The 71,225-nt window shown below is 49.1% G+C and overlaps 2 protein-coding genes and 1 long non-coding RNA gene across 4 annotated transcripts in view; all 3 read left to right on the top strand.

Annotated features, from left to right (window-relative positions):
• Positions 1-10,315, top strand: part of Cx3cr1 (C-X3-C motif chemokine receptor 1) — a 16,739-nt gene extending 6,424 nt beyond the window's left edge. The window contains exon 2 of the mRNA XM_021173375.3: positions 7,048-10,315. Within this exon, the coding sequence (XP_021029034.2) occupies positions 7,048-8,121 (1,074 nt within the window). The 3' untranslated portion in view covers positions 8,122-10,315. The remainder of the gene's footprint in view (positions 1-7,047) is intronic.
• A 26,735-nt stretch (positions 10,316-37,050) lies between these two features.
• Positions 37,051-46,846, top strand: Xirp1 (xin actin binding repeat containing 1). Of its 2 annotated transcripts, none has more exons than XM_021173439.3 (2): positions 37,051-37,179; positions 40,831-46,846. In XM_021173439.3, the coding sequence occupies exon 2, from the start codon at positions 40,832-40,834 to the stop codon at positions 46,277-46,279; it is 5,448 nt and encodes a 1,815-aa protein (XP_021029098.1). In that variant the 5' UTR covers positions 37,051-37,179; position 40,831; the 3' UTR covers positions 46,280-46,846. The 2 variants fall into 2 exon arrangements, with proteins under 2 accessions (XP_021029098.1, XP_029337949.1); XM_029482089.2 differs by having other exon boundaries at positions 40,828-46,846.
• Positions 46,847-49,420: 2,574 nt separating this feature from the next.
• LOC110302613 (uncharacterized) lies at positions 49,421-54,613 on the top strand. Its single transcript, XR_002378820.3, has 3 exons — positions 49,421-49,723; positions 53,994-54,111; positions 54,389-54,613. It is a non-coding gene; the product is annotated as an uncharacterized LOC110302613 (long non-coding RNA).
• Positions 54,614-71,225: the final 16,612 nt, after the last annotated feature.

The following is a 71,225-nucleotide window of genomic DNA, read 5'->3' as shown; positions in this document are numbered from 1 at the left end:
AGTCCATCTGTTTCTCCATTACTTTAAAAAAAACCTAATAAAACATTTGCTTGTTCACAGTTTGTTTGGATAGAAATAAACAAATACCACAAAGTGCTTTAAAGAGGAAGAGGAAGGGGGAGAGGTGTCAAACCTCAGATAATGGTGTGCTTTAGAAAGGAGGTAACTCCGTTACCCACAGGGAGGGTCCTATAGCTTGGGTTTGGGTTTCTCTTAGCATTCATTGTTTTTTTGGCTTGGTGGTGTGCCTTTGGTCTGAGCTAAACCCTGCTGGGCAACATTCTCACGCTACTTTACCTGAGCTCATAGCTATAGGAACAGAGGGTCCGCTAACTTGCACAGGAAACTGGGCGGAAATTGTAAAAATAAACAGAAAAATAGATAGATAGATAGATAGATAGATAGATAGATAGATAGATAGATAGATAGATAGATAGACAGACAGACAGATAGAACTGTCAGACACTGGAGACATTGCTCCGTCAGTAAAATGTTTATAATACCTTGGGACCAGAGCTCTGTCCTCAGAATGAACTAAAAGGCTGTGCTCAGGGACACAGGAGAATGAAAACCTAAAGGGAGACACTGAGTTTAAAAATCAATAAGCAGAATCTGGAGCCAAAGGAGAGGGGGAAACACCATAATGAGGATGCCAACAAGAGGAGGAGAACTTAGCCATCTTAGAAGAAGGGAAGTAAAGAAACAGGAAGCTGGCTGGAAGCTATGGGCAACGGTGCCCCATCCCTGGTACAAAGGAAAGGAGTGGACCCCAGAAAAGGAAGTGGCCAGAGGAAGTGGACCAGGATGGGCAGTGAGAGTGAGGAGGGAATTTTATAAAGTGGGTCACACAGGAGTCATTTCTGTTTGGATTTAGAACAAGTGTTTCTCAATCTTCCTAATGCTGCAACCCTTAAATACAGTTCCTCCTGTTGTGGTGACTCCCAACCATCCAATTACTTCATTGCTCCTTTGTAACTGTGATCTTGCTACTGTTGTGAATAGTAATGCAAAAGGGCTACTGGGCTCCCAAAGGCTCAGGACCCACAGGTTGAGAACCGCTGATGTAGACCATTCCAATCTCTGCTTCTAGGCTCAACTCAGATTCCCCAGCTAAATATCAGTTAGTGGAACCACAAGCTAATGCTGGAGAATGGAGACCTAAGAGATAAGGGAGGTTTCTGTGGATATAGTTGGGTGGGGGTAGGAAGGGTATGTGTGCCTGCATGAGTGTGTGTGTGTGTGTGTGTGTGCAGCTGTGCACACATGTATGTGTATGAATGTGTGTGTGTTTGTGCAGGTGTACCTGTGCACACATGTGCATGCATGTGTGTGTGTGCAGGTGCACACATGTATGTGCATGTGTATATACGCATGTGTATATAGGTGCAAACATGTATTGCATGCATGTGTGTGTGTGCGCGCGTGTGTGTGCAGGTGCAGCTGTGCACACATGTATGTGTATGCATGTGGAGGGAAGAGGTCAACTTTATGTGTTATTCCTCAGGTACCCCCCACGTTATGTTTGTAGACTGTCTCTCAATGACATCTGAGGCTTATGGTTCAGTTGCAGGCCAGTGAGCCTCCCGTGTGGTTCTGGATGTCTTCCTGTCTTCACAGCAGGCATCTCACTGAGTCCAGCAGGATTTGTATTCTCCCCTGAGTTATGTAATGCACAGCCGCCACTGTTGGCTGATGGTATCAGTGCCAACACAAACCAGCCCCCAGATATGCTTCCTGGAACCCCCCTAAGAGTGAAAGACAGCTGAGGGAGCCCTGCAGAGAGATTCCTTGTCAGATTTTCACCTTTCCTTTTCTAGTGTCCTCTGCTTCGGTAGAATGCCAGCACTGGGACAGGTCAGTGATCTCAGGCTGACTCACTATGTAGCCCAGGCTAGCCCCAAACTAAAGATTACCCTGGATTCCTGGCTGCTCTCCATCTACTGCCAGGAAGGAAGCCCTGCCTTTAGGTTCATTCCCCAGTCTAAACATCTCAGAGCACCCAGAGATCAAGGCTTGCTCAGGTCAGACCAGAAAGTTCATTTGCTGGGCTTATCAGGTTGGAGGGCGACTTGGGAGGGAGCATGCTTTGCTGACCTGAGGTTTCCAACTCTAGTGGAATCCCCGTGCTCTAGGGCTCATCGATGGTGCTGGGTTTGAACCAACACAGCGTGCTAGCATCTTCCAAGTAGATATAGACCTTGTGTCATTCTGACTCACAGCGGAGGTAGTGTAGTTTCTCAGCATCGGGCTAGAAGACTCGGCAGAAATTGCTGGCACAGGTGTCTGTCTGTCCACCAGTAGCCATGGCCAGTTGACACAGGTGTCTGTCTGTCCACCAGTAGCCATGGCCAGCTGGCACAGGTGTCTGTCTGTCCACCAGTAGCCAAGGCCAGTGTGATGGGTGAGAATGCATGCTGAGATGACGAAGAATCTTTCCCACACTGGTCTCTGATTGTGGAGCCACGGTGAGCTCCTACTGGGACTCCCCGTGTGAGACTTATCTTCCCCTGCCAGGTCTTACTTTTACCCAGTCACTCACTCATTTAGCACAGCAGATCCCTGCAGAGCTGTCAAGTGTAAGGGCCCAGGGCCCACAGCCATAAGATATGTGCACACCCTGTGCAGCTCTCCAGGAAGAGGACGCGGGGAAGGTGTCACCATCACTTTCTCGGAACCTGCCGTTGCATTGCTATTTATTTTAGTTTTCCATCAAAATTCATATCTTTTTCTTGATTTTTAAAATTGAAAAATCCAACAATTAATACATTTTCTAAATGGAGAATACTTACGTGGCTAAGAAAGAATCCAAGCAAATATAGTAAAACTAAACCTCCCTTTCTGGGTACTTCGGTCCTCAGAATCGCCCTCCGGCACTGTTGCTCCCAGGGATTCAGATACACACACACACACACACACACACACACACACACACACACAGAGAGAGAGAGAGAGAGAGAGAGAGAGAGAGAGAGAAAGAGAGGGAGGGGGAGAGGGAGACGGAGGGAGAGAGAAAACCTTTTCCAACCTTCTCTCAAATGGAAGCGTTCTATGTCCATGGGACCTCACACAGACCCTGTGGTTTTGTCTTGAAGTGTTTAGTGTTCTGTCATTCAGATTCATAGTAGTTAGCTCTGTCAGGACTGATCAGAGCTCAATAACGGACATCACACTCTCCTCCACTTTCAAAATAAGCCGAGAAAGGTACATTTCTTGCGTCAGTGGAAAAAAAATACCATCTTTACTATGCAGATTTTCCACAGTGCTCAGGGTCCAGTAAAACGAGTTCCACGGGCTGTCTAACAGTCAGACGGTCTCTGCAAGGGCCTGCTGTAACCCTGGACCAGGCTCTCTCCTTAGACCAGCTCGTGACCAATCAGGAGACTGAACCCCAGACTTGCAGAAGGACCCAGAAGGCCCAAAGGCTCCTAGCTCATCCTCTGGCTAGAAGCTGTTGGACTGGAGGACAGATCCCCAGCCAAAGAGCTTTTCCTGGCTTTGACATCCTCTTGGGGGTCAGCACTGCTAACTCTTCACACTGGGAGGAGGAGGAAGACTGTGGCTACCCTGGGGTCTCCCACTTATGACCTCCACAGGTCATATTGCTGCATGGCATGTCTTCCCGCACCTGGGAAGATAATCCACTCTGCATAACAAGCCTCTCAGGATAAGCAACAATTCCTGTTTGCTCGTCTGTCAACTATAGATATATGAGATATCACATTTTAGGGGATATTTATTTATTTACTTATTTATTTGTGAGACAAAGTCTGAAATATCCCAAATTGGACTGAAGCTTGCTGAAGCTTGCTGGGTAGCCAAGGATGAGGTGACCTTGAACTCTGCCGGTTCTCCTGCCTCCACCTCCCGATTGCTGGGATTACACATGCATACTAACATGCCTGGTTTGTGTGACGCTGAGGTCTGAGCCCAAGGCTTCGTGCTCCCTAGGCAAGTACTCACAAGGCAGTTACATCCTCAGCCCTGAATGACACCCGTTGGGTCCAGCAAGCGCTGTGAGCCAGCAGTCTGGTACTAACCAGCTTGAACACTCCTGAGTAAGATCACCACAAAGGCCCTCCTCAGAGAAACACACACACACACACACACACACACACACACACCCGTGGCCTGAAGCAGAGACTGCCTATGCAATTCCCGCAGCCTGAACTCCATCACAGCTCTAGGTGGTCCAGAGCAGACAGCCTCAGCCTAGTCCACTAGGGGAGAGATTGACTGGCTGGCTGGCTGACATGCAAATTCAGACAGGCAATGCAGGAAGAAGCCATGGCTGGGTGGGTGGGCTGCGGTGAGACCATTGTGAGCAGGGTGCGCTCGCTCACTGGGTGTGGAAACCCCCTGTTAAAACCCGTGAGCTTTGCTTTCCATTGCAGTGGGGAAGGAGACAAAGGCAGCCAGGAAGTGCACTCTGGGATGACTTCAGACTTCTGAAGGGTCTGTCTGTGGTTTCAAGAGGCAGAGGAGGAAGCCCAGAGCAGCTTGACAGAGTGACCAACCAACACATCCTGCCTGGAGTGAGAGGGGAAGGGGACAGGTGTTATTACCCAACTTGTCGAGAAAGAATAGGGATAGGCTAGGGTTGAGAATATCCCAATAGATGAGCCACTTAAAACAAGAGCAGCAGGCTGGCTGAGCCCATCCTCTGCCTGGCATCAGCTGATGCTTCTCTGGATACAGAGCCCAGGCTACAGCAATGCTACCTCTCCACCTAGAGCTGCCAGATGCCCACCCAGTACGACTGGGATGCAGGAACTTTCCACACAGAATTAACCCTGACAAAATCCTGGGTCCTGTGAGACAAGAGTGTAGGGACTACATTGGTTATTTTCCTCATATCAGTGACCAAATTCCAGACCAGAAGCAACTAAGGATGAAAGAGGTTACAGATTCTTCTATGATAGACTGGGCTGAGGCTGTCTGCTCTGGACCACCTCGGGCCGTGATGGAGGTCAGGCTGCCGGACAAGCATAGGCAGTCTTTGCTTCAGGCTGCAGGACAGTCTTCTTCTTTTTTAATTAGGTATTTTCTTCATTTACATTTCCAATGCTATCCCAAAAGTCCCCCATACTCCCCCCCCCATTCCCCTACCCACCCACTCCCACTTTTTGGCTCTGGCGTTCCCCTGTACTGGGGCATATAAAGTTTGCAAGACCAAGGGGCCTCTCTTCCCAATGATGGCCGACTAGCTCTGGGGATACTGGTTAGTTCATAATGTTGCTCCACCTATAGGGTTGCAGACCCCTTTAGCTCCTTGGGTACTTTCTCTAGCTCCTCCATTGGGGGCCCTGTGTTCCATCCAATAGATGACTGTGAGCATCCACTTCTGTGTTTGCCAGGCCAAAGCATAGCCTCACAAGAGACAGCTATATCAGGGTCCTTTCAGCAAAATCTTGCTGGTATATGCAATGGTTTCAGCGTTTGGAGACTGCTTATGGGATGGATCCTCGGGTGTGGCAGTCTCTAGTTGGTCCATCCATTTGTCTCAGCTCCAAACCTTGTCTCTGTAACTCCTTCCATGGGTGTTTTGTTCCCAATTCTAAGAAGGGGCAAAGTGTCCACACTTTGGTCTTCGTTCTTCTTGAGTCTCATGTGTTTTGCAAATTGTATCTTGTATCTTGGGTATTCTAAAGGACCTTCTTCTCTGAGCACCTCTGCTGTGATCTTAGTAAGATGGCCAGTAAGCTGCCTCACAGCTGGTGTGTCCTTCCTCCCCGAAAGGACGTGGCATACTGACTGGTGGGATCACTCTAGTGTGAAGTGATGTGAAGTCCTGGCAGGCGTGGGAGGCAGCGGGTTTCCCATGCGCCTGTAAATGGGAAAGCTCGCCCACTCCTTTTCTAGGAGGTTTGGGACCCTAACCTATGCAATGGTTCCATCCACGTTTAGAGTGTTTTGTTTTTGTTTTACCAAGACAGGATTTCACTGTGTAGCCCTGCGTGTCCTGGAACTCACTCTTGTAGACCAGGCTGGCCTCAGACTCAGAAATCTGCCAGCCTCTGCCTCCCAAGTGCTGAGATTAAAGGCGTGTACCACCAGGCCCCTGGCTACAGTGGGTCTCCCTACCTTATTAACTCAATATTTAAAATCCTTCCCATGGGGATGGAGAGATGGCTCAGGAGTTTAGAGCATTAGCTGCTCTTCCAGAGGACTTAGGTTCAATTCCCAGCACCCACACGGTGGCTCCCATCCATCTGTTTTCAAGGGTTCCAACACCCTCTTCTGGTCTGGGCACCAGGCACAACCATGGTGCTGGCAAGACATGCACACATGTAAATAAATAAATCTTTGTAAAAATTATAAATAAATTAGACCCCTCACCGATGTGCTGAGATGTGCAATTCCATGGAGATTCTAAATTCCATCAAAGAGCTGGAGAGGTGCAAATCTACTCTCAAAGAGGACTCAGTCCAGGTGGCTCCCATGTCAGGGTGGCCTACAAACGCCTGTAAGTCCAACTTCAGGGAATCCATTGTCCCCTTCAGGACTCAACAAACACCTGCACTCCATTGCCTTCCCACACACAAACCCACATGCACATAATTTTAAATAAAATCATATTAAAAAAAAAAAAAAAGAACCAGCGTAGTATGGGCTCATATCTTTCATCCCAGCATTCAGGAGACAGAGACAGACAGATCTCTGTGAGTTGCAGATCAACAGAGTTCCAAGCAAGTCAGGGTTTCACAGTGAGACCCTGTTGCAAAAATAAAAATAAAAAAAGAAATGTTTTAAAAGATAGGATGAGTAAAGACAAAATCTAGTTCCAATTGTTCACCCTTTCAGTGTTTTCTCCCACTTGCTGCATACAGCCAGTGAGAACCGCAATCCTCTAAGGCTCACACGGTCCTGCCTGCTGCATACAGCCAGTGAGAACCGCAATCCTCTAAGGCTCACGTGATCTGGTTTGCTGCATACAGCCATTGAGAACCGCGATCCTCTAAGACTCACGTGGTCCTGCTTGCTGCATACAGCCAGTGAGAACTGCAGTCCTTTAAGGCTCACGTGATCTGGTTTCTCCTTCCCCTCCAGGACCTCACCATGTCCACCTCCTTCCCTGAACTGGATCTAGAGAATTTTGAGTATGACGATTCGGCTGAGGCCTGTTATTTGGGCGACATTGTGGCCTTTGGAACCATCTTTCTGTCCGTCTTCTATGCCCTCGTCTTCACGTTCGGCCTGGTGGGAAATCTGTTGGTGGTCCTCGCCCTCACCAACAGCCGGAAGCCCAAGAGCATCACCGACATCTACCTCCTGAACCTGGCCTTGAGCGACCTGCTCTTTGTGGCCACCTTGCCCTTCTGGACTCACTACCTCATCAGCCATGAGGGCCTCCACAATGCCATGTGCAAGCTCACGACTGCCTTCTTCTTCATTGGCTTCTTTGGGGGCATATTCTTCATCACCGTCATCAGCATCGACCGGTACCTCGCCATCGTCCTGGCCGCCAACTCCATGAACAACCGGACAGTGCAGCACGGTGTCACCATTAGTCTGGGCGTCTGGGCCGCGGCCATCTTAGTGGCGTCACCCCAGTTCATGTTCACAAAGAGAAAGGACAACGAGTGTCTGGGTGACTACCCCGAGGTCCTGCAGGAAATGTGGCCCGTGCTCCGCAACTCGGAAGTCAACATCCTGGGCTTCGCCCTGCCCTTGCTTATCATGAGCTTTTGCTACTTCCGCATCATCCAGACGCTGTTTTCCTGCAAGAATCGCAAGAAGGCCAGAGCCATCAGACTCATCCTCCTGGTGGTCTTCGCCTTCTTCCTCTTCTGGACACCATACAACATCATGATTTTCCTGGAGACTCTCAAGCTCTACAACTTCTTCCCCAGTTGTGACATGAAGAGGGACCTGAGGTTGGCCCTCAGTGTGACGGAGACAGTGGCGTTCAGCCACTGTTGCCTCAACCCCTTTATCTACGCCTTTGCTGGGGAAAAGTTCAGAAGGTACCTGGGACACCTATATAGGAAGTGCCTGGCCGTCCTGTGCGGTCATCCTGTCCACGCCGGCTTCTCGCCAGAGTCCCAGAGGAGCAGGCAGGACAGCATTCTGAGCAGTTTTACTCACTACACAAGCGAGGGAGATGGGTCTCTCCTGCTCTGAAGGAGTCTCCCCGACCCTAGCTCCACTAGGAACCCAGAGTTCTTGCATCAAATTCCCCTGCCGCTCCCCCTGCATCTTATGTGCAAGAAATATGGACCAGATGCCTGCAAACCAACCCCACGGTGTTTTCTGAAAAATTTATGTTCAATGTGTGAAAAGCACACATATCTCTTACTGCAAATGTTGAACATTGGGGCTTACTGGTGACAAAAATTCTAACCAGATTAGTGCAATTACAAAGGGGTTTGGTGAGTCCTGGTTGCATGATCATATGACAAAGGGCAACTAAGTCCTCAGACTGAGTGGGAACCAAGGCTTAGATCCAATGTCCCCTCTCTGACCTTCAGATCCTTCATAGTGACAGATCATCCAGGTTCTATCATCAGAGAAGGACCACATCTCTCTGATTTCAAAATTGGTGTTCCTAGGGAACACCTCCGTTGACCGAGTGTGTCGGGTGTCCATCCCTTGACTAGGTGGTGTTAATGAAGTAGAAGGGATCCCTAAGATGCTGTTGGAATCTCAAGGTTAGCAGTTAAGAGAGACATATCTCTCAGAAGCCGGAGGGTGGGAGCTACTCTGACAGAGCAAGAACTGCTGACTCGCCTTCGCATGGAGCTCATTCAGGCTCCCCTTCAGTAACTAGCAGCATCTGTAGCCAGCTTCTTTAATCTTCTGTTGAGAGTGTCCTGAACTCTCCAAGGGTTAGAGTTTGGGTTACTGCTCACAGCATCAAATTCAATCCCAAGGCCCTGTCCTCCGAAACCAGGAAGATAGAATGCAGTTCTAACAAGAGACTCCATGCTGACTCCTCATTCCACAGGACTCCATCCGCCCAGTTGGCCATGTCCCTTTTTCTTGTCTTGACCCACATCCCTCCACTCCTCTCAGCCCAGGGGAAGAAATAGAAAGAGCCATGCCCCAGAGTGAAGGGATAGATTCATATCCCAACTCTGTTGCTTGCACATTGGGGAGACTGGAGCCAACAGAGCTCCTCAATATAGAAGGGACTGTGGTGCCTTCACCCATTCTAGCATAGCACCTCAGCCAGGACTTTAGCGTTCCCTGGATCAGGAACTGTTGCCCTGCCTCTGAGAAATGGAGCTGGTGGAGTGGGAGGAACCTGCAGGCTTTGCTGCAGGACACAGCGAGACAAGAGGAGACCTAGTCCTACAGCATCCCCCAACATGTACCTAGATCTACAGAGCCATTCCCATGTCCCCGCTGTCAGGGCAAGACCCAGGCCACGAGAGCAGCTTGCTTTCTCCCCTGACCCTGCAAGCATCACGTAGGATGTAACCACAAGAATGTCTTCATGCATTCACTGACTCCGGTCTCATTTACAGGCTTACATTGAGAGTTCCAGTTCTGCAACTTGCTTTTTAAAAAAAAACACTGGATTTCAGGGGCTGGAGAGATGGCTCAGCTGTTAAGAGCACAGTCTGCTCCTCCAGAGGTCCCAAGTTCAATTCCCATGCCATTGTCTGAAGACAAGGACAGTGTAGTCAAAAAAAAAACACTGGAGCCGGGCGTGGTGGCGCACGCCTTTAATCCCAGCACTCGGGAGGCAGAGGCAGGCGGATTTCTGAGTTCAAGGCCAGCCTGGTCTACAAAGTGAGCTCCAGGACAGCCAGAGCTATAAAGAGAAACCCTGTCTCGAAAAACCAAAAAAAAAAAAAAAAAAAAAAAAAAACCACTGGATTTCAGATAGCTCTCTGTTCCTGTGTTGTTCGTGATAACCATTTCAGATGTCTCTCCTAGATGGGGGCCCCATTGTGGAAACTGTGGCCTGTTGCTCACGGCGGCATGTCTGATATCTCCTTGGCAGTCTGTATGTTTGTGTCGAGGATGACAGATAGACTGAGTCATGTCCCTCACAGGCATATCCAACCCTTTGTCATTGCGACACAATGCTGTCATATTCAAAGGTCACAAATGAGAACCTCAAAATTGAGTTACCAAAGTGGGGGCCTGAAGAGATGGTTCAGTGGTTAATAGCACTAGCTGCTCTTCCAGAGGTCTGGGGTTGGATTCCCAGCAGCCATAGTAACTTACAATGGTCTATAATATAACTTTAGTTCCAGATGACCCAACATGTCTGAGGGCAGCAGACATGTGCATTGTGAACAGATGTTCATGCAGGCAAACACCCATACATACAAAATAAGTAAAAAAGAAAAAGGAAAGAGAGAGAGGGGGGAGGGAGGGAGGGAGGAAGGGAGGAAGGGAGGGAGGGAGGGAGGAAGGAAAGAAGAAAGAGAGAGAAAGAGAGAAAAAAGAAAGAAAGACAGAAAATTGGTTTTTCAAGATAGATTCTCTCTATGTAGCCTCAGCTGTCCTGAAACTCTCCATGTAGACCAGGATGGCCTAGAGATCAAAGAAATCCACCTGCCTCTGCCTCCTGAATACTGGGATCAAAGGTGTGTGGCACCATGGCAGGCTTAGTCAATAAATGTTTTATTTTCAAAAGTATCATATAATGTTTTAAGTAAGTTTATGCTTTGGTGTTGGTCTGTATTTCCCGCTGTCTCAGGTCACATGGTTAACCGTGCCGACAGTGTGTCTCTTCCACTTGTAATTCTGTCAATAAACATTGGTTTCCTTCCAGCTTTTGGCAAGTACGAGTCTCAGGGCCCTTTAATCTGTGCACGTTTCCCTCCCTGCTCACTTATTTCCATCAGATTAATTCTTTGCTGTGGGGGTAGCTGGGTCAAAGGGCACAGGAATGTTTCAGCTCTGTTCTCCAGGTACATACAATTTTATCAAAAAGCAAAGCCTGGCCAGGCATGCTAACCTACATCCTTAACGACACCATTCATGAGGCAGAGGGAGGTATCTCTGCCAGCCCAAGACCAGCCTGGTCACATTGTAAGACTGAAAAAAAAAAAAACCCAGGAAAACAAAAAAACCCCTAAAGCTCTCTAGGGAAGGCCAGCCGCTCCTCAGCACCTAAAGCATCGTCGTCTTGACCAACCTGGAAGTAATGGGGCTGACAAGTCTGCCACAGGCAGCCATCTTGCCAGGGCTGCCTTGACTGCCAAGCTCAGTAAGATCCAGTGCAGCTTGCTTGAAATTTTTTAACATTGATTGATCCGTTGTTTGTACATGTATGTGTGTGTATGCACATGTATGTTTATGCATGTGTGTATGCATGTGTGTGTGTTTGTGCATGTGTGTACATGTGTGTATATATGCATGTGTGTATATGTGTGCATGTGTATGTGTGTACATGTGTGTATGCACGTGCATGCACATGAACACACATGAAGAAACTCAGAGGACAAATTGCAGAAGTCAGGGCTCCCTTTCCACCACATAGGTCCCAGGATCAAACTCCGGTTGAGGGGCTTGGTGGCAATTGTCTTTACCTGATGAACCATCTCTCCAGCCCCGCTTTAGTTTTTGCATACATATGAACTTCATTTGATAATAACAATTTGTTACAAGTTCTTTATGAAGCACATATCCTAGCGGGCTCCAGAGATATTTCCACAGCAGTGAGACCACGCCTCTGTCCTCAGAGCTTTTGATTTATTTTTTGAGATAGAGTCTCACTTTGTAGACCATGCTGCCCTGGAACTCAGAGATCTGCCTGCCTCTCCCCCTAGAGTGCTGGGATTAAAGGCGTGCACCACCACCCTGGGCTTGATATCTGTGGACAGAAAAGGCCTGGCTATGCTTAACTTGCTTGCTGTAAGACAGAGCAGAGGTAATACGATCTGACTCAAGACTTTAGGGATATAAGCTTCTCCAGGTGAAGCAGGGGCTGTTTGCTAGAAGGGAGGGATGTGGAATTCATGTGGGAGAGCACGAGGTTCCTTCAGTGTCAGTCCCTCATTCCAACTGATGGGCCTGAGAGTTGCCATCAAAGATTAATCTGTTCCTGGACTCCCATGTAGAGAAGAAAGACTTCTGGCCTGAGAAGCAAACATAGGGAAGCGAACATTTTCTTTTCTACAAACAAACTAATTGCACCAAGCAAGTGAGATAGGTCAGTCAATAAAAGGGCTTGCCACCAAACCTGTCAACCTGAGTTCAGTCCTCAGGACTCCCGTGGGGCAAGGAAAGAAACACCTGCACTTAGCTCCACACAGGTACCATGGTGCACGCACGCTGCGCACATGCAATAAAAATAAAATAGTAAATCGGTATCCTGCATTTTCTCATTTGCTTTGCTGAACAAGACAGGATGAGACAAACATAAAGAGTTTCATTGGAAATCTCCACATGGCAAGGACACATTTGAAGCAATTGGCCTTTGACATATAACCGAGTCAGACCTACTGCTGCCTCTGGACACACCCAACAGCTAGTCTTTGCTTCTGTTTTTCTCAGTTCCAGGGTCACAGATTACTGAGTGATCAGAAGTTAACTCAATCTATCGCAGGCTTTAGCTAGGCTTCCTTTTGTGAAGGTGTGATTTGGGCTGTGTGTGTGTGTGTCCATGTGAATGTCAGTGTGTATGTGTGTGAGTGTGTGTGTGCAAATGTGTGTGAGTATGTGTGTATGTGAGAGTGTGTAAATGTCAGTGTGTATGTGTGAGAGTGTGTGTGAGTGTGTGTGTGTTTGTGTGTGAGTGTATGTATGTGTTCATGTGTGAGTGTATGTGTGCATGTATGTGAGAGTGTGTGTGTTTGTGTGAGTGCGAGTGTACTGTGCATGCTTGAGAAAGAGAGACAGAGGCAGAGGTCAGTCTTAGGTTTCATCCTGGGAGTCCTCCATCTTGCTTTTTGAGACAGAGTCTGAGTCCCTCTCCCTCTCTCCCTCCCACTGTCCCCCTCTCTCTGGGGTCTGAGTTTCGACAATTAGGCTAGGCTGGCTGGCAAGGAGCCCAAGGGATCTGCCTGTCTCTGGCTCCTCTGTATGGGACAAAGCCTGCATGCCAGCCTTTTACACTTGGGGTCAAGCTCGGGTCCTTGAGATTGCACAGTGGACACTACCGACCAGGTTACATCCGCAGCCCCCAAACGCACACTTTGTAGCTAAGGAAAAGGTATCCAGCCAGTCAGGACTCAGAGCACAGTAGGAAAAGGTGCATCCTAGCTCCCCATCTGCCCTGCCTGCCCTGCCTGCCCTGCCTGCCTCCATCTTGGTCACAGTATATATCATCCAGCCTTTAGGAGTGGAGACCACAGGCCGGTAACAGAAAAAAAAAAATTGGAGAAGATGGTCTGCAGGTGTGCAGACACAGAGAGGCTGAGGCATATGACCCGGACCACAGGTAAGTCTTGCCCACCGGTGTGGACTGTGCTGCAACCTTCCCTGACGTCAGTATGCACAGAGGTCATCAGCAAAGGAACAGGATGCCCAGTGGCAAATGCAGTCAGCAGCCTTGGGAAGGGCCCAGACCTCACACAGGCACGGTAGATGCTGGCGAGAGCTATGCCCAGGTGCTGCATAATGTCAAGTCCACCCAGTTCTGCTTTAGTCCATCCTCATTCAGGGACGCTCCACAGACTGACTTCCCACCACCACCCCCGGGGACGTTGCCACTGAGAAAGATGGACCGTGCGTTGTTTCTGTTCCTGGGAGGAACTTTTGGTTCATACCATGCATTGCAGCTGGGGTCTGTACAGGGTTTCCTAACTTCCCATCCATCGGTCTCCAAAGCTTTGTCCTTGCGTGTCCAGAGAAAGAGTCTACTTCTGGCCCCATAAATGACAACTACCCATGGATGTACACGTAGCAGCTTGATTGAGAGGCCCATTATAGGAATACCAACCCCACCCCTGCCCTCAGAAACGCCAGGGGAGTCTTTCCTGACTCAGGACCTATGTTTCTTTCCCACTGCATCCCACGGGGACCACCGCAGCTACAGTTTGACTGGAAGCTGTTGTTTATATAACTGGCAGCTTCATTTGGGGTGATCCCAATACTGGTGTATAGAAGGTGGTCTGCAGCCATCTTCCCGTCACTGGAGCCTCTGGGGTCCAGGGAGGCCCTGGTTGTTTTCTAGGCGCCATGCCTCCACATCTCAGCTAGTAAAGCAGAAGGGCCTGAGTTCAAATCTCAAATCCTGTGTAAAAGAGCTGGGTGCAGGGCAGGTGCTTGCTGCCAAGCCTGAGGACCTGAGTTCAATCCCTGATAACCACATGGGGGAGGGAAAGAACTGACTCCCACAAGCTGTCTTCTGACCTTACATGTACACACATGTACATACAATAAATAAACAGGTACACACATGTACATACAATAAATAAACAGGCACACACATGAACGTACAATAAATAGACAGGCACACACATGTACGTACAATAAATAAACAGGTAATGTGGAAGAGGAGGAAAGGAAAAGCTGGATGTGATGCGCAAGTTTGTAATCTGCGTGTGTGTGTGTGTGTGTGTGTGTGTGTGTGTGTATGTGTCTCTGTGTGTATGTGTGTCATGTGTGTGTATGTGTGTCTGTGTGTGTGTGTCTGTGTGTGCCTGTATGTCATGTGTGTGTCTGTCTGTCTGTGTCTCTGTGTGTGTCGGTGTGTGTCTGTGTTGTGTGTCTGTGTGTGTGTGATGTACATGACACACACACAGACACACTCCTCTGCCTCTGACTGAGCAAAACCCAGAACAAAGAATGTCCATGCATCATTCGTGGAACAATAGGCCCTTGGAAAAAAAGACAAAGAGAAAAGGGAGGCCATCATTGCCTCTCTTAGACGTAGCTGAGAAGGCCTGAGGAGAGGACAGGAGACGATGGGGTAGGAAAACCTGCCTTATAGTTTTGGTTTTGAGCCTAACCTTTAATGGCTGGGCCATCTTCAGCCCGGGAAAGTTGAGCTTTGAGGAGGTTGTCAGGTAGTTTTGGGAGCCTGAGGCTGCTGGAGACAGAACTTTGGGGCACAAGGGTTGGGAAGGGCCGTTTGTGGGTAAAGAACAGGGAGAGAGAGGGTAAGCTGGCGGGTTGCCTGCACAAGGTAGGTGGGAAAAGCAGGGCTGAAGGGACATGTCACGACAAGCTATTAGAGTCCTGCAGAATACGTCCAGATCCACCAAGTCAAGCACATTCGATCCCTGACAGTGTCTGAAGCTGTTTTCTCCTGCCTTCTAGCCAGTGTGCATCTTCAAGAATGCACCTGCTGTTTTCCACACTTCTCTGATAGCCCTCTTTCATTCCGGCATCCATCTGGCACACCACACAAGAAGCTGCACTTGTCAGAGTGTTAGGGAACACACTTAGGAAGTTGGGCAGCTGGGTGAAGCGGGAGCCTTCAGACCACGAACATGTCCAAGTGTTCTCTCCCTGGGCCCCTTTCTCTCTCTGTGTTAGTCCTTTCCTACACCTGCCCTGAAGCCATGCCTCCCTCCCTCAACAGGCCCAGGAGGGGAAGAGGAGAGGCTATGTAGGATGATGGGGGATGGGAGAGGGATGGTGTCTGACTTGGACACCCTATGTTCTGGCTCCCAGGCCTCCTGCTTCCCCACCTAGACCTTCAGCAATGTGGTCCAAGCAGGAGTTTCCACCAGAACCCAGGCCCCATGTGCTTGGAAGAGGAGAACCTGAGCAGCCCTGTTTGCACAGGATGGTGGGCAACTTCACCCATCCAACACCAGCCTTCACTCAGAAGGGAAAATTCCACCATGGTGCAAGAGAGCCCATTTTAACTCCCACCACCTGCTGGCCCCCAGCGCATTGTGGTGACACTGGTCCTCCCTGTCAGGAGGAAGCTGAGGAGGCTCACACTTCTTCTTTGGGGTTTCTGTTGCAAAACTCTCCCTCACTCCCTTAACATTAGCATTAAGTCCTGTTTTTACCCTCACAGCTACATGCCAAATCCCATCTGCATCTTTCTAAAAATGGGCAGCTGAAGAAGCTGTGACTCACCTGTGAAATGACCAAAGAGAGGCCAACGGAGGGGCTGGCCCAATGTGCGCGCTGCTCTGCATGATGGGATGACAAAGAGCCATTGCTCTTAGAGGACGGCTAATCCCCCTCCTCTATGGTTTCTAACTGAAGGGACTGTGCCCAGGGTGGTGCAGGCTAGGAATGTACACCTGGGAGGATGGCTCTGCGGGGCAATGTCAGTACCCCACAGACTGAGCCAAAGGACAGAATGGCCAGGGCTGACTCAGTGGGCAAAGGGCTTGCTGTGTACCAATGATGTTGACTTAAGTTAAGTCTCTCCAGCATTCACGTAAAAGCTGGGTGTAGTCGCAAGAGTCTGTGATCCTAGAGATGAAGGGGCAGAGACAGATGGACACCGGGGGCTTGGTAGCTAACCAGGCTAGCCAAACTGGTGAGGTCCGGGTTCAGTGGGAGACCCTGTCTCAAAAATAAAGAGCTACAGTGGGGGCTGGAGAGGTGGCTCAGCAGTTAGAGGAGCTGGGTTCGTTCGACTCCAGCACACACATGGCAGTTCACTATTAACAGTAACTCAGTCCAGATGGATTGGACATACACTTCTGGCCTCTGTGGGCACTGCATGCATGTGATGCATAATAGACTTATGTGCAGGTAAAACAGGCCGGGCAGTGGTGGCGCATGCCTTTAATCCCAGCACTTGGGAGGCAGAGGCAGGTAGATTTCTGAGTCTGAGGCCAGCCTGGTCTATAGAGTGAGTTCCAGGACAGCCAGGGCTATACAGAGAAACCCTGTCTCAAAAAACAAAACAAACAAACAAAATAACCAGCCTTACACATAAAAATAACTTTAAAAAAAAGCCATAGAGGAAGGAAGGAAGATTCTCAATATCAACCTCTGCCCTCCACTCAGTAATGGCACACACGCAGACACACGCACACACACACACGCAGACACAGACACACGCACACACACGCACACGCACACACACTCACACACACACAGACACACACACACGCACACACACACAGACACACACACACGCACAGACACACACACACAGACACACGCACACACACGCACACACACAGACACAGACACACACACGCACACACACACACAGACACACACACGCAGACACACACACACGCACACAGACACGCACACATGCACACAGACACGCACACACATATTTTAAAAAGAAAGGAATAACAATCATGTGTGGTAGCCCACACCTTTAATCACAGATGGGGGGGGGTGATCTCCGTGAGTTTGAGGCCAGCCTGGTCTATATAGCAAGTTCCCCGACCAGGCTACATAGTGATACCCTGGAGTGAGGAAGAGAGGAGAGGGAGAACACCATGTCTGTCATACAGACCCTATGATAAAATAACCTCAGCCAGACCATCCATAGCCTTCCGTGGCCTTCCGTGGCCTTCCATGGCCTTCCATGGCCTTCCACAGCCTTCCACAGCACTCCACCGGCCTTCCACGCCTTCCACGCCTTCCACGCCCTTCCATGCCCTTCCACGGCCTTCCATGGCCTTTGGTCTGAGCAGTGCCTTACAGTTTTTAAGGAATCAGTCAGTCTTTCCAAGTTAGGGTCACACTACTATGGTGACATGTCACTACAAGCTATTAGAGTCCTGCAGAATAAGTCCAGATTGACAAAGTCAAGCACATTCGTTCCCTGACAGTGTCTGAAGCTGTTTTCTCCTGCCTTCTAGCCAGTATGTATAGGAATCTAGCAGGAAGGGTCATTGGCTGGGCTCCCCTGGTGTCTCCTCTGGGTGTCCCCTTCCCATTGATGGAGGAGGCTAGGAAGGAAGAGAGGGAGCATCAGAGACGCAGGAGGGTTCCAGACATCCAGCCTCAAAGAAAAGGGCCAGCCCTCCAGGACGCGCCAGCTGGCCCACCCTCTGCTCACACCTCAATTTGAGACCATTTCTTTCACTTCTTAGAAAAGATCTCAAGATTGTGGATTTGGGGTGTTTTCTTCAGAAGTTGTCCTTGGAGCCGGGACCGTAGCTCAGTTGGTAGTGTGCTTGCCTAGCATGCACAGACCCCAAGTTCAACCCCCAGCCTCACATAGACGAGGGGAGCAAGCCTGTCCTGCAGGCTCGGAGAGTTGGCTCAGTGGGTGCACAAGCATGTGCGCGTGTGCATCAGTGCACAAGAACAAGGGCTTGAGTCCATATCTGCAGCCTCCACATAAAATCCCTGCATGGCAGCAGACACCAGAAACCCCAATGCTGGGAAAACAGAGCCAGGCTGATACCTGAAACTCGCTGGCGAGCCAGTCCAGCTGAATCGAGCTCTGGGTCCAGTAAGAGATCCTGTCTGAAAACTGTACATGTGTGTGCAAGTATGTCTCACTTATCTGCATATACACACATGCAATCACAAAGTAAAGACAATTTAGCTTAGGTGAAGAGTTGTAAAGATGTTCCCCAAAAGAAAACCAGATTGTCAAGTCATAGAGGACAGCTGGGGTCATAGCTCAGTTGTCATAGAGCTTCCCAGAATACACGAAGGCCGGGTTTCTCATCCCAGCTCCTCATAAACCAGGCACTGCATGCATGCCTATGATGCAAGCAGTTTGAAGGTGGATGCTAGACTAGGAGTTCACAGTCATTGTCCACTAGTATTGAGTTTGAGGCTCCTGGGCAGACTTCATCACTGTCTGGCTACAGTCAAGAAAAAATGCTTTAGAGAATAAAGGGGGTACAGAGAAAAGCAGAACCCAAAGATGATGCTGCACAGGGAGCCCGGGGTGCAGCTTACTGACCTGGGTCCCATCACACCCAAGCTCCTGATCTTTCCATTGTGTAAGCCTGTATCATCCCCTCTTTACTTTGGTTTTACTTGGGTTTCCATTATTGTAGTTTGAAGCATTGATCAGTGAAGCCTGGGGAACGTGACCTTGCTCTCAGATAGCTTCTTCAGAGACTAGAGTGGTCCCCCACCATCCTTCCTCAAAGGGTGCTTATTAGCAAATTGTTTATCCACACAGTGCACCCAGAGAGGCCTTTGTCTTCCTGGCTCATGCTCATTTCTTTCACTGTAGAAACAAAGATTTGTTTTTTATTATTTTATGTGTACGTGTGTGTGTGTGTACACGTGTGTGTATGCGCGCGCCTGTGTGTGTACGCCCACATGAGTGCAGGTGCCTTCAGAGGCCAGAAGAGGGCACTAGATAACTTGGCTCTGGAGCCGGAATTACCACAGCTGTGAGCTGCCCATACGGGTGCTAGGAATTAAACTCTGTAAGAGCATCAAGTGATCTTAACCACTGAGCCACCTCTCCAGCCCTGTCTGGCTTTTTTATGTGGATACTGGCTGCTAAGTTCATGTCCTCACACTTACAAGGCAAATGCTTAACTGACTAAGCCCTAAGACAATTAAGATGCCTTCAACGCCTTAGGTCTAGCCTAGGTCATCAGCCATTACTGATCCTTTGTTTTCCCTGAATCATGAAACCTCAGCTGGGAAGACTGACTGGGGCATCACCATAAGAGCAGATACATCCTGCAGGTGGGAGACTTCGAATCACCCCAGAGCCCACATCTACTGAAGGATGAGTGGGTACCCCAAAGCACCCCACACCGCCCCATGCACCCCTCCAGTCCAGGGTGTGTTCCTCTCACCTCTCGGCAGCACGTCACACCCACTGCTGTCAGACCTACTTCAGCTTGTAGCCTTTCTCAGGAAATAGAACCACTCCCTGCCTAAACCCTCTTTCAGAGAAGTACAAACCCTCATGATTCAAGGCAAAGGCCTACCCATCAGGCTTGCTGCACTGTTCCTTAGTACCCTCTTAAGACTCGCTTTTCCACTAACTTGTTTGTTTTTGAAACAGTGTCTCATCTTGTAGCCCTGGCTATCCTGAAACTTGCTGTGTAGACCAGGCTGGCCTCAAACTCACAAAGATCTGCCCTACCCCTGCTTCCCAGGTCCTGGCATTAAAAGTGTGACCAAGCCGGGCGTGGTGGCACACGCCTTTAATCCCAGCACTCGGGAGGCAGAGGCAGGCGGATTTCTGAGTTCGAGGCCAGCCTGGTCTACAAAGTGAGTTCCAGGACAGCCAGGGCTATACAGAGAAACCCTGTCTCGAAAAACCAAAAAAAAAAAAAAAAAAAAAGTGTGACCAAGCCCAGCCTTTTCCCGTTGTTTTTATTTAGTTGGTTGTTTGGTTTGCCCATTGCTTTAGATAGGTTGATCATCCCCCCTGCCACAGGTCACTGTTCTGACCTGGACAGAGAGGAATGAAGGAAAGAAAAAGGAACAGACCGAAATGGCTATTGCTTCCCGGGAAAGGGACACAGTAGCCAGACAGAAAGCTTTTAGAGCCATAAGAAGTGGTTTTTACTACTTCTGGCCAAGGAGGACCCATCGAAGACCTAGTGGGAGCCGCAGCCACACAGTCACACAACTGTAAAAGAAGATTCTGGCCCCAGGGATCACGGAGCCCAAGAGGGAGCCTGGACTTCCACCCTCTCCTGCAGCAGCAGCAGCCGTGAGCAGCAGCCCTCTCTTCTGGGCTGCTGTCAACAGATGACAGCTGAAACGGAAGATCCAGGTAAGTGTGGGACGCCTGACTCGCCAGCAAGAAAGACACCACAATAGGATCCTTCTGCACACGTTTATTGGGCTGCGCATTGACTGTGTAGGCGAAAGACCCCGAGCCCTGGGCCTCTCACTCTTATATACTATCAGTTCCCATCCACTCACAGCAGGCCACGTCACCTCACCAGGTACACAGCTTCAGTTAATCGAGGCAGCAGGGGCCTATCTCCACCAAAATGGCTTCGCCAGTAACCTGGTACACCTGTGCAGCTCTCACGATGTTTGTGGCTTATATGAGGAAGTCAGGTGCAAGTCATACGACTTAGCTGCAGTCCCTGGCGCCTTCTTGGGACTGCTGCCACACCTGCTCCCCACAGGTAAGATCAGAGGCTCACACCAAAGATCCCCACATCCAAGTGCTAACAGAAGGTCACCTACGCAGACAAAAGCCTACAAGGTCTGAATGTCAGAGGACTGTGGCCAGATTACAGCTCTGAGCTGTTTGGATGATCTGACCAGCACTGTGTTTTGTTTTTTAAGATTTATTTTGTGGTCTAAGCATAGTGGCATATACATTTAATCCCAGAACATGGGAGGTAGAGGCAGGTGAGTCTCTATGAGTTCAAGTCCAGCCTGATTCACACACCAAGTTTCAGGGCAGCCAGAGCTACATAATGAGGCCTGTCTGAAAACAACAAAAAGACAAGATTTATTTTTGTTCTTTATCTCTGTGTGGGTGTGTGTTCTCTGTGTCTCTCCCTAACTAACTCCCCATCTTTCTGTCCCCTGTCTCTGTCTCCTGTGCTCTCCCTCCTTCCCTCCCTCTCTGAGCAGGGAGAAACATTGTCTTTTTATGTAGGTCAAGCTGTCCCGAACCTCTCTGCCCTGGCCAGTTCTGTGTCAACTTGACACAAGCTAGAGTCACCTGAGAGGAGGGAGACTCAACTGAGACAATGCCTCCATAAGACTGGACTGTAGGCAAGCCTGCAAGCATTTTCTTAATTAGTGGCTTATGGGGGAGGACCTGGCCACTTTGGGTGGGGCCATCCTCGGGCTGATGGCCCTGGGCTCTATAAGAAAGCAGCCTGAGCAAGCCATGGGGAACAAGCCAGTAAGCAGGACCCCTCCATGGCCTCTGCATCAGCTCCTGCCTCCAGGCTCCTGCCCTGCTTCAGCTCCTGCCCTCACTGCTTTTGACAATGAACTGCTCTATGGAACTGTGAGTGAAGCAAACCCCTCTTTCCTCCCCTAGTTGCTTTTGGTCGTGGTGTTTCATCGCAGCAATAGTAACCCTAACTAAGTCACTCTCCATCCATGGCCCTCTTGCCTCTGCCTCTCAAGCACTGGGTTGAATAGAGACACACTCGTGCCCAGTGTTAATGGCCATCTTAGAGGTTTATTTTTAAGCCTTGCTGTTTCTTAAGCTCCCGCTGTGGTAAAATTCTTAGCAAGCAGTTCTCCGTGAAGGAAGCAGACAGAAACCTGGGAGCTAGAAAAATAGGAACCCCACATGTCCTGTGTCTGCAAGTACAGAACTAGCCAGACAGACTGACCTATTTTTGTGAGGGGAATCAGGAAGTATCCATCGCCAAGACTCAGCAATACTGCAACCCTCAGCAACCAGCTGAAGATCAGCAGCCGAGAGGCCCTGCACCTAAGCAAGGGTGCCTGGACTTTGCACAGGGGGCGACTCTAGATTCTTCAGGCTGCCGGGAAAGCAGGAATCCAGACTTCCCCAGGACCTTATTTTTCCCTGAGGCAGCCATATGGGAAAACTCCTCATAGGACCTCCTCATCCAGCACCTACAATGTAATGACCTCTTTCTCCCTCCTGGTGAGAAGGAGCCTTGAGTTTTCTCTGGGCTGGGCCATGGAATGGCTGAGGGCATCTGTGTGATCCAAGAGTCTCTTTAAGGTGCTTATCGTTACTGTCTTTATTGTCTCACCCTACTGACAACCCAGGGTCTAGCCCCAGCTCAGCCACTCACGAGCCCTGCAGACAGACAAAAGTCCTTTGGCCTCTCTGGGCCTCTGTTTATCCATGGAGGCCTATTCCAGCCCCCCACACACACACACACCAAGCAATTGGGAGTCAGAGGCAGGATACGAATGTGAGTTCCAGGCCAGCCTGGGCTACATAGTAAAATCCTGATTCAAAAAAAAAGTAAAATATGAGATTTTTTTTTCTGGCAAAAAGCATTCATCCCTCATTTCAAAGCTTCTTATCTGTGGACTGCTCATCGCAGGCAGACTTTCTGGGTCTCTGCTTCAAGAGTGAGACCCAGTGGCTGGGTGGTACCTCAGTGCAAATGGACTGTTGTCATCCAAGTGTGTTCATCACTGGAAATAAGCTGAAAAGAAGCAACTACACAGATAGGACTGTTCTTTCAAACAAAACTGAAGAAAGGAAGGAAGGAAAACGGAAGGAAGAGAATGAGCCAAATATAGCATCGTACATCGGTGTGGGCTACATAGTAGGTTCCAGGCCAACAGAGGCCACATAGTGAGACCCTACCTAAAATGAGAGGAGATGGGGAGAAAGGAGAAAGGAAGAAAGAGTGGGAGAAGAAAGAGGAAGGAAGGAAAGAAATATGGTAAATTGGATCAATGTTCCCCACAAAAACCCATGAACCAAACATTCACAAAACCCTTGCCAAACAGCCCCACTTCTTCAATCCATTACGAACCACTCTGGGCCCATCCATGGCTTAGCAGACTCAGGGTCTTACCTCCAAGCCTGACGACCTGAGTCCGGTCCCTGGAACCCACATGGTGGAAGGGAGAAATGACTCCTGAAAGGCAGAAGATGCCCTCAGCATCCTTCATGTGACAGACACCTTCATCAAGAAACTGTGCCACAGGCTGAAGAGATGGCTCAGTGGTTAGGAGCACTGCATACTCCTACAGAAGACCTGAGTCCAATTCCCAACACCCACACAGCAGCTCACAACTGTCCATAAATCCAGTTCCAGGGGAGCCATGTCCTCTCTGACTTCCGTGGTCACCAGCATGCACATCCTGCAACACATATATGCAGGTGAAACCCTCGTACACATAAAATTATAAAACAATTTTTAAATTAAAGAAACTGTGCCACACCCTCTGACCTCACTCCACCCCAGAAAGGTTCTCTGTACCTTTACTGGCTTCCTTCGCTAGAAGTAATATGACCAGAAATAACATCCAGACCCAGGATGATCCAGTCTGTAGTCAGAGACAAGATGACTCCTGTCACTGTTTGGACCTTGCAAAGGCACCACAGCTGACAGTGATGGACAGGGAATCTTGTTAATTAAGGAGGAGTCTGGGTTCTGTGTCCCACAAAAAGTGAACAGTTACTTAAAAGGCTGGAGAGTGTCCTCAGTTCCTGGCTTTCCCATATTGGGGCCAACAGGAAGCATGGACTGTCCTTGCATGCTTGACTTATGTCCTTGACCAGACCACAACCAATAAAAGTATAACTAACACACGCAAAAATGACCCAATTCAACAAAAACAACCCAAATGGATGATGCTGGGATTCTAGACATGCACCTCCATCCAGGGTGTCTAAGGTGCTGGGGATTGAGCTCAGGGCTTCCTAGGTAAGCACCCTAGGAACCGAGCCACACTCCCACGTCTATTTCCTGTAATTCTTTCTGTGGGTACTTACTCTTGTTTTACAAACACACTAAGATCTCCTCACCCCAAATCCCCACAACGTGACCGTGACTCTTCTTTTGGTTCTGGGTGTTGCCAGTTGAACATTCACAGATAGCTCAATGTCAAGTCGACTCAAACTGAACCCCCTACTTGTGCCTGTGAGCCTGTAGGTCCTATAGTCTGACAGCATCCGCTTCTTTCTGAGCAGGACAGGAGGCCAGTGAAGGGCTCTGAGTAAGAAGGAATATGAAGAATTTGCTTGAGAAAGGATGTTGAGAGTAGCTGACAGGGAGCCATTAGGAGAAACAAAGTCCCAGAGAAAAAAGATGGCAGCCACCCTGGTTGCTAAGAGATTCTAAGTGGACTTTTGGTGCCCAAAGCAGGAGAGCATCCTTGAACACACACCGTCTAGCATCAGCCTCTCAAAGAGCTGAGATTACAGATGTGCACCACCACACACAGCCTGGTTGTTTTGTTAGGAGCATGTTTGTTTGCGGATGTGAGTAGAGGGACACAAATTATGCCTCAGGATCCATGGCCTTCAGGAGAGGGGAGATGGACCTAAGGCAGAGCAGATGGAGTAGGCCATAACTAAGCTAAAAGAAGAGCTGACTGCTCTGTGGCAGTAGGTCTGGGTACCAGATAGGAATGGAAGATCATGAAGCTCTTCTGGAAGTACCGATGGCAAAGATCGCCTGCGGTGAGGTGGGGGAGGTTCACTGGAGATTCGAAAACGGGTGAGAAGCGGAACAGAATGGCACGTGAACGAACAGCAGCCAGAACAAAGGAGGCTAACTGCTGACCAGCCATCCGGCCCCACGGAGGTCTCAGAGGCCGCGGGTTAGGAGAGGCACTAGTCAGCACTTCCAGGTTCTCAGATTCTCAGTTCCCTGAATGCAGTTCTGCCCACCTTGGTCCTTCTCCGTTTTGCTGTTGATTTGGCAGAAATATCTGGGTGATCCACAGTGGCCCACTCTTGCTTAAGTGAAGGGCTGGGATCATTCCAAGACACAGTATCCAACTGGAATGCCCCATCCCCTGCCCAAGGGGAAAAAAAAAGACATGGGGAGATGTCTACCTCTGGGAGCTTTGTGGTCAAGTCTCAGGACACCCAAAATGAGGAGGCAATCTCAAAAGCTTCTAACAGCATATATTGAAATTCAAAGGTGACAAAGTTGTTTCAAGCAAAGAGAAGAATTAAATGCTACCAGCAACCTTTGGGCCAGAAAAGCGAACGTTCAGGGCAGGAGAGATGGCTCAGAGGTTAAGAGCCCTGACTGCTCTTCCAGAGGTCCTGAGTTCAATTCCCAGATCATACATGGTGTCTCACAACCATCTGTAATGGGATCTGATGCCCTCTGAAGACAGCTACAGTATAAAATAAATAAATAAATAAATAAATAAATGGAACCGTTCAAAGCTCCAGAATATGGAGACAGTTCAGTCACCAGCACAGCATTGGCAGTATTTAATAAACATCTTTGTGAATGAACACACCCTCCCAAGTACGGTAGTCAGCTTTAATTGTCAACTTGCTACAAGCTACGATTTCTTGAAAGTCTCAATGAAGGGTTGTCTACAGTAGGCTAGCCTGTGGGCGTGTCTTCAGGAGACTGTCTTAATTAAGTTCATTGATATGAGAAGATCCAGCCCACAGTGGGTGGCACCATCCCCTACAAAGGAGATGTTAGACTACAGAAACCTGAAGAAACGAAGCTGAGCACAAGCAAACAAGTGACAGAGCAGCAGGCCCAGATCCACTTCTCTCTGCTCTTGACCATGGCTACATCGTAACTACACGTTTGGAGTTCCTGCCTTGATTTCCCCTCAAGGGGAAATGGACTGTAACCTGGAGTTGTGAGCTAAAATAAGCACTGTTCTTCCCTAAGTTGTTGTTGGGTTTTGTTTGTTTATCTGTTTTGTTTAGGATATTTTATCACAGCAACAGGAACAAAATCAGGCCAAGTGTGTATGATGTTTTGCAACAAATTAAAAGAAATGAAAAAAGACATGAAGATTACACAGAGCCTCCAGTACAGAAAGATAATCAAGGGCAAGACAGGCACAGAAGTTGACTTTTTAAAATTCTTTGATAGGGACTGGAGAGATGGCAGATGGCTCGGTGGTTAAGAGCACTGACTGCTCTTCCAGATGTCCTGAGTTCAATTCCCAGCCAAAACTGTGAATTATAGCCACCTGTAATGGAATCTAGTGCCTTCTTCTGGTGTGTCTGAAGATAGCTACAGTGTACTCATATAAGTAAAATAAATAACTCTTTTTTAAAAAGATTTATTTATTTATTATATAAGTACACTGTAGCTGTCTTCAGACACACCAAAAGAGGGCATCAGATCTCATTACAGGTGGTTGTGAGCCACCATGTGGTTGCTGGGATTTGAACTCAGGACCTCTGGAAAAGCAGTCAGTGCTCTTAACTGCTGAGCCATCTCTCCAGCCCTAAAAAATTCTTTAACAGTTTCATGCACGTGTACTATGATTTTAGTTGTTTTTGCCTCCAGTGTCTGTCTCATCCTGTTTCCTCTCCCATAGCAAACGTCCTTCTCCCCTTTCTTCCCTGTCATGTTTGTGCGTTTAACTAAGGTTTGTGAGTTTAACTAAGGTTGTTTGTACAAGCACAGGTGAGAGGGTTTTTTTTTTTTTACCATAGTGTGAGCAGTTGATCTGTGGCACATCACAGAAGACAGAGAAATCCCCTGGGACTTACATTTCCAAAGATTTGGTTTTCTTTATGCACGCACATGTATGCAGGTGCCCTTGAAGGTCAAAAGGAGGCGCTGAGTCCTTGGAGGTAGAGTTCCCTACATTTGTGACCCACCCAAGGAGGGCACCGGCCCCTGAACTCCAGTGCTCTCATCAAAAGACTTCTCAGGACATACTCTTAACCACTAAGCCATCCTTACAGCACCCACCACCCACGGTGGTTTCTTTTTAATCACTTTGGGAGGGGTGGAGGAGACAGGGGGTAGGGGGTAAAGCTAGGGTCTCATGAATGCTAAACAAGCATTCATGCTACACTGAGTGACACCCCAACCCTCCCTACCTTCTCCTTTATCACGTTCACAAACCCTGTGTTTAAACAGTGGCTTATATTTTACCCAATTCTTCTTACGGTTTTCTACAGCTGAGTCCAAGGACAAAGGACATTTCTGGCAGGCGGGATGAAGGGCACACTGTAGGTGTCCAGGCCAACTGGAGAAGAGAAGCCAACCAAGAAGAGGTGAGAATAAAAGCCCAGTTCAGACTGACATCATCAACCCGGCTCTGACTCAGAAGTCTGATGGCGAGATTCATTGAGAGCATATTTGAAATACAGTTCAATTTGGGGAAAGGGAAAAAAAAAAAGTTTCCTGGTATAATACAATCCGGGATACACAAGAAAGCATAATTGTGTGGAAACTCAATTCAAAGTACATATCTTCTCTTCCAAGAAGATGGGTTCTAGAGATAGGCCAACCTTACTGGCTTAAGGGCCTAGGGAAGGATTTGGCCTGGTTTCGGTTATGCAGATAGCATAGGGGTCATTTGCTCCATCCCTAGCCCTGGTTGTGGAAGCTTCGGGGAGCACCTGGCTGTAAGGGTCATTTAGATTCCTAGCCATCTCCAGTCCTGGTTGTAGAACCTTGATATGGCCTAGTCTAATGACCAACACAGAGCACCAGGCTGTTAATCATTTCTGCGTGACTGACACTCGTGGGCTTCCCAGATGTCTGCAGGTGCAAGTCTGATGTCTCCTGACAAGAGCCAGCAAAAGACACCCAGACAAAAATGCCAAAGCAGTACTTTTTAACATCACTGATGTCTGTCCTATTATCAAGCCGCTTAGGCTGGTGACTATGCATAGAGGACCTATGGCTAGCTGAACAGACCACTCAGCAGGTGAAGGAACTTAACACCAAGCCTGGTGACACCTACAGGAAAGGACAGTGCCTACAAGCTGTCCTCTGGCCTCCACACACACACACACACACACACACACACACACACACACACACACACCATGGCTCATGCTCACTCTCACATACAAATAAATAAATAAATGTCAAAATAAAATAATTTTCCAGGCAGTAGGGGTGCACGCCTTTAATCCTAGCACTCAGGAGGCAGAGGCAGGTGAATCTCTGAGTTTGAGGCCAGCCTGGTCTCCAGAGTGAGCTCTAGGACAGCCAGGGCTATACAGAGAAACCCTGTCTTGAAAAATCAAAATAAATAAATTAATTAAGTAATTCATATTTATTAAAAGAGAGAGAAAGGGTTGGGAGTGGGCAAGGGAGGGGAAAAATAAATATTAAAAAAAAGAAAAAAAAAACGAGAGAGAAAGAAGCTGGGTATAGTGTAATATACACACCTTTAATCCTATCACCCAGGAGGCCGGTGGATCTCTGAGCTCCAGGCCAATCTGGGTGACAGCCACACACTGTAGGAAATGAATGTCTGCTGTGGTAGTTATGGTAGGGCAGTCAAAGAATGCACAAAAGCTACTGGAGTAGAGGTTAGCCTGGTTTTGTTTGTTTCTTAGTTTGGTTTTTTTTTTTTTTCAAGACAGGGTTTTTCTGTGTAGCCCTGGCTGTCCTGGAACTCACTCTGTAGACCAGGCCTTGGCCTCAAATTCAGATATCTGCCTGCCTCTGTCTCCCAAATGCTGGGATTAAAGGCGTGCACCACTACTGTCCAGCTTTTTTTTTTTAATAAAGATTTATTTATTTTTATATATGTGAATATACTGTTGCTGTCTTCAGACACTAGAAGGCATTGGATCTCATTACAGATGGTTGTGAACCACGATGTAGTTGCTGGGAATTGAACTCGGGACCTTTGGAAGAGAAGCCAGTGCTCTTAGTCTCTGAGCCATCTCTCCAGCCCCTGGTTTTGTTATTATTTCTCTCTAACCACCATGTAATCAGCAACTCTGTGGTATTTTACCTCCCACTCGAGTCAGACCAGACCTGACTACATGACATTAAGCATTAAGCCATCAACACTGGAAACAAGAAAACACCCTTTTTCTGCAGCCGCTTCCCAGAATGCACCAGTCTTCTGCTGTTTGTGACTGACATGGAGGCTTAATACTGCTTAGGAATAAGTGAAGCAGGAGGAGGAGAATTATCACTCTGCTCTTCAAAATTCTGCGTGAGAGCCTGGAGAGATGGCTCCACAGTCAGGATGCATGGCTGCTCTTGATCTCTTCCCAGAACCCACACGGTGGCTCACAACTATCTGTAACTCCAGTTCCAGGGCATCTAATGTCCTCTCTGACCTCCGAAGGTACCTACTGCACACACATGATACACAGATATAAATGCTGGGGAACATTCATACCAGAGAATAAAAAGCAGTACGTCTTGTTCTTTGTGCATGCGCCACCTTTCCTGGATTAGTGTAGCTACCGTCCTTCATCAAAGGAGCCCATCTTTACGGTGAACGGAAACCATCGCGGAAAACCACAACTAGACACAAAGCAGAGATGAGCAGATTGTGAGGAGCCCAGCACCGACAGTTACCCCTCCATCTCAGGAAAGAGCTCAGAAGAGCCAGGCAGAGGCAGAGAGATTTCAAGAGCCAGGAAAACATGAAGTCTGCAGCAAAACTCTCTCTCCTGGAACTTTTGCAGGGGACTCCAGGCAGTTATGACTGCTGGGAGAAGGGACATTCGTGTCTCCCAGGGACCAGTGGCTGTCAATCACAGAGGGTCAGTCTTAGTACCTGTTACACAGACAGCAAAAGCAGATTCAGGGGGCTGCATTTACATGTGTTGGGTGGGTATATTTTCATGTATGTTTATATGTGTATGTGTATTTGTGTGTGCCTAATATATATACATACATAGGTGTGTACGCTCACACGTGCTCATCTGTGTATACACATACATATGTGTATACACACACACATATATCTTGCTCTTTGTGCATGTGCCACCTCTCCTGGATAAGTGTAGCTACCATCCCTCATCAAAGGAGCCCATCTTTATGGCAAACAGAAACCATCACGGAAAACCACAACTAGACACAGTGCAGAGATGAGCAGATTGTTGTGTGTGCATACACATATATCCATACATGTATGTATGCAGCCCGACAGACATAGGTCCTTATAAAGATTTCTCTGGCCATGCAGGTTAATGAAGCTCTAATGCTGTCTTAGACATTTTCTCTCCTGGCATACGGGTGGGGCCAGCCTTGTGAAGTCATTCTCTGTTAGACATTGTCTCTCCTGGCATACGGGTGGGGCCAGCCTTGTGAAGTCATTCTCTGTTAGACATTGTCTCTCCTGGCATACGGGTGGGGCCAGCCTTGTGAAGTCATTCTCTGTTAGACATTGTCTCTCCTGGCATACGGGTGGGGCCAGCCTTGTGAAGTCATTCTCTGTTTCAGATAAGTGATGGAAGACAGGCTATTTTTCTTCTCAATCACTATTGGCTCAAAATAATCACTGTGCCAAAGTGTCAGGTGTGCGCCTGGCATGGTCCGCCTTCAGTGATAAATGTGGCGGGATGGCCTCCTCGAGGACTCCTTCCCATCTATCTTCCAACCCAACCCTCAAGCAGAGGAAAGAGGAAAAGAGAGTACGTGAACTTTTGCTCTGCGGTAACCCTGTCAGGACAGGGAGGGAACAGCCACTGTCTAGTAAGCAATCTGAGACTTCATCCATACTCTGCTCAGAGGGATAAATACTCCTTCAACTAACTCAAGTTCCAGGTTGGAACTAAACACTAGAGAACTGAGTAAGGACAAAGAAAAGGTCTTTTTTATGTGCGCTGATGCTTTTGCCTACATGTGTGTCTGTGTGAGGAGTCAGGTTCCCTGGAACTGTAGTTTATAGAAGGCTCTGAGTTTTGAGCGCAGGCAATTGAACCTGGGTCTTCTGGAAGAGCAGCCAGTGAGTGCTCTTACCCACTGAGTCATCTCTCCAGCCCGATTTACTTTATCTCGCTTGTTTATTTTGAGACAGGGTCTTGCTCTGTAGCTCTGGACAGGGTTGGACAGCTCTGTGGACCAGGACCTTGGTTCCTCTCTGGTTGCTTGGGCTTTCTCACAGCATGACTGCTGGGCCCCAAGATCTCCAGAGATGGAGGCTATGCTGCCCTTATGACCTTTTGGCATGTTCTGCCTTTGACAATAAATGTGATATGATGATCTCCTAGAGATAGTTCTCTGTTGTTATCACAAGCCTGCCTGACCTCAAGAGAATCACGTGGGCCTCCTTTCAGTTAGAGGCATTTCAAAGTCATGTTATAAAGAACACATCCGTGACAGGGAGCACAGGTAGATGGTATGTTCCAGGCTTGAGTGAGCACGTCTCGGGGGCCTCCTAAACTCAGATCCTCTTCGGTTGACAGAGGAAGGTGCATGGAAGCCACACATTAGAAGCCATCCTCTGACACCAGGCCATGATGGGGCTTTGGAGTTTGGAGAGTAAATGATAGCCATGAAGCCTGGTCAGCTATTTGTCAGCAATCTGTCTCTTCAACCAGATGCGGGCTCTGTGAGAATTTATACACATGTGTAAGATGTAAAATGTATACATACATGTATCTATGTATTGAGTATATGCACACACACATATACATATACATGTATACACATACACGCACATACACAGTGTCCAGTGCTCAACCCACAGTTTAGCACACAGTGGCTATAAACACAACTTTATTAGAATACGATGATGGTGGAGGTGGAGCATGTCTTTTATCCCAGCACTTAGGAGGCAGCGGCAGGCAGTTCTTTGTGAGTTTGAGGTCAGCCTGATCCACAGAGCAAGTTTCAGGACAGCCAAGGCTATACAGAGAGACCCTATCTCTAAAGAAAGGAAGGACAGAAGGAAGGAAGGAAGGAAGGAAGGAAGGAAGGAAGGAAGGAAGGAAGGGAGGGAGGGAGGGAGGGAGGGAGGGAGGGAGGGAGGGAGGGAGGGAGGGAGGGAGGGAGGGAAGGAAGGAAGGAAGGAAGGAAGGAAGGAAGGAAGGAAGAGAGGGAGGGAGGGAGGGAGGGAGGGAGGGAGGGAGGGAGGGAGGGAGGGAAGAAAGGAAGGAAGGAAGGAAGGAAGGAAGGAAGGAAGGAAGGAAGGAAGGAAGGAAGGAAGGAAGGAAGGAAGGAAGGAAGGAGATAAAAAAGAAACCCTTTTGCCAGGCTTGGAGGTACATACCTTCATTTCCAGTGTTCAGGAAGCAGAGGCAAGTGGATCTTTAAGTTCAAGTCTAGCCTGGTCTACGGAACTAGTTCCAGAACAGCCAGGGATACACACACACACACACACACACACACACACACACACACACACACACACACACGTCTGGAAAACAAACAAACAAACAAACAAAAGACTAAGGTGGACTCCTGCAGTCCTAAGTCGTCCTGCAGGATGGTGACATACTGCCCCCTTCTGGTAACTGAGGATTATGCCACCCATTTCAAATTGCATTTTCTCTCTTTGCAACCATGAGCCCCTCTCCTAGCCTAGCCTAGCCACTTGCACTTTATATGACTCTTTCCTGATGGTCTGTCTGTCTGTCTGTCTGTCCGTCCGTCTGTCTGACAACAATCCTAGCCCCTGTGTTAATTTCTGTTTCAGTCTCCCTTGTGTCTGTTCTCATGGCTCAGACCGTCCCCTCCTGAAGCCCCAGCCTGCCTTGGCATGCTTCACCTCTTGCTCTGTCTGCCGGGATCCCTCAGGACCTGCTGTGGCTCCTGGCAGCCGGTCTTACCCACACTGCACCACTCCTTCTTCCCAAAATAGCTTCTTGTCTCTGCATGGCTTCCAACTACTCTCTGACTACAGCCTCTCCCCAGCCATATCTCTAGTCTTCCTCCTCCCAAGTCCAGCACTGAGCCCTCTCTCCTCATGGGCCAGTCTGGAGATCACCACCCCTCAGATTCTTCCGTGGGCAGGGGACACCAGCTCAGTCCTCTCTCTGACTTCCAGCTCCGAGTGTGACTCACAGGCTTCTCCTGGAGACCTGGCATCTCCTGTTGAAAGCCATTGTTCCCCACCACTGCTGTCCTGCCTGTTCGTTCCCCAAGCCAGGCTGATAAAAGGGGCCTCGATTTTCCCTCTCCTCGACAGCATCATACAATCTTTTTCTTTTGGGTCTGTGTGCTGGTTAGAGTTCATGTCAACTCGACACAAGCTCGAGTCCCTGCCCTGATGTCCTTCAAAGATGAACTCTAAGATGGAAGAGCAAATGAAGTGAGTACATGGTGCCTCACCTCGGCAGGGAAACCGTCCTGTGGCTCGTCACCAGGAATGCTTTGTTGCTGCTCTGAGACCCATTCACCGCATTGCATGACTGCAGGCATGCTCCTGCAGCTGGCTGTGTCTAAGTCTTGTCAGATACAAAGGCAACCCTGTACACCCATGTTCAGCTTCTGCCTGCCTTTCGATCTCCTGGACCCACTGGGTCCTGGACTGATGTGTTGGCTCTTTCTTCTACCCCTATACTCTCTCTGTGACTCTCTGATGACTGTACTGCTACCTGCCCTTAAGTAGAACCTTCTAGAAGAGCTGGAGCACAGCTCAGTTGGTACAGTACATGCCTGCCATGGACAAATCTCCGAGTTCCATTCCCAACACTGAGTTACCCAGCTGTGTTGGTAAGTGTCTAGCATTCAAGAGTTTTAAGAAAGAGAATCACAAATTTCAGGTCACAATCAGATTGACCCATGGGCATATCCATGGGGCATTTTTGATAGCTAATTAGTGTAGGGGAGCCCTAGCCCACTGTGGGTAGCGCCATCCCAAGACACGTGGGCCTGGGCCAGGGAACTAGCTTCCAGCCCTGCCTGAGTTCCTGCCCAGTTCCCTCAGTGATAGGCTGTGGTGTTTATCACAGCAACAGAAGGCAAGCCAGATCAGTCCTCCAAGTCTCTCCATCCATCCAACAGAATACCCTAGGTATAAAAACACCGTGGGGACCAGTGAGGTGGCTCAGCAGCTGAAGGTGTTCGCAGCCAAGCCTGACCACATTCCCAGATGGAAGGAGAGAATCAGCTTCACGGAGCTTTCTTCTGACCTCCACAGGGGCCCCGTGTCACAAGCCGTGGCCACCACACAATAATAATAAATAAATAAATGTGATTCTTAAAACTTAAAAAGAAGGAAGAAAGGAAGGAAAAAGAAAGAGGGCTGGAGAGATGGCTCAGCAGTTAAGAGCACTGACTCTTAACTCTTTCTTATCTCTTCCAGAGATCCTGAGTTCAATTCCCAGCAACCACATGGTGGCTCACAAACATCTATAACGACATCCAATGCCCTCTTCAGGTGTGTCTGAAGACAGCTACAGTGTACTCATAGATACATAAAATAAATAATTTAAAAATAAGAAAGAGAGAGAGTCCCACAAAGTCACACAACTGGCAGGTGTCACAGGTAGCATTCAAAGGGAGGCAGTATGTCTCCTGATCAGGGGCCTTAATCCACTGGGCCTACTCTCCAAGGACTTTCTCTGTGTAGTGGAGGCAGGCTGGGAACCCCTTCTGCTCAATTCTGTTATGAACAGACCCTGCCTAGAAGAGGGGCTGGCTGCCAGAGATGGGGCGCTGGAGCATCAGACTCATGAGCCAGCTAGGAGGTAGTGGTGGCACATGCCTTTAATCCTAGCACTCAGAAGGCAGAGGCTGGCAGAGCTCTGAGTTTGAGGCCAGCTTGGTCTACAGAATGAGTTCCAGGACAGCCAGAGCTATAAAGACACTCCAGGGGTGAAGGGGGTGGGGCACATGTGACACCAAAAAGAACAAAACAGAACCTCACAACAATCCTCTTAGATCCATCTGAATGTTGGGATTGCTGGAGAGTAACTTAAATTTACCTGACAGCTTGTTTCCAGAGAGGTGTGTGGGGAGAGCCCTTCATCCCTATAATGAAGATGGAAGCCTGGGGATTTCTCACAGGAGTTAGCACACTTGACACTGGGAAAGCAAGCCTGCCTGCGTGTTTTCCCACTCTGATTGCTTTTGGGGGAAGGGGGCGATGGGATCTCACTACACAGCCCTGGCTGGCCTGTAGATCAGACTGGATTCAAACTCACAGAGAACCACTGTCTCTGCCTCCCATGTGCGGGGAGTAGAGGTGTGCACCACCATACCCCACTTAATTAGATCTTTTTTCAGAAACGGTTTTCTGTTTGAAGACCACAGGACAACCGCAGAGGTTGGTTCTCTCCGTCCACCAGGTGGGTCCCTGAGGATTGAACTCAGGTCATCAGCCTTGGTGGCCAGAGCCTTCAGCAGCTGAGCCATCACACCACGCAATGTTTTTCTTATAAAGAGCAGGCATTTAATAACACACACAACATGGTCAGCACTCTGCACAGTCATTTTCGTATGATAATTCACTCAGTGCTCAAAATCACCCAGGGAGGCCTTCACTGCTGGATGTAGATGTTCCTGCTTCCTCTGGTACACCCTGTGAGAGGGAGGCTCTGCCACTTCTGCCCCTGCCAGGGACAACCAAGATTCTGGAGTGGAGGATGAGGACAGGGGGGTGGGGCATCCAAGATGCACCTCCCAGGCCCAAGCTGACAACAGGATGGTATTGACACCATGGACAAGGTTCACAACGCGCCTGTCATCACCCCTGGCATCTGAAGGCACATGTAATCCAGAAGGAAGACCGGACACTCACACCCAGAGAGGAGCCTGGCTTCCCACCTGTTGCCTGTGCCCTGGGCTACTCGCTGTCTGACCCTACCTGCCCTTGAGGGTTGGAGGTGAGGTGGCACAGAGTCAATGACAGACTCCAGAACAGGTGAGAAAGGCTGCATGCAGCAAGCTCTCTCTATGCTGCTATAAGCTCCTTTAATATCCTCCACCCATGCCCCATTGATACCAAGAAAGCGTCTCTCCTAAACTGCAGAACCTGATTGGCTGGCATTGTCTGCACCAGCAGTCAACTATCTCTCAGGCAGTCCTCAGTTAGGTCCTCCTGCAGGAGATGCTTTTGTGGCTCCGAGGCCCGCAGCATTTACATAAAGGCAGTGCCATTCCTGCTACACCCACCTGGGACAAAAGCCACTTCCGTATTTTCTGTGGCATCTCTCCACACCGGCCTTAGTGCCAAGTAAGTGATGAAGTCTGCCAGGTCCCCCGGGGCTCCGTGTGACTGAGAAAGAGACAGGTGCACAGTCTGTCACTCCATCTGTGACCACGAAGATGATGACTCCAGGGTCAGAAATAACTCCACAGTCAGTTACCATGTGTAGGTCCTCCCAGCCATTCCCAGAGAGTCTGGGCCGTGAGTCAGAGGGAAGAGTCTAGAAGTAGCCATGGACCCAGATCACGGGCTGGGACACCATGGATTATTCATCCTTCAGATCTTTTGATAAATTAAGGGCCTGTTCCTTCAGAAATCTCGCTCACCCCCAAGTTTACTTCCTTTATAACTTCAAAGACCTGGGCTGTGGAGCTAGGGTAAGAATAGACGGGAGACAGGCCAGCTTTGTTTTTGCACAGAGAGAAACAGAGGTTGAGCCTTTTACATGAAGGTGACTCTGGTAGTGAGAAGCCTGGTCCTGCGCTCAGGGAGATGCTGGGCTGTGGGCTGGGTGGACCATGTGTGGTAACAATAGCTCAGCATAGAGAGAGGGGGCCTGCTCCGGGATGAGAGGACAGGGTCACCCACACGTCAAGTGTCCCCCTATTCATCTCCTCAAAATAACCTAGATGTCTCCATCCAGGACTGAGTCACCCACCCCAGTCCTCGGGGCAGACTTGGGTTGAATGGGACTCCTCCTCCACCCTAGCCCTCCCTAGCCCAGAGGAATTGTAACTGATTCCCCAGGATGGAAAAGTGACTTCCACAAGCCCTAAAAATAACCGGACCACTTAATACTCCGAACATAGCCTCTCCCCCGCCCCCACCCTCACCCACCCCCAGCCGGCCAGATAAAGGCAGCTGCCTGGTTGGCAGAGAACGGAGACCTAGAGTCAAGGTAGAGAGAGGCAGGGGACCCAGGAACAGAACAGAACTGACAACAACGAATCCCGGCAGAGCGACAGACCCCAAGGCTACACACCCAAAAGCACCCAGACACCAGCCAGACCCTTGGTGAGTACCCTCCCCTCTTGTGTTATAGGCTAGGCTACCGCTCTACTCCGTGGCCCTCTGGACCTTGCAGCGTGGGTGTCAGGAGGGAGTCTAGCGGTAGCGGGGAAGGTGTGGAGAGGATGTGGTACAGGTGTACAGGCCCTCAGCGAGGAAAGCCACCAGGACTTATCTCTAGAAGGTAGCAAGTGTTTGTATGTGGTCAGAAGTTGCTGTGGCTACCTCAGGCGGGCCCAAGAAACAGGTTCTCTCTGATCTAGCATCAGCGAGAGGCAGTTTCACGTGGTCACCAGGAGTTTTGTGTTGTTTTAATTTTTAAATTACATCTTTGTTTATTTTGTGTGCATGTGAGTGGGTCCATGTGTCGTGGTGAAAGTGTAGGGGTCAGAGCACCTTGTTTCTTTTTGACCATGTATATGACACATGGTAAAAACAGGATTGGAAATAACAGGTCCTCAGAAATAACAGGACGTACCTATACCACTGGCCCATCATTCTGGCCTGGAGTTCTGATTGTTTTCTGTTTTGTTTGAGACAGGGTTTCTCAGTGTAGCCCTGGCTGTCCTGGAACTCAATTCGTAGACCAGGCTGGCCTCGAACTCAGAGATCCGCCTGCCTCTGCCTCCAGAGTGCCGGGATTAAAGGTGTACGCCATCACCACCCGGCAGAAGTTTTGATTTTTCAGATGCAGCTATGAGCCCGGGACATAGCTCAGCTGGTTATGTGTTTGCATAGCATGCACAAAGCCCTGGGTTCGCCAAATAAAACCAGAAAAGATGCTGCATGTTTGTAATCTGTCTCAGGAGGGTCTGAGGTCCAAGGTCATCCTCAACTACTCACTGAGTCCGAGGCCAACCTGAACTGGGTGAGACTCTGTCTGAAAAAGAGACAAGGCAAGGGACCCAGGCAGCCAGAGCCAGAACATGGCCCATGTCAAGCCCAGTCCCCAGCTATTGCTGGTCACAGTCTTAGCATAACTAGCCCCAGCAAGCAATGTTGTGCCCAGGCTAGCCTGTGAGTAACTTCCCTCGTGAGGCAGCTTTGGTAGGATGACTTTGTCCCATGGGTAAATCCTTCAGCTAAGCCTGGGGTGACTCAGGATGGAGAGATCAGATCTGAATGTGCCTAGTGGTAGGCATCTAGAGCAGGCTGGCACCTAAGAGGGTCCGAGGTGGAGGTGGGTGGTCCTGAGTAGCTGGCAGTGCTGAGTGACTATCTCAGCATAGGGGACCTATTCATGGGCAGTTTTTGAAATTGCTATACCCCAAACCTGCCCACAGGAGTTTCAGGCCAGATGAGAGTGGAGCCGGGAAGCCTAAAAGCCTGCCTCAGCCTTTTCTGAGACCTCAGCTGAGCCTCCATGGGCAGCCCCTGTCCCCTTGCTGGGCTTCTGTATCCCCTAACAACAGGCCATTAGATTCTTTAGCCTCTGTGACCCTAGCAAGGATTCTGGGGATCCCTGGGAGTCTGAGCTGGGGACAGCCGGCAGTCTATATAGGAAATCTGCTCAGGCCGCTCTCGTGGTGACTAGATAGAGCAGAGGGTTTGTGTGTGGTCTCCTACACAGAGCTCAGAGACAAGAGGGACCACCCTGAGGTTTTGCTTGGGGCTCCGTAAGGGGATGTCAGATCTTGCTTCCTCCAGACTCTCATATCCTCAGTGGAGAGGCCAGGGAGGGAGTGAGCAAACAGCTCTCCCTTCTCCTCCTTCTGAGGTAGGAGGTCAGGAGGACAAGAGGTCAGGAAGATGCTCTGTCCCTTGTTACCAGCATTCCTGCTTCACCGCACACCCTCAGATGCCTTTGGGCGATGGGTATCCACAGGTTGGCCTACAGGTCAAATACCTTGGTACTTCACAGGAAGCAGAAGTCAGTGTCTTCCAGAAGCCCAAAGTATGGAAAGGGCATGGGCACACCAGGTCTCCCTGGCTGAGTTGGAACCTCTTTCTGAGTGCTGTGATGTCTGCCGAGGCCTGGACCTCAGCTATATTTAGTGCTAAGTGCAGGGCGGAGCAGTGGATTGGGGTAGCAGGAGGGGGCACATATTTTACATTCTTTTTCTAATGGCCTCTGGGGACTGTCATAACACCTGTCGCAAGACAGATAGGACATACATGAAACAGAGCAGAAGACGGCTGGAGGAGGGTGAGGCCTCTGAGGTGTGAGGAGAGTCAGGGAGAGGCGTGCCTTGCTGGAAGCTGGGGCAGGATATAGATTCTGGCTTGAAGCCCTCCCTGCCCTAGAGACTCTCCAAGCTATGCTTGCTGGTACACAACTGGGGAGGGCATTCTGTGAGCCAGGGCAGGCCTCTCATGTCCAGAGCTGCTTTGGCAGAAATGACCTTAATCCCACAATGTTCTATCACACATACATACCCTGGATACATCACCTTCCAATTCTCCTAGAGATGCAGGACTGGAGGGGTTCGGGTTCATGGCAAATAACAAAGCCCAGCACACCCAATCCTACAATTTCCTGGGAGTCAGGCCTTCAGTAAGGTCTAGGGACTGGAAGTCAGCACAGCCTATTCTGCATTACTCATTCTGCAAGATCTGACCCGAAACTCAAGCTTCTTATCCTTAATTGCAGAGAGCTGTGGGAAGAAGAAAACTTAGGACTGGCAAGGTGACTCAGCTGGGACAATGCTTGCCTAGAATGCACGAAGCCCGAGTCCAATCCCCAGCATGTGCACTGGTGGCACATTCCAGAAATCTCACACTTGCAAGGAGGAGGCAGGGGGAAGTTCAAGGTCACCCTCAGCTATGCATCCAGTTTGAGGCCAATGGGGGTTATTTGAGACCCTGTCTGTATGTAAAATGAAAACCATGACCTGGAATTCAAACATTGGCTCTGCCTAAACATGAGCAATCCCCCCTCCTTGGGCCTCTACTTTGCCAGCAAGGACCCAGGGGCCTGGGAAAGGTTGAAGAGAGCCAAGAAGTGGAGGTTAGAGAAAGGTTTCTAGTAACCATGCTAAGCGCGCCCTCTGGTGGTGTACATGGGAATTTCACCACTATAGGAAATGAGTCTTCATTTAATTTAGGTTTTTGCCAAGACAGCACTCTTCAGAGCCCTCACTGCTTGGGAGTCTGCTGAGTATAAATTTTGTTTGTTTGTTTGTTTGTTTGTTTGTTTGTTTGTTTGTTTGTTTGTTTGTTTTGTTGGTTGGTTGGTTGGTTTTGGTTTTTGGTTTTTGGAGACAGGGTTTCTCTGTGCAGTCCTGGCTGTCCTGGAACTCACTCTGTACACCAGGCTGGCCTTGAACTCAGAAATCTGCCTGCCTCTGCCTCCCAAGTACTGGGATTAAAGGCGTGTGCCACCACTGCCTGGCAGAATAAATGATTGTGACAGAGGGAGATGCAGGTGATTCATCCAGCTTTCCTACTGGATATTTGGATCCCTCCAGGGGCTGGAAGGAGTCTCCAGGCTAGCTGTGCCCTGCTTGATCCCAGTGACCCAGGTGAAACTAGGAGGCAGGGACTCATACTGATGGATGGATGGACTATCATACTCTAGCCCCAGAGTGAGCCCCAAGCTAGAGATCCAGAGATGTGGGAGCCCCTTAGTAGTGGCCACACAGTCCTGAGCCTCTCTCGTGCTAGTTAACCCAGGAACTGCTCCTCACTTAACTCAGGTTCTCCCCTTCTTCCCAGAAGGATGGCTGATGCCCAGATGCAGGTAGCTCCTACACCAACCATCCAAATGAGGACAGGAGAGGACCTGTCCCTCCCTCATCCCTCAGCCCCAGAGGGTCTGCCGCCACCGCCCCCCAAAGAATCCTTCTCCAAGTTCCAGCAGCAGCGGCAAGCCAGTGAACTCCGGCGTCTCTACAAACACATCCACCCTGAGCTTCGGAAGAACCTCGAGGAGGCTGTGGCTGAGGACCTGGCAGAGGTCCTCGGTTCGGAGGAGCCCACTGAGGGCGATGTTCAATGTATGCGCTGGATCTTTGAGAACTGGCGGCTAGATGCCATTGGCGATCACGAGAGGCAAGCTGCCAGGGAACCTGTGTCAGGTGGCAACGTCCAGGCCACCTCTCGAAAGTTTGAGGAAGGCTCCTTTACCAACAGCTCAGATCAGGAGCCGGAGGCACTCCGGCCATCAGGGGGTGATGTCCGAGCTGCCAGACAGATGTTTGAGACCAAGCCACTGGATGCGCTGAGAGGCCAGGAAGAGGCAACACAGACAACCATGAGGGAACCTGCAGCCACTGGAGATGTACAGGGAACCAGAAAGCTCTTTGAGACTAGGCCCCTGGACCGGCTGGGCTCCCGCCCCTCTATCCAGGAGCAGAGCCCTTTAGAGCTGCGCTCAGAGATTCAGGAGCTGAAGGGTGATGTGAAGAAGACGGTGAAGCTGTTTCAGACGGAACCTCTATGCGCCATCCAGGATGCAGAGGGCACCATCCACGAAGTCAAGGCTGCCTGTCGGGAGGAGATTCAAAGCAATGCAGTGAGGTCTGCTCGGTGGCTCTTTGAGACCCGACCTCTGGATGCCTTCAACCAGGACCCCAGCCAGGTGCGGGTGATTCGGGGGATCTCCCTTGAGGAGGGAGCCCTGCCGGATGTCAGTGCAACTCGTTGGATCTTTGAGACGCAGCCTCTGGATGCCATTCGTGAGATCGAGGTGGACGAGAAGGACTTCCAGCCATCTCCGGATCTCATCCCTCCTGGCCCAGATGTTCAGCATCAGCGACATCTGTTTGAAACCTGTGCCCTGGACACTCTGAAGGGTGAAAGAGAAACCGAGGCAGAGGCTCCACCCAAGGAGGAGGTGATTCCTGGTGATGTCCGCTCTACACTCTGGCTATTTGAAACAAAACCCCTGGATGCTTTCAGAGACCAGGTCCAAGTGGGCCACCTGCAACGGGTGGGTCAACAGGAGGGTGAGGGGCTTGTGACAGAGTGTCTACCCAGTAATGGTACTTCGGTGTTGCCTCTGCCTCAGGGTGTCCCCCAGAACGATGGGTTGAAAGGGGATGTGAAAACTTTCAAGAATCTTTTTGAGACCCTTCCCTTAGACAGCATCGGGCAGGGTGAGCCTTCAGCCTATGGGAACATAAACAGAGGACAAAAGACTGATTCTGCTGAGCAGTCCCAGGGTTCTGACGCCCCGGTATATGCTATGCAGGACAGCAGGGGAAAGCTTCATGCCCTGACTTCTGTCAGCAGAGAGCAGGTAGTTGGAGGTGATGTACAGGGCTACAAGTGGATGTTTGAGACACAGCCCCTGGACACACTGGGTAGAAGCCCCAGTACCATCGATGTGGTACGAGGTATTACTCGGCAGGAAGTGGTGGCTGGGGATGTCGGTACCACTCGGTGGCTCTTTGAGACGCAGCCATTGGAGATGATCCACCAACAAGAGCAACAGAAACGAGAGGAGGAAGAGGGGAAGGGTCCAGGAGGCCCCCCTCCTGAGCTCCCCAAGAAGGGTGATGTACAGACCATCCGCTGGCTGTTTGAGACCTACCCTATGAGCGAGTTGGCAGAGAAGCGAGAATCTGAGGTCACAGACCCCGTGAGCAAGGCTGAGACACAGTCCTGCACCTGGATGTTTGGGCCCCAATCTCTGAACCCGGCAGAAGGCTCTGGGGAGCAACACCTGCAAACCAGCCAGGTTCCGGCTGGAGACAGGCAGACAGACAGACATGTCTTTGAGACTGAATCTCTGCCAGCCTCAAGCCAATCCAGTGGGAGAAAGCCTGTAAGGTACTGCAGCCGGGTGGAGATTCCTTCCGGGCAGGTATCTCGGCAGAAAGAGGTTTTCCAGGCCCTGGAGGCGGGCAAGAAGGAGGTCCCGGAGACCACAATCAGCCTGGGGTCCATCCCCACAGGCTCTGTGCATAAATTCACCTGGCTCTTTGAAAACTGCCCCATGGGCTCCCTGGCAGCTGAGAGCATCAGAGGAGACAACCTCCAGGAAGAACAACCAAAAGGCTCTGCAGGCCATGGGACACCAGAGAGGCAGGAGACAGCGGCAGAGAGAACCCTTCGGACTTTGCATGCCACCCCCGGCATCCTGCACCATGGAGGCATCCTCATGGAGGCCCGAGGGCCAGGGGAGCTCTGCCTTGCCAAGTATGTGCTCCCAAGCCCAGGGCAGGGGCGCCCCTACATACGGAAGGAGGAGCTGGTGTGTGGTGAGCTCCCCAGGATCGTCCGTCAAGTGCTGCGCCGGACAGATGTGGACCAGCAGGGACTACTGGTTCAGGAGGACACAGCTGGGCAGCTCCAGCTCCACCCACTCACGCTGCCAGGGCCTGGTGACCCTGGGAATATTGAAGATATGGACCCTGAGCTCCAGCAGCTGCTGGCCTGTGGCCTGGGAGTCTCTGTGTCAAAGACGGGGCTGGTGATGCAAGAGACAGGGCAGGGCCTAGTGGCACTGACTGCCTACTCCCTCCAGCCCCAGCTTGCCAGCAGGGCCCCTGAAAGAAGCAGTGTGCAGCTGCTGGCCAGCTGCATAGACAAAGGAGACCTGCACAGCCTTCACAGTTTGCGGTGGGAGCCGCCAACAGACCCAAGTTCTGGACCAGCTACTGAGGAGTCCCAGAGGCTTCCCCCAACTGAGAGCATCATACATGTTACCCCATTAGACTCCACCATGGAGATGGGGCAGCTGAGAATCTCAGGATCCACACCCTGCCCACCTCCATCTCGGGCAGCTGGAAAAGTGGTCCTTCCAAATGGGAAACCTGTAGCCCAAGCTCCATTGCAGGAAGCAAGGAAGAAAATGGACATCAGCCATGCTGGGCAGAAAGGGAAGGCAGCCTCAGGAAGACCAGAAGGAACCACTGCTTCCCCTCTAGGGTCTGGGGCTCCAGATCTCCAGGAAGCCATGCAGAATCTGCGTTTGGCAACCGCTGAGGCCCAAAGCCTGCACCAGCAGGTTCTGAGCAGGCATCCACAGGGCTCTGACCCTGTAGCCACCTCCATGCCTGTCCAAGATGTTCTGCAAGCATCCACTCCTGCCACTGGGGTTACTCAAGGCAGCATCAGGCCCGTGGCTGGAAGTGAAGCCAGGATTCCAGCAGTCCCCAGAAAGGTCAGTGGGGACAACAAAGCAGTCCCCAGAGGGCTGCCTAGGGGGTGGGTGACCATACAGGATGGCATCTACACTGCTCACCCTGTGAGAAACTCTGACCCACATGGGGCTATCCAGCCTTCTGAAAAAGAGCCCCATCCAAGGCACAGCCCACCCCAGGCAGACCAAGGTCAGAGTCCCAGGCCGGGGTATCGTGAGCCTGGGGGTCATACACAAAGGGCTTGGGAACCTCTGGGGAAAGTGATGCCCCAAATCTCGCTTGAGTGCCTCCAGGCAGCAGACACCTCCCTGAAGACTGCCCCTCTAACTCACCACACCCTGACATCTAAACCCCAGGCTGCAGGTGCCAGCCTGCACTCCCATAATGCTTCTGTTCCTCCCCCTCCTACTCTCCCAGCTGCTGTGACAGAAGAACCTGACCACCCAACTCAAGGCCACCACCAGGAGGACTCCATCCAGCAGGCCCCGGAGCCCCTGCAGGAACCCCTTCTTCATATTCACAACAGACCTTCTGGCCAGAAAACCCCTGAAGGGTCAGAGACAAAACCCTCCAAAGCAGAATCCACCATGCCTCCAAGAAAGAAACCCCCAGTGCCTCCCAAACCTGCACATCTAAGCCAAATCCACCCACCTCAGAGGCTGCCCAAGCCCTTAGCAGGCTCTGCCAGAACCTCAGAAGCAGGACAAGACCATAAGCCAGGTGAGCCAGGTGTAGCCAACCCAGGGTCAGCCAAAGCTCCCACAATAGCAGGCCAGGACTGCCTGCCTCTGGCTGAAAGCTCCAAGGGCCAGAAGCAACCTGCGCATCAGCGTCCACTCAGCTCTGTGGCTTCCAGGCCTAGCAGTGGTCAGATAACCAGCAGCAACAGCCAGAGCCTCGAGTCTCCTAAGCTGAACATTCTCAACAATGACTCCAGCCCACCACAAAAGCACCCTAGCTCCCCCCCAAAGCAGGGGACCCCTGAGAGTCCACAGGGCAGCCATCAAGAGCTCCAGGGCCTCCTGAGCCAAGTGCAAACCCTGGAAAAGGAAGCATCTAGCAGCGTGGATGTGCAGGCCCTGCGGAAGCTCTTCGAGGGCGTACCCCAGCTGGGAGGGGGAGTCCCTCAGGCTCCCACTGCCCCCCACGTGACTGAGGCCTCCATGGAGCAGGCCTTTGGGGAACTGACTCGGGTGAGTACAGAGGTGGCCCAGCTGAAAGAACAGACCCTAGCCAGGCTGCTGGACATTGAAGAAGCAGTGCACAAGGCTCTTAGCTCCATGTCTAGCCTCCAGTCTGAGGCTCCCACAAGCAGCCATCCACAGGGAACTACAAAAGATCCCAGTGTGAACAAGGTCTTAGTCAGTAGCAGAGCCAGCCAGACAAGCGCTAGCCAGGTCAAAGATCCACCCCTAGTCAAAACCCAAGACAAAGTTGAGAGCCATCCTGAGGACAAGATGAGAAATCACGCAGAGGCCAGAGGCCAGGCAGCAGTGAACGTCCTGCCCTCCAGGAGGCTGGAGACACTGAGAGGAGCCGAGCCTGGCCTCCTACAAGTCTCTCCTTCCTGCACAGGATCCTCCTCTCCAACTTTCATCTCAGTCCAGTCAGCTACAAAGAAGCTTCCGGAAGCGTCTAGCCCTCAGGGAAGTCATTATATCTCAGGGAAAAATACACACCTAGGTCAGGGCATAGGTCAAGCCCTGCTCTACCAGAGAGATACCCAGGATCAGGCTGGGACAAAGGAGATGTTCATCGAGGGCTCTGTGCCCACAGGGCAGCCAAAGAACGTTCTGGAACTCCAGACTGGGTCAGCTACCTCCAAGTCCTATGGAGCCATGAGAACAGTGACCGAGCAGTATGAGGAGATGGACCAATTTGGGAATACAGTCCTCACTTCCTCCACCACCATCACCCAGCACGCAGACCCGCTGACGGACCCCAGACCCCAGCTCTGCCTGCACACTTCTCCCATGCTAAGGCAGTTCCTCCACAGCCCCTCTAGATTCAACAGTGACCTGGCAGAAGCTGAGATAACATGGACTCCCTGTAACCACTTCCACCCGGCTGCCCAGTGAGCCCCTCTGTCTCCCACCAGTCTTGGGTACCTCTCCCAGAGCTCCCCCAGGACTGAGTCATGGGCCTACGTCCAGCACATGTGGAACAAGGACCAAGAAAAAAACGTGGCCTTCAGAGAGCTCACGAGGGCTGTTTGCCTTGTTAGTTCTTGGAAAAAAAGGCACGAAACATAAAGCAGCCATCCACAGGAAAGCCGGATGGGAGGGACAGGACCTGGCAGGTGCTTGTGAGAACTAGCCCACACTAGCCCAGCTCACACTCACACATGTGAACCTGCACCTCATTGCCTAGAGCTGGAGGGTTATGGAATCAGGCTGTCTTAATCCCTGGTGAGGACCGGGGCTGAGCAGACTGGACATGACACTGCTCTCTGTTTAAGATTGGACTAAAGGCTCCAGAAAAAACTGGGTGCCTGCCTCTTCATCGCCAGTGGTCCAAAGGGCACAGAGAGCGCGCTAGCAGTCAATAGTGTTTCGAGAAGTTGAATACACGACCCTTCCTGACCCCATCATCCCCACTCTGCACCCCGAATGGGAAAAATGACCCAAAAATAAACCCAAAAGAGATCCCCTATTCTGTGTGTCTGACTGTGTATGTGCTGCCCCAGAGTCTGCATTCCCAGGGAATGCAGTCATGATCACCAGGTGTCTGCCTTGACTGTGGCAATACAGAGGCTAAAGCTTCAGCATTCCCCAACAGCGTACGTCAGAAAACAGAAAGGCCCTGCCCACTTTCCTGCTCTGGGTTATTTGTGTACACACATCCACCATACTTTATCTACACACTCAGATACACATACCACACATACATATGCACACCACAGGCGTACACACGCCATGTGCCGCTCTAATACATATGTACACACACACAGAGATGTGTACCACAGGCATCAACTCGCCACAGACCTACCCGCTGCTGCCCTCTCATCTCTGCCTCCCTCCTAATGTTCTTAGATGCCATTCCAGGGCAAATTCCTAAAATCCTGGCCCAGAATGGGACAGCCACCCTGTACAGCTAGGCAGGAAGAGGTGGGAGCATTTCCACTAGAAAATTCCCATGCCCAAGAAATGGCTCAGCCATTTCTTGTTCACAGAGGGTAGGTATTGTGTGCCAAGCAGGAGGTGTTCTTGGGGAGGGAGCGATCAGATCCTGGCTAGAAAAATGCAATGATTTTAGTGAAAACCATTCTCCCTCTCTCAGAAACCACTGAACCTTCTATGCCAGGTCCGTTGTAGGTCACAGGGATGACAGCAAGATCCCGTGGGGTGCTGTCTGAGGAGACTGACTTTTAACATGAGGAGAAGGAGAGACAAGAAAGATGACATCAGAAAGAGGGTGAGTGCCTAACTTTCCACTCAGAAGGCATGAGTCATGAATCATGGCAGTGTGACCATGACAAAGAATAGCCTCAGAGAGGTGGCAGGGGCGGACCTCCTTAAGGAAGAAACATCTGACATCTGAATGTCAAGAGAACAGGACTCAGGGTGAGTGGTGTGTGCACACGTAATCCCAGCATTTCGGAGGAGGAGTCAGGAGGATCGAAGTCACTGTTAGCAACTAGTAAGTTTGAGGCCAGCCTGGGCTGCATTAGACTGTCTCAAAAGAAAGGGTGTGAAAGCAAGGTATGCTGGTACACCCCTTTAATTCCAGCACTAGGGAGGCAGAGGCAACAGGTCTCTGCGAGTTCAAGGGCAGCCTGGTCTACAAAGCAAATTTTAGGTTAGCCAGGGCTATATAAGGAGACACTGCCTAAAACAAAAGTGTGGGAGTGAGTATACACTCAGTGGTGCCTTGTTCACCTAACATGCAAGCTCCCAGTAAGTCAATCCTCAATACCACAAAAGATAAAATACCTGTACCAGGTAACTACATGTTCCCCCACCTTGTCTCTCTCCTACGGGCTCTCACTTGACCACTGGGCCCAGCAACTTAACACACAGGAGTGTTCTCTTCAACGTCCTCATCTGTCAATGGGTGTGATTGTAGAAAAACCCTGTGAACACTGTTAATTAACAAGTGTTAATAAAGCCGGGCGTGGTGGCACACGCCTTTAATCCCAGCACTTGAGAGGCAGAGGCAGGCGGATTTCTGAGTTTGAGGCCAGCCTGGTCTACAAAGTGAGTTCCAGGACAGCCAAGGCTACACAGAGAAACCCTGTCATGGAAAAAAACCGTTGGCTGGCATTCATTCTTAGTACTGCAATTTAGGAGAGAGTTTTGTTTTCTAAAATTCAAGACACGGTCTTGAAACTTAGCCTGAAGATCAAGCTAGCCCCGACTTTGTCATCTCCTGCCCCTCACCCATCTGTACTGTGGATTACAAGTGTGTACCACCCGGCCCAGTAGCTTTGTTTTCTTATTTTATTCGGTTTTGAGGATCTTGTATCAAACTGACTGGCCTCAAAATTGCTCTGTGGCTGAAGATGATCTTCAGCCCCTGATTTTGCCTCTATCTCTCAAGGCTTAGAATCCGTGGGCATGTGACCACAGCCTTCTGGAATATTTTTTAATATCTCCTTCCTCACCTGCAGGGGGCGTGTGCCCGGTGTTGTTCATCTAGTCAAACGAGCACACAAATGAACGAAACGATTGAGTCAATCTGTGGATTCACGCTACTGGCATTCAATAGCGCTTCGTGCCAGGATCTGTACAGGGTGCTAAAAATAGAGATGAACAAGGCAGAATTCATTCTTGACCTCACAGGGCTGACAGAGACAAATATATAAGCAGATTAGGTCATTTTACACAGAAAACTGTGCGAAAAACAAGGTCAGTCCGCAAGGGCAAGCTGAGTTTGGGTGGTCTAGGATGCCTTGCTGCAGAGCAACGGGAGCAGAAAGGGCGGGTAAGCGCTGCTGCTGAGCGGCGGGTGCAGAAGGCCCCGCCCCGCCCCGCCCCGCCCCGCCCCGCCCCGCTCACACCTGCAGCCGCACCTGCCTTCGCACCTGCCCAGGCCCCGCCCCTCTCCACACGCGCCGAGCGCGCGGCGCCCAGACCCCGCCCCCGGTGCCGACGGGGCGTGTTCCCACGGCCGTCGTCAAGGTGACGGTGACGTCGCGGGCTGTAGAGTTCTGAACGTTCAGGCGGTGGCTGGTTGCCAGGAAACGCCCGGCAGGCGTGCTGCCAGGGCTGGCTCTGCGAGCAGACGCCGGGCGCCAGGACGCGCCGTCCCGGCCAGCCCTCGCGCGGAGCCTCCCTCCCAGATTCCAAACGGATGCGGGTTCCGGGGCTCACCCGGGAGGGCGCCTGGTCCCTCGATGCTCTGTCCTTGCCTGCGTCTGGAATTCGTCCTCTGCTTCCCGCTTTCATCTGTCTCTGCCTCCCCAGTTGGATGCTCTATATCAAAGCAAGCAAAATGTTAAGGGCCTTTACTAGCCAGATAGCTCTGCCGATAAAGGCGCCTATGGTGCAAGCTTGGCAACCTGAGTCCGACCCAGAATGCAGGTAAAAGTGAAGAGCAGAGAATCTACAAAGTTATCCTGTGACCTCCACACATAGCAAGCGACATCCTCACCTACCCACACACAGCATGCAGACACAATCATAAAAGATTGAAAATGTTTATTATTGATGATGCGAATGTGTGTCTGTGTGTAGGTATATGCACCTGACTGTAGGTTCCTATCGGAGCTGGAGTTTTGACTGCCGTCTGTGCTAAGAAGTGAACTCCATTTTCTGGAAAAGCAGTGCAAGCTCTCAGCCTCTGAACCATGTCTCCAGCCCCAGTAACAATACATTTCTTAAATTAGTTTTAAATGTTAGAGTGGTTCACGCCTGTAACCCCAGTCTCTGGGAAGCTGAGGCGAAATATTATGCCAGTTTGAGAAGAGTCTGGCTACATAGTAGGTCCTTGACTCAAAAAGCCAAATATACATAATTATATATTTTTTTAAAGTTTTAAAAGGAGAAGGTAGCTCACTCATTTAATCCTTCCCTTCTTTGGGAGGCAGAGGCAGACAGATCTTTGTGAATTGGAGGCTAGCCTGGTCTACATAGTGAGTTCCAGGCCAGCCAGGATAACATGGGATCTTGTCTCAAAAATAAAAGTCTAGAGATATGGCTTGGTGGTAAAGTATTTGCTTAGCCTCCGGGCAGTGGTGGCGCACGCCTTTAATCCCAGCATTTGGGAGGCAGAGGCAGGCATATTTCTGAGTTCAAGGCCAGCCTGGTCTACAAGGTGAGTTCCAGCACAGCCAGGGCTATACAGAGAAACCCTGTCTCAAAACAAAACAAAACAAAGCAAAACAAACAAAAAAGGTATTTGCTTAGCATGTGCAAGGCCCTGACGCACACAGGTACACACACACCTCCTCCCTAATACAAACCCCTGGCTGCCCAGGTTACTCGGTCTGGAATCTAAACTCTCTTGTAGCCTGTAAGACCAGAATGGCTTGTCTCTCCACATTCTTCTCTAACCCCCCCAGGCCCCAGCTACTCCTTACCCTCCTCCTCCGGTCATAAAACACACTGGTTGGTTCCTGCCCCAGGACCTTGGTCCTCTCCATCTATCCTTTTTCTGGAAGTTTCCTCTCCCAGATCTTCATTGAAATCCTCCATTTTGATCTCAACCTAACTTCCCTCTTGAAAGGCTGTCCACCTCAGTAATATTGTGGTACGGTCTTTCCTCGGGGCATAGCAATCTTCCACTACCACCACCTTGGAGTACAAATTACCTTGGGTTGGTAACCATGGCAACTCACTGAGCAAAACAACACAGTGATAAATGTACTTTAATGGAGCAGTTAACTCTCCCTAGAAGGAGACTGCCTAAGGTCCAGGGAACTTCACCCAGGATTCCAGCCATGACCCACCCCTCCTGCTCCCTATGCCAGGCTGCGGGTCTCTGGATTATAAGAGAATATACCGAGAGGGGGACTCCAAGGTGAAGCTCCCATGAGCTCAGGATTCACTACTAGGCGGGACTTTCCCATGATGCAGTGTCACCCACGCTGCAGTGAGTAACTCTCATCTGTGCTCTGGAAGTTAGTCCAATAAACTCATTTGTCTTGCAAGTCAGTTTTGGGTGGGATTGTTACTATGTTCATGTCTCCCCAGGAAAAGTTAACCACACGCCCAGCCCTTTCCACCTATCTAAACAGGAAGGACCTCCTCTGTGTTTCCATGTCTTGTCAGGTTTTCCCTAAACCCCATCAGCTGCCCGGCTGCAGGGCTGCAGAACCACAGAACCACGGCTGTGTAGCTTTTCTCTCTTCCTCTCTTTTCTTCTTTCTTTCTTTTTCTTTTTGTTTACCACGGCTGTGTAGCTTTTCTCTCTTCCTCTCTTTTCTTCTTTCTTTCTTTTTCTTTTTGTTACTGTTGTTATTGTTTTGTTGTGGGTTTTGCTTGTTTGCTTGTTTGTTTGCGGCAGGGTTTGTTCTCTATCCCTGACTGAACTGGAACTCACTATGTAGACCAGGCTAGCCTGGAACCCACAAAGTTCTGCCTGCCTCTGCCTCCCTAGTAAGGCTACTAAAGGTGTGAGCCATCATGCTGGTTTATCTCTTCTCTCAGCATGCTTCCCACAGCACTTGGGTTTTCTCCCCAACATTTGACTTCCACACTCTCTATTTGAAGCCCCATCCTCACCATGTGTCTGACTTCTATGCCAGCTAATATGATGTGGTCATTTCTTCTCATCTCCACCATTCTCCTCCTCCAGGCCTCTGCCAACATTTACAGCTGGCCTACTCTGGGCCAGCTGTAAACTCTAATAAAATTGGCCTTGAGCTTTAAAAAAAAAATTGCATGTGTGTGTGCAGGGGGGACTGGAGAGATGGCTCAGTGGTTAAGAGCACTGACTGCTCTTCCAGAGGTCCTGAGTTCAATTCCCAGCAACCACATGGTGGCTCATAACCATCTATAATTTGATCTGATGCCCTCCTCTGGCATGCAGGTATATATACAAATAGAGCACTCATACATACATACATACATACATAATCTTTAAAACTTAAAAAAAATTGTGCGCCGGGCGTGGTGGCGCATGCCTTTAATCCCAGCACTCGGGAGGCAGAGGCAGGTGGATTTCTGAGTTCCAGGCCAGCCTGGTCTACAAAGTGAGTTCCAGGACAGCCAGGGCTATACAGAGAAACCCTGTCTCGAAAAACCAAAAAAAACAAAAAACAAAAAAATTGTCCATGTGCATGCACACACACACGAGGGGGCTCGAGAAATGATAGCTCAGTATTTCAGCTTATGTTAAAAGCACTTGTTTCACTGGCAGTGGTAGCACAGGCCTTTCATCCCAGCACTCAGGAGGCAGAGGCAGGAGGATCTCTGCAACTTCAAGGCTAACCTGAACTACATAGCAAGCTCTAGGACAAATAGGACTACATAAAAAGACTTTGTATCACTGGGCAATGGTGGCGCAAGCCTTTAATCCCAGCCCTTGGGAGACAGAGGCAAGTGGATTTCTGAGTTCAAGGCCAGCCTGGTCTACAGAGTGAGTTCCAGGACAGCCAGGAAAGACTTTGTATTTAAAAAAAAACAAACAAACAAACAAACAAAAAAAAAAACCACAAAAGCAAAAGTACTTACTGCTTTTGCCGAAGACTGAATTCTTTCCAGCGCCTGCACTGGGCCGTTCAAAGCTGCTTGTAACTTCAGCTTCAGGAGCTACAATAGCATGCCCTCTTCTGGCCTCTGTGAGCACTGCACACATACATGCACATAAACTTTAAATGAATACATGAATCCTTCAAAACACTAACTGGTCTTGCCCTTTGTGTTTGTTGGTGCATGCTAGTGTCACAGGCACAATTTCTGCACTGGAAACCTTCTAAACTCTAGCTTAACTAGTTCCAGGGTGATACCCATGTCATGTGGACATGATGTGGATTCCAGGAGTTGGAACACAACTGGAGAAGCATGGTTTCCCCCCTGTCCTGGAACATGGAGGGCATCTGCTCTCTGTGTAACCTTCCTCAAAGCATGGCTGTGTCACAGATCAGGGCTCTAGGCGTGTGGCCCACCTGGCAAGCAGAAGCTGCACTCAGATTCCCTAAGAATAAAGCTCTGTCTGTGGATTATAAAGTAGTCGCGAATCTTTCCAGACTAAAGGGAACAGGGCAGGTTGGTGATGGGTAGCACCTTTTGATGAGAAAGAGGCAAAACTGCAGAATGTGCTACGTCCTTGGCCTTCTCCCCCGACAGCCCCTCCTCGCTGGAGTGCCACTTTTGTGAAGAACACATCCCTGTGCCAGGGATGACTCCTGATACACAGTAGGTACAAGGTTTTTTACTTTACAAGGAATAAAGGTTTGTCTGTCAGAGCATCACAGGACGCAGCTACTCACCTCTCCTGGTGTGAGAAACACTTGAAGCAACAGTTTTAGGAAGCCCTTACATTTTCCTGGTTGGTTGGGAGTGCTGCCGTCCGTCCATCATGGTAGGGAAGTCACAGCAGAGCTGAGACAGCTAATCACAGTCAGGAAGCAGAGAACAGGAAACACTGCTGCTCGCTCACTCACAGAGACCATGTTCTCACCCCAGTCTTCCCTCACTGAGGCACCACAAGTTTGTTCCTATGGTGTTTCTAAATTCCATCAAACTAATGATAAACCTCTTAATTGTATTTAAGATGACAATCAACTGGAGTTTTTTTAATTACATGTATTTATTCATGGAGGGGTGGGGGTGGGGAGAGTCATTCCTGCCATGGTGCCCACGGAGGCCACAGGACAGTGTCACCAGCCTTACCTTTTGCTTTCTCTAGGGGGACAGATGCAGCTACTGGACGATAGGAATGATTTACGTAAGGCCTGAGGATATGAAAGCTTCCAAAACAGTAAGGGTCTAAGAAAGTGTTTAAAGGTCTCGGAAGGTGTTCTGAGGTTGGTAAATGCACGTTATGAAGGACTTATCTTTTTGTAAACTTAGATTCTTGTAAGCTTCAGGGAATCTACTGGAATTCACCTCCCACAGTCAACTAACAGCCTGTCTCCCTCCCCGCCTGCCTATTCCTGAGGGTGGGTTCTATATCCTTTTCCCTGGTTCTGGGACCCCCACATCCCTCTTCCAAATACCGAGAGCATGAGCCTATGAATTTCAAATGTACACCCAAGAAAAAGTTTATCTCCCTAAACTTTATCTTCTGCCCCTAAAATCCAGGTGTTCCCTCAGAATCTGCATCTGGGAAAGCTCCAAAACAGTTACCAACAGGAGCCCTGGCCCAGCCTTCAGATTGCTTCAAGTGGGCCTACATACTCCTAACTGCAGAGGGTCCCACAACCCATACAGCAGTGGAACCACCAGCTCTTCCTGGTCTTGGCCAACATTCCAGCCTTTTGGCCACACCCCAAAAACAAAACTGTGTCCCAAAGTCAGCAGGAGGAAGTAGACCCTTATTCATTTATAATCAATAAAAGGCTGGGATGTTCTGTTTCAGACCGGATGAGGCCTTGAGGTGCATATTTTACACATCAAAGCAGACCTGGCCTCCAGGTTCTCCCAGCATCCCTCAGTCCCTACCAAGCATACCCTGCCCCCAACCCTGAACTTTCATGGCCAGAGGCTGGACTGCTTCCCCTCCCCGACCCCCACCCCCACCCCAGCAGGCTCCTCTGTATTTAATTTTGGTCTCTCTCTCCAAGTGAAGTGGTTTTGACAGGCAGGCCTCAGAACCAGAAAGTGGATGGTTGGGGATGGAGCTTTTGAGAGGGGTAGCAGGCAAGAGTATCTTTTTTTTTTTTTTGGTTTTTCGAGACAGGGTTTCTCTGTGTAGCTCTGGCTGTTCTGGAACTCACTTTGTAGACCAGGCTGGCCTCGAACTCAGAAATCCGCCTGCCTCTGCCTCCGGAGTGCTGGGATTAAAGGCGTGCGCCACCACGCCCGGCAAGAGTATTTTATAATCTGGTGGCACACACCTTTAATCCCAGCACTCAGGAGGCAGAGGCAAGCGGATTTCTGAGTTCAAGGCCAACTTGGTCTACAAAGTGAGTTCCAGAACAGCCAGAGCTACACAGAGAAATCCCTGTCTCGAAAAAAAAAAACCAACAACAACAAAAAAAAACCCAAACAAACAAAAAAGATATTCTAAAGAGAACGTGTGAACTCTCTCCCTTTAAATGATGCTGATGATTAAGATATTCTAAAGAGAACTCATGTACAGCACCCCACACACACACACACCACACACACACACATACTCACACACACACTCGTCTATCAGACTGTTGAAATAATGAGCTCTTACAGGAGTATTAGCCAGACAAACCTTTACCATTCATATCAGTGAAGGTATTGGTAGGTGAATTCGAGGCCACCCAGATCTACAGAGTGAATTCCAGAACAGCTAGGGCTAAACAGAAACATTGTATACCCCACCCCACCCCCAAAACAACAGACTCCAAGAAACTGAAAATTTCCCAGAAATCCCATGATGGAGAAAGAAAAGGTTGAAGCCTGTTGTCTGCCAGAGAGGGAGACCATCTTCCTGGAAGGGCTTTCACACACTAACTCTTGCAGGAGGACCTGTAGCGGAGGTGGTGACCATCAGAAAGACCACACCTGGCCCAGGACAACTTGGCTGTGTATACCTCTTGCCTCTTATTTAAATTTAAATTAAGGACCCTGGAAGAGAAATTTAATGGGTTCAATGGATTTCTTTGTTTTTAGTCTTCATGTGAGTACACTGAATAACTTTTTTTTTTTTTTTTTTTTTTTTTGGCTTTAAGGGGAGCTTTGTCTGGCAGAGTCAAAGGATGCCAGGACCCAGGCTGACTGGCTCTGTTAACAGCCCTAAAGCCGAACACAAACCTGTGAAGTTTCTCAATCTGAACATGAACTTAAAGCCTCAAGTGGCTGTTCTTCATGCCTGTTTATTCATGACGGACGTCCGTTTGTTCCTTCCCAAACCTCCACATTACTTCTCTGTGTTTCCCCTTTTATGTAAGGGTGGCAGCGGGCACCACCCATCCCAGCCCCAGCTCCCAGCTGCCCTACCCCCAGGTCCCGGTAGATTCCCCAGATCTTTGTCCCCATTATGCTCAGCTCCATTGTTGGCCTTGTGCTTCAGTGACAACTTCCCACCTCCAGTGAGACCCCCAGACCATCGCTCCTCCTACACAACCCTCTGGGTGTCTCTCCACCCTCACCTTCAAATTCCCCATGTGTGGGTGGTCCAGACTCTCTCTTCCTGGCAGCTGCTGTTTATCACCCAAGCTGCAGGGCCTTTGAGGGCCTTTGCTGTCCTGTCCAGAATGTGTCACTCTTCTGGCTTGGGCCAGGGCCAGCTGACCCTTTCAGTTCTCATCCTGTTTAAGGCCTAAAATACTTTCAGAGACCCTTGAAAATCTAGCTTCTTTTAACATCTGAAGGAGAGCCAGAGGTGATGGCACATGTCTTTAATCTCAGCACTCGGAAGACAGGTGGATCTCTGAGTTCGAGGCCAGTCTGGTCTCCGGAATGAGTTCCAGAACAGTCAGGGCTACACAGAGAAACCCTCTCTCGAAAAGTCAAAAAAAAAATATGTAGAACAAGGGTGAACGTGAACTTTTAGACAAAAGAAAATCAATCTCCCCTCTCTCTTGCCTCTCTCTCTCTGTCTCTCTCTGTCCTTTGTTCTGTTTACCTGGGACAAAGTCTTGCTCTGAAGTTCTAGCTAAAATAAAACTCATTTTATAGACCAAACTGGCTTTGGATTTGCAATAGTCCCCCTGCCTCAGCCTCCTGAGGGCTGAGATTTAAGGGGTGAGCCACCAGGCCCAGTAAAGAAAATGATCGTTTTAGAGACAGAGTCTCACGTAGCCTAGGCAGGCTTCAAACTTGCTTTGTCACTAAGGATGACCTTGCACTTCTGCTCCTCCTGCTTCTAGCTTCCCAGCGTTAGGGTCACGGGCTGTGCCACCCACCACGCTGGCTTATAATATGCTGGTGATCAAACCCAGGGCTTTGTAGATGTTAGGCAAAGCAGACTACCAACAGTACCATCTCTAGTCTCTAGAGAAAAAAATGGTTTAATATATAGGATAATATATAATGTATAGCATTAAGATATTCATCTTTAATATGTAGCATTAACAGCCAGGCAGTGGTGATGCACGCCTTTAATCCCAGCACTTGTGAGGCAGAGACAGGCAGATATCTGAGTGAGGCCAACCTGGTCTACAGAGTGAGTTCCAGGACAGCCAGGGCTACACAGAGAAACCTTGTCTCGAAAAACCAAAAAAAAAAAAAAAATATATATATATATATATATATATATATATATATATATATATATGTGTGTGTGTGTGTGTGTGTGTGTGTGTGTGTGTGTGTGTGTGTGTATCATTAACATGTTTGTAGTTAAAGTACATAAAGAAAGAGATGGACCCCCATGACGCCAGGATAGCCCAGGATCCTGGCTTTACTTGGGTTGGACTCCACACCCCGTTTTCCTTCCACCTTTTATGGAAAGCTTGACCTGAAGACTCAACGCTGAGGCTCCTCTGAGGACTTCAGAGCCATCAGAAATGTCCATCTTTGGCCCCAGCCCCAACTTCCTGAAGTCCTATCACACTGTGGGGCACCCAAGCTACCCGTTAGTGGGACCTATTCGTGGATCCCTCCAAATCCACCTTACTCTTGTTCCCCTCTCAGTACACTCTCCCATCCACGACCACAGAGCAGACTTAAACACACCTAGCTAATTTCAAATGGCTCAGGCTCAACCCTAGGGCTCCAAACTGCTAAGAGTAGCTGCATGGGCGGGCCCTCGAGTGCTCGCTGCGGGAGGGGCGGGTCGGAGGGCGGGTCCAGGGGCGGGATCCCGGGTCGCCCAGCAAAGTCTGCAAAGCTCCGCCTCGCCCAACCTCCTCCCCTGCTAGATTTCTTACGAAAAAGTGCGGCTGAGAATTCCCAGAAGGTTCCGGATGTGAAGTCACGGGCGTGAGGTCATCGAGAGCGGTTCCAGGAATCTGAAACTTGTGGGCGAGAAAGGAAAACTCAGAAGAAGGAAAGAGGGAGTATTAGGGGTTGAGGGGGTGGGAGCCAGCTGTCTGAGCCCAGGCTTGTCCGCTGCCCGAACTTGGCTCTTCAGACCCCAGAAAAGATCACGCGTCACCCTGCCACTTATGAGAAAGGCCAGTTGAATGAAGAAAGCGGTACTCATCCGTATGAGCTAAAAAGTCCGAGACGAGTAACACAAAAGGAGAGGGGCTGCCCGCGGGGTTGAGAAATAACTTGAAAATATGAGCATGTCCTTTGACCTAACAACTGTACGTGCAAGAATTTGTCCTTAAGCACACAACAGAAGGATAAATGCTGAGGTGGTTTGGGGCCAGAGACTGTTTAAAATATTGAAGAAAGACCCAGATAATCCCACTGTAAGGAGCTAATTTTAAAATACGGCATGGGAAATTAGCACTCCATATGTTGTGTTTGCAAGACAACTGGCGTGCCGGTTTTCTTCTGCATATTTGTTTGTTTTGAAGAACAGGGTCTCATAGCCATGCCGACCCGGAACACTGTACATATATATAGCCCAGGCTGGCTTTGAACTCTCCACCCTCCTGCCTCTGCTTCCTGAGTGGATTACTTGCCAGATATCTAAGATACTTTCTAGTGAAGCCCCAGAATGCCCTGCCAACATTTCCTCATCCTGTGCTGGTCTCATTTATTTCTTCACTATTTAACAGTGTAAAGGACTGAGCTCGTAGTATATGCTGGGGGTATAGGTATCAAGTTATATCCCACTGTAGTGTTCGGTTTGGTTGAGACAGGACTTCCACGTGTAGCTCTAGATGTGAGTTCCAAATCTTCCTGCTTCTGCCTTTAATATCAGCATACAGGTGGCAGAGGCAGTCACCAGTCTGGTCTACATATCAAGGTTCAGGCTAGCCTTGGCTATAGAGTGAGGCCTGTCTCAAACAAAACAAGTACACTGAGTAGCATCAAGGTGGAGGACACCACACAGACACCGGTAGAGCTGTGACTAGAGCAAAGGTCTGGTTCCCGAAGCCTACGAAGAGGAGTCATCCCAACACATTAGCATGGGGAGAAGGGAAGGCCAGGGACACAAGTTGACATCTGAGCAGAGACCAGAATGAGGTGTGAACATCTTGCATCTGCCGGAGAGGTGTAAAGGACGCTGGGTAGGAGCCAAGGGGCCCTTGTGGGGCCTTTGGATTTTCCACACCAGCAGAGAAACCCTGGGAGGGTTTTTGTTTTGTTTTCTGAATCAGGGCCTTATGCAATGTAGCCCAAGCTGGCTTTGAGCTCCTTCTATAGCCAAGGGTACACTTGAATTTCTAATCCTCCTGCCTCTACCTTGTGAGTGCTTCCACTACTACTCATAGCTTTATTCTAGACTGAAGGGGCACACCAGGCAAGCACTCTACCTACCAATGGAACTACAGCCCCAGCCCCTCAGTGGGCCTTGAACAATGATATGACAGATTTCTCTGGCTATTGAGTGGAGATCTACCCTAGAGGAGACACAGGAGGCCAGCCATAATCTCAGAGAGAAACAACAGAGACCTAACAGAGCGGGAGGAGATAGGGAACAGGATTCTGCTCTGAGGTGAATTTTGACAACAGAGTTGATAGAAGTTGCTGACCAGTAGACTGGGATGTAGGTGTGAGGGGAAGAGGCCCCAGGCTATTGTGTAACCAGAAGCTTGAAGCCTGTCTTTTACAGGTTGGAAGAAACTGAGGATTTTCTGAGACTAGGTGAAGGACCAGTAGTCCGAGCTGCTTATTAAGGCTGGGGTCTCAGGGTGGTACAAACGGGGAAGTGTTTGGAATTTGAACAAGAGAAGGCTCCAGAGAGAAACAGCTGGCATGCTTGAATGAGAAATTTGACGAGAGTTTCATTTTTAAAAAAGTTAGTCTTTGCAAGTCAAGCCAAGTGTACAGAAGCCGCAAGGACAGTGTTGGACTCCAGGCTGCTGAGTGTGGATTTGAGCATCTACACTTCCAAAGGGGAAGAAGAGGAGTCTCAGCTGCAGGGAGGGGGAAAGGTAGGAAAGTTGTAACTGAGGCTGGCTACATAGCAGAAGCCTTGTCTCAAAAGAAGAGACGGAAGGGAGAGAAAGCTCAGTGCAGGGAGTAGAAATGAGACATCCAACTTGTGTGACTTCATCCAAGGAAGGGGATTAACTCTGCTATACAAGTGTGGATGCCGCCAGCTGTCAGGAGCCGAATACTGTTGGAGCCTCTTCATGGCAACCCTACAAGGGGAACACACCTCTGACCTCAGTCTACTCCCCCAGAGCCTCTGAGAAGCCTGAAGCCAAGGAGGCTCAAGGACAGCTTGCAGAGTTAGTCCTCAAGTGCAGAGCCAAGACCAGAGAGACAATGGATAGGCAGTGTCCAGCAGGGAAGAGGACCCGTTGACAAAGTCATGATCCCCGGAGACTGAATTCAGCTAGAAAAAGAAAGGAGGTTACTCGCTGCCCTCTGGCAATTAGAGGTTGGGAGGGAAGTCAGGACTAGGATAGGGTCCTCTCCTCCACAGGCTAAGGAGCGAGACAGACAGACAGATAGGCAGACCCAACACAGAGAAAGAGACAGAGAGAAAGTAATGTCCATGTATGTAAAAGTCAGGCTTTGGCAGCCTGTGTTAGTAGTTACTTACATACACAGCGCTAGGGAAGGAGGAGGAGGAGGAGGGCTTCAGCTAGTCTAGCAGAGAGACAGTTCTAGGTTCAGTGGGATCTCTGTTTCAGAAGCTGAGGTGGAGGGGATGGAGAAGGGTACAGCAGTGTACCCCTGGAACATGCATATACAGCACACAAGTAGACAAACAAACAAACTTTTCCGTTAACAAGACAGAATTTCCCAGTGCTGTGCCTCACATCACATCCTAGGATGTCATCTACCTTGAGCTGCCTTCCCAGAACCCAAGTAGATGTCAGGATTTCCTCTAACAGACAGGAAGCTAGACTTGGCATGATGGTGAGCTTTCAGGGGAGTCAGCAGAGTCTAGGAGGGATGGATACCTCCACCCTGGGTCAATCCAGCCAGTGGCTTTAGGAGCCAGTGGCTTTTGGATATCTGGATTAAACCAGGTCCTACTGTGTGTGTGCTCTGACCCATGAAGCTGACTTCCTCCCCCAACTGTATCAAGCCCTTTAGAAAAGCAATCTTCAGGCCAAGTGTGGTGATGGCACTTGCCTTTTTTTTTTTTTTTTTGGGGGGGGTTTTTTCGAGACAGGGTTTCTCTGTGTAGCCCTGGCTGTCCTGGCACTCACTTTGTAGACCAGGCTGGCCTCGAACTCAGAAATCCGCCTGCCTCTGCCTCCCAAGTGCTGGGATTAAAGGTGTGCGCCACCACGCCCGGCGGCACTTGCCTTTAATCCCAGCATTCAACAGGCAGAGATGGGTCTATCCCTGAGTTGGAGGCCAGCCTGGTCTACAAAGTGAGTTCCAGGACAGCCAGGGCTACACAGAGAAACCCTGTCTCAGAAAAAAAAAAAATCATCAATCAATCAATCAATCAGTCAGTCAGTCAGTCAGTCAGTCAATCAATCAAAGAAAAGCTATCTTCATATCTTAGTATCTTAATTTTTTATATTTATTTTGTGTGTGTGTGTGTGCGCGCGTGTGAATGCGAAAAGTCAAAGAACTGGTTCTGTCCTTTACCTTGTGGGTTACAGGGTTCAAACTCAGTCTTCAGGCTTGGCTCCAAGTTCCTTTCCCTGGTGATCCATCTTCCTGCTCTGACATCTCAGCATCTCCTAAGTGTTTTATACGTCCTTTCAGTTTGTATGGGTTGTTGTTGTTGTTGTGTTATATGTCTAATATATATGAGGCTAGCCTTTAAGTCACTATATAGTCTATATAGCAGAGTCTAGCTTTGGACTTCTGAACTGCTTACTTCTGCTTTTCTCAAGTGCTAGGATTATATGCCTCTGCCACAATGTTTGGGGTACTTCTAGCATTTCTTTAACTGAAAATCTCTTAGGGATTTATTTTATATGTATGAGTGTGTATGTGTGTGTCCTGTCCAAGGAGGCTGGAAGATGGTGTTGATTCACTTGGAACTACAATTAGAGTTAGTTGTGGCTATCACGTGGCTGCTGGGAATGGAGCCTAAGTCCTCCACAAGAATAGTGAGCACGCTTAGCTGCTGAGTCGTCTCTCCAGCCCTACTTTTAGTATTTTTTTCAATATTCCTTACCAGAAAAATACATTTCAAACCCAGGATGGGTGGCAGGTGCCTGTAATCCCAGCATTTGGGAGGTAGAAACAGAAGGCTCAAGAGTTCAAGACCATCCTCAGCTATACAGTAAGTTTGAGGCCAGCCTGGGGTATGTGAAGTTCTGTCACCATGAAACAAACATAAATATTGTCCATGTGGCTGAGGCTACCTTTGAACCCATGATCCCCCTGGCCACACTTCCCAAGTGCAGGAATTATGTGGGTTGGCTCCCATTATAGCTCTTTCTGGTGACCCCAGGATACCTGGCACAAGGTATTTCTCCCCACAGAACACAAACTCTTGCTTTCCAGTTACTTACCAGTCTGTAATCCCAGTTAGGAGGCTGAAGAGAGAAAGTCATCAGCTCAAGGCCAGCCTGAGCAACTTAGTGACACCCTGTCTGAAAATTAAAAAAAAAAAAATAAGAAGGGGTGGGGCTGGAGCAATGCTTCCCGGCTCAGAGTAGCTTGTGCGCTCTTGCGGAGGACTGGAACTGGCTTGGTTCCCAGCATCCTCATCAGGTGGTTCGTCACCACCTGTAACACCAGCTTGAGCCCCAGCTTCAGGATAAGTAGACTCCCGTAGCCTGTTTGGACAAGTGTTCACACACACATGTATGTATACATAGCATATACACACTGAAAACCAAGACGTATATCTTAAAAAATAAAAATAGAAAGGGGTCCAGATTATAAATTAGTGATAGACTGTTTGCCTAGCGCTCAGGCCCTAAGAGTGATGACCTCAGTGTGGCGGAATTGTGATGGGTTGTATCTGCTTGGCTCAGGGAGTGGCACTATTAGGAGGTGTGGCCCTGTTGGAGTAGATGTGTCACTGTGGGTGTGGGCTTTAAGACCCTCACCCTAGCTGCCTGGAAGCCAGTATTCTGCTAACAGCCTTCAGATAAAGATATAGAACTCTCAGCTCCTTCAGCCCCACATCTGCCTAGATGCTGCCATGTTCCTGCCTTGATGATAATGGACTGAACCTCTGAACCTGTAAGCCAGCCCCAATTAAATGTTGTCCTTATAAGACTTGCCTTGGGGGGAGGGTATGGGGGACTTTTGGGACAGCATTGGAAATGTAATTGAGGAAAATACGTAATAAAAAAAAATATTAAAAAAAAAAAGACTTGCCTTTTTGGAGATCTGCCTGGCAGTGGTGGTGCACACCTTTAATCCTTGCACTTGGGAGGCAGAGGCAGGCGGATTTCTGAGTTTGAGGCCAGCCTGGTCTACAAAGTGAGTTCCAGGACAGCCAGGGCTACACAGAGAAACCCCGTATCGAATAAATAAATAAATAAATAAACCTGTCTCAAAAAAAATTTTTTTAATAAAAAAAAAAGACTTGCCTTGGTCATGGTGTCTGTCTATATCAGTAAAACCCTAACTAAGAGAGAAGCATGCCCTGATTTTTTTACAAAAAGATTTATTTATTTATTTATTTATTTATTTATTTATTTATTATCAGAACACTGTAGTTGTCTTCAGCAGCACCAGAAGAGGGCATCAGATCTCATTACAGATGGTTGTGAGCCACCATGTGGTTGCTGGGAATTGAACTCAGGACCTCTGGAAGAGCAGTCAGTGCTCTTAACTGCTGAGCCATCTCTCCAGCCCCCATACCCTGATTTTTTGTTTCTACTGTGGGTCCTGAGAAGACTTTAGGGAAGTCCCCACAGCAACCACTGTCTCAGGAGCCACATGTCAATTTCAGGAGGCTCCTTTTACCCACAGGCAGAATGGGCAGTGAAGAGGAGGGTTGTAGTGTGTCCGGTGGCTTTCCCTAGGCTGCCTCCTGGGGTCAAGAAGGGGGTTTCCTAGCTAATAGATTCTATGCTTTCCCTACGAAGGGTTTCCCAAGAGAGCAGGGTCAGAAGAGGAAAGGAAGCCATTGGCTCCCTTAGACTTGACATGCTAAAATCAGTGTCGACCCTACTTCCCTCTCCATCAGTCACTTGAATAATTCAAGTATCTCTGTATATTCTATGCCCAGAGTCTTTCTACTAAAAGAATACTGTAAGCTGGGAGGTGTCATGTGCCTTTAATCCCAGTACTCAGGAAGTAGAGGCAGGCAGATCTCCAAATTCAAGGCCAGCCTGGTCTACATATCAAGTTTCAAGACAATCAAGGCTACATAAAGAAACCCTGTCACTGGGGGCTGGTGAGATGGCTCAGTGGGTAAGAGCACCCGACTGCTCTTCCGAAGGTCCAGAGTTCAAATCCCAGCAACCACATGGTGGCTCACAACCATCTGTAACGAGATCTGGCGCCCTCTTCTGGAGTGTCTGAAGACAGCTACAGTGTACTTACATATAATAAATAAATAAATCTTAAAAAAAAAAAAAAAAAAGAAACCCTGTCACAAGAAACAAAAAAGAAACCACAACAAAATACTTTAGAAGAGCAGTCAGCCTAGCAGTTACGGACCATGATGTACCAAATGAATGTCAGCCTGGCATAGTTCAGTAATAAGGATGGCTAGATGGATGATGGATGGATGGATGGATGAGGGGTAGATGGGTGGTGGATGGATGATGATGGATGGATGGATGGATGGATGGATGATGGATGGATGGATGGGTGGATGGATGGATGATAGATGGATGATATATGGACAGATGATGGATGGATGGATAGATGGGTGGATGATGGATGGATGATGGATGGACAGATGGATGGATGGGTAGATGGGTGGATGGATGGATGATAGATGATGGATGGATGGATGTGTAGGAAGTGTGTGAGCCAGACAAACTCTCTGCCTCTGGGCTACACCCTCAGCTACTTTTGAAAAAATTAATTTATTGCCAGGCAGTGGTGGTGCACACCTTTAATCCCAGCACTTGGGAGGCTGAGGCAGGCGGATGTCTGAGTTCAAGGCCAGCCTGGTTTACAGAGTAAGTTCTAGGACAGCCAGGACTACACAGAGAAACCTGTCTTGAAAAAATAATTAATTTATCAATCAATCAATTAATTAATTATGTGAGTCAAGTTCTCTTATAGCCTAGGATGACCTTGAGCTACTCTGTCTCCACCCCCAAGGCACTAGGGTTGCAGCCACTGCAAACCAAGCATACTTTTAATTTTGAGCCAATATCTAAATTGACCAGGCAGGATTTGAACATTTTTTTTTTTAACCTTGAGCCACCCTGCCTGGTTTAGGACTTGAACTCTTTTTTGTTTTGTTTTGAAACAGAGTTTCTCAAAAAGAAAGAAGGAAGGAAAGAAAGAAAGAAAGAGAGAGAGAGAGAGAGAGGGAGGGAGGGAGGGAGGGAGGGAGGGAAGGAGAGAAAGAGAAAGAGAGAGAGAGAGAGAGAGAAGGAAGAAAGAAAGAAGAAGAAGAAAAGAAAAAAGAAACAGCGTTTCTCTGTATAGCCCTGGCTGTCCTAGAACTTGATTTGTGGATCAGGCTGACCTTGACTCCTAGAGATCTGTCTGCCTCAGCCTCCTGAGTGCTGAGAGCAGTTATGTGTCTCCATGCCCAGCAGGCCTTGAATCCTCTGGTTTAGCTAGGATTGTAATCCTTTGCTACCAGTGTGTGTGTGTGTATGTATGTGACATGTGTATATTCAGGTGCCAAAGAAGGGGACAGGGGAGACAAAACCAACAAGGAGGATAGTGGGTACACTGAGTTGACTACTAGAGTAGGTAGCTCTATTTCACTGAGACAGTATCTGGAACATTCCTCAGAGAATGCTACCCTACCCACTGCAGGTGAAAAGTTACATTCAAGGCCACTTCCAGCCTGCCCTCCGGGTAAATTGAACTGAGTTCTGATGAACAGGAAGATTGCCCCAGGCTGAGTCAGCTGTTTGCAGTGATAAGCTAGGCACACGAGAAACCCGTGACCCTTCAGGGCTGGGGTAAGGATTGCTATGCAGACACGTGTTTCATTCCTGACATCTCAGAAGTGTGAGGTCAGTGGTACTGTCATACAAGTCACTGTTTCTGTAGTAACTGTCCTGTGCTGGTGCGACCCCAGCTTGGGGTTGGCGGGTTGGAGGTGGAACTTATATTCAGGAACAACAAGGCCATCCATGGTAATGCAACCCGCTAACATACGCTCACACCACCCTCACGTCTCTGCGACCACCGCGGTATTCATCTTCATCTCATAGCTGTAACGTGGTAGTGTGGCTTCAAACCTTGAAGATGTATGAAGGAATAAAGATAGTCCTTGCCAGAACAGTGTTTTCGTATCTGTAATCTCAGCACTCAGGCGAAATGGGCGGGTGAACCTCTGTGAGTTTGAAGCCAGCCTGGTTGATATAGTGAGTACCTGTGCCAAGTAGAGGGATTGGGTCACAAGCATAGACATGAGCACCTGAACCTGGTGTTTGTTGTTGTTTTTTTTTTGAGGCAGGATCTCAAGTAGCCCAGGTTGATCTTGAACTCACTGTAAACCTAAGAGTGACTCAACTTCCTGATCCTGCCGCCCTTCCCTCCCAAGTGCTGGGGTTATAGGTATGTATCTCCTAGCATAGTTTTCTGTGGTACTTGAGGGTGGGACCAGGGGATTTGTGCACGTGGAATGAGCATTGCACCAACTGAGCTACATCCCCAGCCCTGTATTATGAAATCTTGTGAAATGGTATGAATCCCACTGGGGCCCTGTTAGCAGTTAGAAAACCAAGTTAGTTTGTCCCCAGGATGTGGGTAAACTTAAGTCGAGTGTGTATTCATGAGTTTTTTTTTTTTTTTTTTTTCAAAGTGAGAGAGAATAAAGCCCTCAAAGCCTCATTGAAACTGTCCAACATGCATTGGAAACTGCAGTTCATTCGGGTGGGGCTTATATACACGGAGCCATGGGTTGCTGAGAGACGTTGTGACCAGAGAAAAAGCACGACAAGCTCTCAGTAAAATTAGTTGATCAAACAACCCTTTTGGATGACAAATAGAATCAGTGGCACACGCTGCGATCATGCCCCCAGAGAGTGCCAGCAGATAAGAGGCTGTACTGTCAAATAAAACAGAGGAAACAGCCTTGCACTCTGTCAGGGGGAATTCGCCCCGTCCCTTTCTTGATAACAGACCCTTCATTTTGACACATTCTCCAGGCTCAGGCAAAAATAAATAAATAAATAAAAATGGTTTAAATCAATTATAACCATTCCATTTCCCATTTTCCTAATTTCCCTTGCTGCTGGAGGAGATGAATTCCTAGCCAGTGAAACAGGATGAGATATCTGCTGAGGGTCCTCTTGTGGTAATTTTTCATTTTCATTTTTTTTTTCCAAAGGAGTGTGTCACGTAAACTGGGCTGTGGTGGTGCACAACTTTAATCCCAGCACTTGAGATGCAGAGACAGGCAGATCTATGAGTTGGAGTCCGGCCTTCTCTATAAAGTGAGTTCTAGGACACCCAAGGCTATACAGAGAAACTTTATCTCAGAAGAGGGGGAGAAGAGGGGAGGGAGAAGAAGGAAAAGGAGAGGGGAAGGAAAGGGGGAGGGGGAGAGAGAGAGAAGAAGAAGAAAAGGAAAACAGAATAAAGAAAAGAACAGAAAAAAAGAAGACATTGGCTCACGTAACCCAGGCTGGGCTTCACTTTACTATGTAGGTAAGAGTGACCTTGCCTTGGACTACTACCTTCACCTCCAAAATGCAGGTGCTGAAATTACAGATGTGTGTTAAGTATCAAACCCAGGGCTTGGTTCATGCTAACATATAGGTTATTTGTTTCTTAATAAATACAGTATATGGGTTCCTTCACATTGTCCTCTCACCTTCCATACACACACATCCACACACATCCACAGACGCACACACAGGCACACACATACACACACACACACACACACACACACACACACAGAGGCACACACATCCACACACATCCACAGGCGCACACACAGGCACACACACACAGGCACACACACACACACACCAAACAAACTGGAAGAAATGTACTTGATGACACTCTGTTGTGTTCATCTCTGGATTCCTTTTCAAGGTTAGAGATGGGGCTCAGTGGGGAAAATGCTTGCCACTCAAGCAATGAGGATCTGAGTTCAGATTTCAACATCCGAGTAAAAGCTGAACTTGGGGGGGGGGTGTATCTGTGATTTCAGCTCTGGGTGGGGTGGGGATGGAGCTTGCGGGGACTGAGACAGATCTCTCGTCAGCAAATCTATCCAAAACTATGAGTCCGATCAGTCAGAGACCCTGTCTCGAAAAATAAGATGGATAACAATATACTTTGTTGCTACTGAGTATTCCTCTGTGGACTAGAGGACCTTCCAGACATGGGTCTGAAATGTGCATGCCCACAAGAGTGAGCGCACACACATACACAGCATACACACAAAGAGTCACGCCGGGGGGTCTTGACACACACTTTTAATCCCAACACCCAGGATGCAGAGGCAGGCTGATCACTGAGTTCAAGCCCAGCTTGGTCTACATAGTGACTTCCAGGGCAGCCAGAGAGATACATGATCAAATCCTGTCCAAAAACAAAACCAAACTAAAACAAAGCAAAACAAAAAACCAGGAAAATATTAGAGTCACACTCTAGTTTCCAGGTGGCTTCTGCCTTAAGTGCCCCCAGCAGGGAATAGGGACAGGAGGAAGAGAGACTGGGGATTCCTTCCTGTCAGTCACTACGGATTATACAGCCCCCTGCCAAGAGAACTCTATAGAATCTCTCTTCCTTCTGGTGAAGCCCCTGGTCTCCTCCTCTTCTTTCTCTGAGACCTATCAGTGACAGCAGGTCTGGCTCTGCCGGGAGTTTGTCCCCTGGGGAGCTCCGGAACCTGCACTTTTGGAAATAAGCCTTCTTTATAACCACCCTATCTGAGGGCTTTTATTATTTTTTGGCATACTAACTAGGCTAACTCTAGTTCACAGATTTAGAACAAAACAAAACCTTGCATCTGCATGTCAATGCACAGGTGACAGCCTGGCTCCTCCTCGCTCTTTGGAACGTCCAGCAAGGAAAGCAAGTGGGCTCCATTCATGGCCTCTGGGTATTTTCAGAGCTCTGTGTGCAGAGGTGGAAGGTGTCTGCTGAGAGAATGAGACTCCCAGGAGGGTGTGTTGTTATCTCTTGCTTTTGGTCATCCTGAGAACCACATACTTACTAGCCAAGTGTTCTACTATAAACCCCACCATTTTTGTACTTAAATGTATATATGTGTGTGTATATATATGTGCATGTATATATACATGTATGTATGTGTATGTATTGTGTGTATATTATATATATTATATATATATAAATATATACTTATATATAAATAATAAATATATATTATATAATATATATAATATATTTATATATAATATATAAACATATATTTATATATATAAATATATAAATTATATATATATATATATATATATATATATATATATATATATATATATATATAAAAAATCTCACTGACCTGAAACTCGAGAGTCCACCTGCCTCTGCCTTCCCAGTGCATGATTGCCCAGTCTGTGCTTTTAATTTTTGAGTCAAGATCTCACTCAATAAGTTCCCCAAACTGGCATTGAACTTTTGATCCTCCTGCCTCAGTAGCTAAGGACACCTGTTGTGTGGAGGATTTTGTTGGTGGTGTTCAACCCAGGCCATGTGAGACAAGTGTTCTACAACCAAGTCCCATCCCCAGCCCATCCCACAGTCAGAATGGGAGTTACAAGGCAGTTGTGAGCCACTCCAGCGCCATCTTGCCTGCCCACATTTTATTTTTTGACTGGTGCTTATGTTGCAGCCTCGGCTCAGTGCCTCCTGAAGCCCTTCAGTTTGCTCTTCTCACCTGAGATGTTTAGGAAACAATGTATCCCTGTGTGTGGAGCGGAGTAGGGCATCCCTTCCCGTATCAGCCAGTGTAAGCAGCTTTGGTTGTGAGGAGTTTACCCTGTTTATATTTGCTGTATTATTGACACATTAACCTTAGTTGTCATCTTCTGAGCTGCCTCTCGTTACAACGCTACCATCACTTTGTTTTCACGTGTCTGGCTTTTTGTTTACTGTGATAAGCATGTATGTATGTGCACATGCATAGATTTTGTTCAGTGATTTGGAGGCTTAGAATCTTCCCCTTCACCCACCCTGTGGGTTTTTTGTTTTGTTTTGTTTTGGTGTGTGTGTATGTGTGTGTGTGTGTGTGTGTGTGTGTGTGGTGGTGGTGGTGAGGTGGGGGTTCGAGACAGGGTTTCTCTGTATAGCTCTGGCTGCCCTGGAACTGTCTCTGAGGTTGGCCTCAAACTCAGAAATCCACCTGCCTCTGCCTCTCAAGCGCCGGGATTAAAGGCGTGCGCCACCACGCCCGGCTCCCCCTGTTGTTTTTTAATGTAGTTATTTCTGCTAAGAGAAGAAATGGAAGAGCTGGATTCTCCAAGGCTGAAGTTTGGCATCAAAGTTTTGTCTTCAAAATCTCTGTGTCTCTTCCCTCAACAGGAAAGATGGTAATAACCTCTTTAGGCCAAAGATCCACAGTGATCCAGGTACTGAACCAGAGGACAGGCTGAATAGTCACCAGCACTTGTTACTCAGTCACCATGAGATGGATCCCAGGACCCATGCAATAAGCCAGGCATCTCACACAACACCACAGCCCCAAGATGGACAGAGTCAGGAGTGCCAGTAACTCACCAGCTTCCAGCCTAGGCTTGAAAGTGTGAGCCCTGGCTTCAAGGAGAGGCTCTGCCTCAAAGAACTAGATGGAGACAGAGAGGACCCAACACTTTATTTTGTGGTGTGCACAAGTGTGTTCCTTTATATACATGTTTTCATATACTCAGAGACGCATATGTGCACATGTATAACCGATAAACACATAAACAGTGCACATAAGAATTCAGTTTGAAGCCGG

Source organism: Mus caroli, unplaced genomic scaffold (assembly GCF_978045245.1).
Source record: "Mus caroli unplaced genomic scaffold, Mus_caroli_1 scaffold_11, whole genome shotgun sequence".
Taxonomy (NCBI): domain Eukaryota; kingdom Metazoa; phylum Chordata; class Mammalia; order Rodentia; family Muridae; genus Mus; species Mus caroli.
The sequence above is the reverse complement of the archived record's forward strand: the minus strand, read 5'-3'. Positions and strand labels throughout refer to the sequence as shown.

Coding starts and splice junctions, on each gene's coding strand:
- Xirp1 (XM_021173439.3), top strand. CDS start 40,832: ATGGCTGATGCCCAGATGCAGGTAGCTCCTACACCAACCATCCAAATG.